We start from the raw sequence: 72,089 nt of genomic DNA, 5'->3' as shown, positions 1-72,089 counted from the left end.
GAATTCACACGCTACCGGAATGTCTTGGATGTTAATTTCTTCTTTAGCCTTGTCCACTATGTGGGCCAAGAACGCTAAGTTGTTCTTTCGCAGATGTTTTTGTGCTTTGATGCACGAGATAAGACGAAGACTCGTGCTAGGTTTGTCTCCGTAAATTACTAGGGTTTCGTGATTCGGGAGACGAAGGCGAACGGCCTTCTCGTGGCACATAATCTCAGCATGGTGGGGGCTTAACCAATCCATGCCGATAATCACATCGAAACTCCTAATTGACACTGGCATCAGATCTATTCGTAAGACGTGTTGGTTAAGGGTTAGGGTACATCCGATGTAGATCTCCCTAGTGGATTCGGTTTTCCCATTGGCCATTTCCACCGTATAGGTTTCATTTAGCTTATGGGGTTGTTGTTTTAATAAATGTTTAAACTTCTCGCTTACGAAACTTCGCTCCGCTCCGGTATCAAATAAGATGCATGCATAAGCGTGGTTTAGGAGGAACGTACCGGTCACAACTGCGGGGTCCTGAACTGCATCACTCTGACTCATAGTCAGCATTCTTCCTGCTCCTCTGTTTCCTGAGTTGTTGTTGTTGTTAGGGCAGTCTCGACGGAAATGTCCCGTCCTTCCACACCCGAAACAGGTGTGGCTAGGCCCTGCGTTGTTGCCGCCGGCATTGGTGTTGTTGGTATTGCGGTGGTTGTTGTTGTTGTTCTGGTTGTTTCCCTGACTCTGGTTCTGAGAAGGATAAGTCCTGCAGAACCTTGCAGTGTGTCCCCTTCGGTTGCAACTGGTGCAATGGAACTCCCTACATTCTCCTTGGTGATGGAAACCGCACTTGTTGCATTTGGGATGATTACCGGAATAGGGTTTTGAAGTATTTGAAGCAGCTGAGGCTGGAGCATGTGATGTGACTGGTACCGGCGCAGTGACAGCGTGAACTGCCACCGTTTGCTGCTTTTTAGAGGTCTCGGGACCCTGACGCCCCTTCCTCTTGTTGTTCCATCCTTTCTTACCATCACTCTCCTTCTTTTTCTCAGTCTCTACCGGTTTCTCGCCCTTTTGTGGTTATGATCGTATAGCCTCTTTGCCAATCTCTTCGCACTGTCAAAAGTTTCAGGGTTCGCAGCTATCACATTCCCTTGAATGGGGGATGTCAGTCCCCAAATGAATCGTTCAATCTTCTTTCCCTCTGATGTGATCATGCCCGGGCACAACAGAGATAGTTCGCTGAATCTCAATATGTAAGCATTGATGTTCCCATTCTGCACCGTGAAATTCCATAGTTCCTGCTCCATCTTCTGTATTTCGCCTCGGGGGCAGTACTCAGCCGTCAACATCTCTTTCATTTCTGCCCAGGGAATAGAGTTGGCGACAGGAAGTGTCATAGCTTCTACATGACCATTCCACCAAGTGAGTGCTTGGTCCACAAAAGTGCAGGCCGCGAACTTCACTTTCATCTGCTCGGGGCACTCGCATATCTCGAATACCGATTCTACCTTCTCGATCCATCGCTTCAGGGCGATCACTCCTCCGGTACCGTTGAAAGTTCGGGGTTTAGCGTTCGCAAAATCCTTGTAGGTGCACGTTTTAGTGAGTCCTTGGTTCGTCCCGTTGTTCGAACTTCCGGATCCTTGCCCGTTACCTCCTCCGTTGTTCCCTCGGTGAAGTTGTGCCATAGCCGCTGTGACTGCAGCAGACACGGCTGCCTGGAAAGCAGTGGAGTCAACTTCCGGCGGGGTTGGTTCGGGATTTCCGCGAGTAGCTGGGCGAGGCATCTTTCTGTCATGAAACGGAAAGATGTTGAGTGTACGTGGTTTCTGTGAGGTGGCGACTCTACTAACTAGGTGTATGGTACGAACCTAAACGTTACTATCATCAAGCATACAATCATAACGTCTCAACACATAACAACTGAGAATATCATAGCAAAACACACAAAAGTTTATTAATATTATCCGCATTTAGTACAAGAAAATTTGCTCGTAGGAGCATACATAAGTAACACTAATCCGACAGCATAACGGCTCCATGAGTAATGTAGTCACTTAAACATAGAGCCGGAGTACATAACATAGTTCCTAATAACCTACTATGATAAATCTATTCCTAACCGCGTTGAGCTGCGTCAGGAGGTGGTGCCGAAGATGTGGATGCTCCCTGAAGACGAGCCACTAGGCGTTCTGCATCCTGAAGTCGAGATTCCCACCTTACCTGCCTCATGTGAAACTCCCGGAGGACGTCGCGCGTCTCCTGTTCCGCACGCTCGACCCTAGTCCACAACTGGCGTACTTGATCAGCAGTGCCCTGAGCAAGGTCCCCGGTGTCCCGTAATCGCCTCACCATGACCGGTAGGGCTCGGTCGGCTGGTCCTGCGTCCCTCAAGTCAAAGAACTCACGTGACATGCCAAACGGGGGTCGCTGTCCCTGATGTCTGCTCCATCTCCAAAGATCAATGCCCCAAGGAGGGGTAGGTCCAGTGGGTCCCACACGATAAGCAGGCACCCTGATCGGGTAAGGGGGGTCGATGACTTCGGACTCTGCGTCCGAATCACCCCCTTCGCTGTCATCGAGCTCCTCTTCGAAATGTTCTTCGTCTTCTTCGGGTTCGGCAGGCTCGCCCTCGACTTCCGCCTCCGGTTCCCCGTCAGATTCCTCTTCGGGGTCCTCCTCAGGTTCCTCTTCAGGCTCTTCCTCAGGCTCCTCCTCCTCCTCTAGCCACCCGTTGTTTCCCTGATTAGGGAAGTAGGGGTCTCCCGGGTGATGAAAACCAGCCATGCTGTCTGCGCGAGTACGTACATATGCTAACATTATCCTAGGATGCTATGACTATTGTACAGACTAAGCAAACATTCTCTTTTTGGGTGATAAAGGGTATAGTTTTAGGTTCCCTGGCTATCCTGATCTCATCAAGACATGTGTTAGTTTTACTTTGGAGAGAATGTAGTTGATCAGGCTACATTCACTCCTTGGTATCACTAAGAACAGTCCCGAATTAACCGAGATACCAGTATTATTGTGTTTGATTCGGCGTTAGGTTCTTATCCCTAATGCAAGCAAGTGTGTTTTATTTACTTGTGTTGTTCAGAGTTATGTTAGTCCCTCTTTTTGGTTTATAGTTGCATATCAATGTATGGCTCGACATGCTAGTTCACTATAAACAAAGCTCTGATACCAACCTGTCACACCCCCGAACTAGACGGCGGAAACGTCCGGGGGCTGTCGTGACTCAATTGAATACCATAACATTGAATATATATGAAACATAACAACATTCGTCACCATTCATCAACATAGTACAACCAGTAGTGTTTACATATCATACATTGTTTAAACATTACATTCCCCAAAAATTAATTTGTTCAATTCATACAAAAATAAACCGCAACCGTCACTGGATATGATTTCCCTTGATTCACTGGCTCCCTGAGAATACAAGTATTTTGAAAAACGTCAACATATGAAATGTTGGTGAGTTCATAAGTAGTGTTTGAAATCGAATGTTTGTATTGTTTGAAGAACCACCAGAAAATCCGATATTTTCTGAAAAGATAAGTTTTCGAAAACGTTTGTGAAGATCCATAGGTATGCTTGTTCGTTTCTATACTTAAAAAAAAATGTTCATTGAAAATGTATGCATTTCAAATCAGTTCGTATTGAAAACCCTAGGAAAACCCGATGTTCTCCTAGTTCCTTGAATTACGTGATGTTACATTGAAACCATTGCATAGCGTATAGTGTCAGTCCCAAGCGACGTTGGAAGGTTTTCGAGCAGGATTATTTACTACAAACCCGCGTTACACAAACGCCCAGTTTATAGTTATACTAACGACTCCGAAGGCGTCGTCAGTACTAATCGCGTTATCCAATCGCCCTGACTAGGTGTAGTCCCACATCCGAAGAGAAAGAGATCAAGAAGACCCCGGTAACTCCATTAGCCGGTTGGGGATAAAATGTACGAGGGGTCCCCGACCCGCCTCGCATGAAATGTAGACTTTACTAGCAATACCAAAGGACCCTTGGGGACCGGTGGTATACAAGCCATTGAAAGTCCATTTACGTTGTGTCGGATCGGTAAAACCCAACACACCGTAAAAAAAATGTCTTCGGGCCTTAAGATCAGGTCATTGGGCTAGCTAGGCTCAACGAACAAGATTTTACACTTGTGGGGCCCAAAGATGGTGCGTAGACGTCTGTGCACACTCGCATGTATATGTATTACCAAACGTTACTTGTATGAATCGTAGTGTCGTAGTGTTAGTAGTTGTAGATTTCTATTGGCTCGAGACCGAGCCAATTCGTTTAACAACGACTTTTGGGTATTGTAATGTATTGTATTTCGTCGATAGTCGCGGTGCAATTATTTGATCAAATTGTGTACATTGAACTAGTCTTGAAATATTCCTGTTTTCAGCCCCTCATTATTTGTAAAATTTACATTTTCAACCCTTTTTATTAAATACTTCCCGGTTTGGTCCTTAAACTATTTTTCTTGACATTTTAACACCAAAAATTATTGAAATTAATATTTTTCAGAAAATTTTTCATAGAAAACAGTTTAAGTCCTTGAAAATGCAGTTTTCTCGGTTTTAATCCCTTCTTTTCGCAACTTTGACAATTTTGGCCCAAATTGGAAAATTTTTGCAACTTTGGTCCTTTTTAAATTTAAAAAGCATTTTAAACCTTTGAAAAGGATTTGGAACACTTATAGTCTGCTGTTTTACAGAATGTTACAGTTTTGGCCCTCCAAAACAGAAAAATTCGCATAATGGGCCTTATTGGGCCGAAATTTTCATTTTTAGCCCATTAAGCTTGGAATTTATGTTTTTAATCCCCTAAATGAGTATATTTCCAGAAATTTATTTATGGAAACTGTTTTGGCACACTTCATCCATCAGAATCTGTGAAATGTCAATTTGGGCCCTTATTTTTGCATTTTTCACATTTTAGGCCCAAAATTTGTGTTTTTAACCCAAAGAAAATTATTACTAAACCACTTAGCCATTTTTCTTGAAATACTTTGTGTTTAGAAATATATTTGAAGCTAAAATCATTTAACACAAGATATATCTCGGTTTTGATGGGTTTTAATGCTAGATCCAACATAAAAACACATAAAAGCATACAAATAAGCATGGAAATCATACAAGGCATACAAAACACATATAGATCTACACTTTCACTTGTATTCCCCCCCCCCCCCACAAAACTCATAAAAACAGAAAATAGGGGGTATGAAGCTCACCTTGGGGTGTTGATTCGGTTTTGAAAGGAAAAATGGAAGGAAAATGAAGTGTTTTTGGCCTTAGCTCCCTTTGATAAAGATCTCGAGTTTTGAGATGGTTCTAGGATGCAAGATCACGATTTTTGCATAGATAAGGAAAGGATTTTGATAACAAAAGAATTTAAACCATAGATCTATGCATAATCTTACCTTAGATGAAGAATTTTTGTGGAGATTTCCTCTTGAATGCTTCCTAGAACTCGAGATTTTGGAGAGGGAAGAAGGGAGTGTTCTTGAGTGAATCTAGAGAGAATTTGAGATATTTTTGGTGTGTGTATGTGTGTATGGCCAAGAGTGAGAGAGAGGAGAGAAGAGAGGTGATATTTGAGGTGATGTGCATGGAGGAATGGGAAATATTGCATGGATATCCGTTGGATATTAATGAGGTGGCATGCATTAAGTCAACACTTCCATTTCTCTTTGGGTTTGGGCCTTTGGGCCGAGATTTTTGAAAGGGAAAAGAAAATTTTGGGCTTTTCTTCCTTAAGCCCAAAATTTGAGTTAGTTAGAGTGTGTTTTATGCTTAAAAGAATGTAGTATGATTTTTATATTTTTATTGGACTATTTTAGGTTATTCATGTATCAAGGCTTTCAATTCATTTCATTATAGGCCCAACATGACCTAAAATGTTAAATTAAATAAGTGTGGGTCCAATTAGAGCCCAATTAGGGTTCTAAGCCCATGATAGTCTAATTGGAAGCTTATTGGTCCCTTTGGAGCCAATAACGAAGTTCTAGTCTAAAATAGACTTAACAAGCACTTCTAGGGTTTTCCAATTGTTTGATGACTACTTGTAGTACTTGTATGATGTGTTTGATTGGAGTTTTTGATTCACATTAACTTGAATGTATGGATTACATAGCTCAAAATTTTCAGTTGTGACAATAGCAAAAGATTGCTACAACATTCATGAGTGCTCATAAGGTCTGAGTATTGGATTAAACCCACACTCACTTGAATCACTTCATGGAATTTATCACGAGTGATCGTGAGACGATAATATCATATAAGTCTTCAAACCGAGATATATGAGTTGTTGACTATGAGTTGGTTGTACATTGATAGTGCGAAAACGCATCAGTAACTTGATATTATAAAATGTACTGTTGTGTATGATTTAACGAATTGTTAGTACAAGCATATAATGTCGAAGTTTATCTGTTTCTTTTAATACTTGGAGGATTAAAAGCGATATCGTGTCGATGATTTTTTTTGAATTATGTGTCGGGACCCGGTCAGGACTAAATTAATGTGTTCAATTAAGTTATCTTTCAAACAAATCAGAAACCGGGAAAAAAAACTGTTGGACAATAAGTATGACATTGTTCCATGTGTTTGTTCGGTTGATATCTTGAAGAACAGAGGATTATATGAACCCTTATCTAAAGGACGCGTAATTGACTGGGTTAGAGTTCGACATCAGCTTTTAAGAGCTATGATTGCTAGTCGGTTTTAAGTCGTACTTGCAGTTATAGTTATTAGACTTATCCAAGTGGGAGACTGTTGGATGAGGTGTCTAATACCATAACTATAATTAGTGTGTACTTGACCCGAGAGTAGCATGGTCCTTTTGGGTTGCCTTCACCAATGCAACTTGATAGGATGGACTTTTGAGAATAATTTTATTTGTGATTTGTTAATATATTACAAGTATAATATATTAATATGAAATCATATTATATAATTAGTATTGATCAAGAATTAATTTGGAATTAATTTAGTGATCAAATGAGACTAATTAAATGTACAAGGACTGATTTGGTAAATCAATGATTCTTATAGTGTGGGCTACTGATGCATGGTTATTTAGGATGGGCTAAACCAGCATGGATAGTCCATGGAGGTTTAACCCCTGGAGCCTAAATAATATGAAGAGTCATGGTGCATTATGGTTTGCATAGATGTAACCCTAGCACTTGTCACACTATAAAAGGAACTCCCTAGAGCTAAAATCAGTTGCCACATACATTCTTGGACAATGTAAATCGATTTTATGCTAAGCAACTTATTCTGTCAAGCCTCCTTTTCCACTTGGTGTTTGTGACACATTAGAGGCATCACATTTGAGGTGCTAAAGCTTTTGAAGGTCAAGAACTACAAGTCCTACTAAAAGGTAAGTTATCTAACTAGTTATATTGTTCAATTATCAAATTGTATGCTAGTTAGGATGTATGCTTTGGAAAATCAAATTGCATGTATAATTATAGAAAACATAGATCCAAAGCATCTAGGGTTGCATGTGCACCATAAGGTTGTTAGAGTGCCCAAAACCCTTCATGAATATCCTATGGGGAAGGGTAGACAAGGATTAGTATGCTTGAACATGATAAACCCTTCAAGGAAAGTGGTCAAGGTCAGGATGATCATGTGAGGGTATGATTTCAGAGTGTTCAGAAAAGTGGGTTCCCATTCTGCTAAGGTTTATCATTTGAGTATTTTCAGGGTTATGGTGTTGGGATTTTTAGTTTTCATGGCTTCGCTAGGTGAGTGAATGAACCGTCAGTAGTAGTTATCGAATGTTTTGATAGTTCAAATTAGTTTGGTTTTAAACGCAACATTGTTGAGGTTCCATGTGATCTCGGTAACTCCTTTAATGTTACACCAATTCAATGATTAGTTTTGGTAAAAGCATAAGGATTTGCTTTTAAGAAATGTTTTCTACTTTATAGCCAAGACAAATTTCGAGGGTGAAATCCAGTTAAGTGGGGGAGAATTGTAACATTCATTTTCAGGATGTTTCTTATTTTGGGTTAACGGGTCGTTATTTCATCAAGTAAAGGCCTTGGGATGTTAAGGATGCGGTTTGGACCTTCAAGGATTAATATTTTGGGCTAAATATCTGAGGCTTATGATTTAAATAGATAGTTTTTGGGCTTAAGTTGATTGGACCTTGCTGGACCAAGCTAATCACAACATGACCCTTAGGGATTCATGGCATGAATCTTGGGTAGCCTAAACCCAATTTTTTTAGGTTTTAATCTTCTATTTCAAGGAACAATATCCGTATTTTAGATCATTTGCAACCTCCATCACATCACAGAGATTCTTGGGAACAAACCCTAGCCCCTAGATTGTCCCTCTACCATCTCTAATCGATTTTTGAGCCTCTTTTGCTTGTTGATGCACTTTGAAGGAGGAGGAATTATATTTTTGAACCAAGGAAGAATTAAACAAGCCAGATCCAACCTCTTGAGCACCTTTTGGACCATTGTAAGTCTTCAAGCTTGAAGATTTATGAGTTATTAGGTCTAGATCTTTGGTTTTATGCATGTTTTTGTCTCTTGGTTGTTGTTTGGTTGTAGTTTGAAGAACTCCAGTCTTAAAAGTTGCATTTTTATGGCTTCTGGAACCTGGACTCTTTGTGGTAAGAAGATAAGAGGCTCATCTTGCTGTTTGGTCCATGCATAAGTTTAAGATCTTTTTAGTCCCATTTTGAACTAGACTTTGATTTATGGAGTTAAGGACATGCAAATGGATAAAGTTGGAAACTTTATCCATTAAGACGTTATTTTGGCTTAATCTGAAGGTTTGAAGCTTAGATCTTAAAGGATTAAGACCTTAGATGGAAATTAGTTGAAATGTCAAAATCACTTCGCAATATAGAGTTGATAACGTCGCGACCTCTGAGGTTAAACACGGCTATTTTTTCGACTAGATGTTAGCGCCACGACCCTTGGGTGATGGTGGCATGATGAAGTGGAAAGTTGACTTTTTTACCAATTTTGACTTTTGGTCAATTGTGTTAGGTTTGTGTCTTGGAGGAGCAAAATAAAATTTTGTCCATAAAATATCTTTATTTTGACATAGACTTGATAAGGAAGTGTACACAAATGTTTTTCACCTTAATTGTTAAGTTAGGGTTATGTATTGTGTAGTTATTTGAGGAAGAAACGATGCTACTAGCTTGTGTTGTGGATTTCATCTGTCTTCAATTCATGCCAGTTTTCATAAACTTAGTTATTATGCGGACTATATGTTATATGTCGGCTAACTATAGATAGATCTCTCATAGGGAATCTAGTGGGATAAAAAGGATTCAGGACCATTATAGACCTATCGGGGGGAAGTGGTCAATATTTCCATGATAGACCTATCGAAGGGAAGTACACGATATTAGGTCAACTATAGATAGACCTCTCGTAGGGAATCTAGTTGACTGGGGTTATGTGTGCTAGCATGTGTTTTGTGTTCAGTTATATGTGATCATTATTTGATGCCTATGTGTATGATGAGAAATGTATATGATACGTATAATTGGTAAGTGTTATGATTACTCACTAAGAATTATGTTTATAGTTTCTACTTTATGTTTTTAGTTGTTGGTCCTTTCTAGCTTGAAGGGCAAGGAGCTAGCTTGACTGAGATATCTAAACATTCTCAAAGGGGCGTGGCATCTGGTTTATCCATTCTATGTTACGTTATGGTTTTCAAAATAGAACTTAGGGGGTGTTCGACTTATCTTTTTGAGATGCCAAAAGTCCTTTTAGGAAAAGCTGCAAAAAGTCAGGTTTTCCTGACTTTTTCAAAAACTTTATTTTTCTTATATCCAAAATCCAAAAATAGCTTTTAAAAGTGTTTTTACCAAGCATCTTTTACCTTTTATCTTTTCCTAAAAAGACTTTTGGCCTCTCAAAATATATGTCAAACACCCCTTTAGCTTCCGCATTTTTGCTGTATTAGATTGATGTGACTTAAAAAGATAATTTTATGATTTATTAATGATGATGAATGAAACCATTTAGTAAAGCATATACTTTGGTTTTCAAAAAAATTATGGTTTGATTTTTGGGATGCTACACTCTTTTTTAGACAGTTATTTATTTTTTATTTTTATTTTTTTGTCAAAAATACAAACATGGTTTTGGAAATAGTGTTAGACATCCTTTATGTGCATTCATATTAGGATTGTGTTTAATTGAGAGGCCACATGACTTGGGATCCCTTATTTGTTTGATTTGGTGAGTAGAATATTAGGAAGTTATCTCATACAAAAGTGTGGCTTGCTATCTCTTGTATGGAATTGTGTGATAGCCCACCTTTTCGAGTTTGTTAGAGGAACTATGTGATACCTCAAACGGACTTCATATGAAAGAGTTATGAAGGTTAAAGTCGGGTATTTTCTTATTTTTAAATAGGGAGCCTATTTTATACCTAAAAAATTATGTTTTCCGCCATCTAAATTTGGTGTATGATATGTCCATTGATAACTCTTACTAAATTGAACATAATGAAGAAAAATGCACCCCAAATGGAGTTTGTATTAAAAGAGTTATTAAGGTTCAGAGTTGAGAAAAAACTAGATTTTCCTAAGTGTAATCTATGAAAGTCTATCTAGATTTCGCATTCAATGGACAAAACAAACGTCGTTTTGACATAAATAAATAAATAAATCACCGATAACCAAGATTTTTGTAGATGGTCATTTGCGAAAGTTGTGGTTATTGTTTATTTTTCATCTTTTGTGACTATTAGATAGTAGAAAGTTTTAAAAAAATATTTATTATAATGTGTAATTAGTAACGTGTGGAAAAGACAAAAGTTTATAATGAACAACTATCTCACATAGATTATGTTAGGTACTTGATGTTGTGTCATGCTTGCATGCATCTTTTTGACAACTGATAGATCGTTGGTTTTTACGTGTAATTAAGAAGATCTCTTTTGTAACCCTAGAATCCTCTACAACGGAAGTTCTTTATCGAGCTCTGCTGAGGATTGAACGTTCTAATCATTCGACTCATTCAAATCCATTCTTGAGTATTGTTTCATTGTTTTACTTTCATTATTTACCTGTTGCAAAGATCTAATCGATCAAAGAGTTTTTATATCTCAACAATTGGTATCAGAGCGGGAGGCTGTGTAATTCATACACATCTCTTCTGTGAAAGAAGCTATTAGGGTTTATTCCACATTAACTAATATTTATTGAGCCGTCACTCCATAATTGACATATCTCATTACTTATTCGTTTTGCCCTAATATTACATATTACAAGTCTGATCTTTCAAACAGGTTAAACGACCAAGCATGGATGATTCTCAATTAAACCCTATCAACATCTCAAATAGTATTGGATCAACAACAAAGATTCCTATCCTTTACACCCATGATTATGAAGTCTGGGCACATCACTTTGAAGATTATGTTATAGGATCTGAAGACAATGGATACCTCATCTGGGAAGCAATCGTATCTGGACCCTTCGCTCATTCTGTAACTTCAAGGATCATTAAAACTCAAAAGGAGTATAATGATCTTTTGAAAGACGTTAAAGATATTGCCCAAGACGAAACAGATAAATTTCAGTGCAATATTAAAGCATTGAGATTAATCAGATTTGCTCTTCAATCTGACACTTTCAGGCTGGTGAGTTCATGCAGCACTGCTAAAGAAGTATGGGACAGGCTACGAGAATTGTATTCTACGGACGAAGATCTTGAACACTCCATTCAAACCTTACTCTTATCCGAGTTTGGTGAATTCAAGCAGGGAGCCGAAGAAACCGTGACTCAAATGTTCGATCGCTTCAATCATCTTCTTAGCAAGATGATTAAACATGACATTGAAAGAAAGCTAATTGAGCAGAAGGTTACATTTTTGAACGGCCTCAGATCTGAGTGGAAAGCTGTAGTGTCCACAGTTAAAGCGCATGAGCAATTCAAATCTTATTCTCTGGCAAAACTGGTAGGCATTCTGAAATCTCAAGAAAAGATCGTACTACAGGAGAAAAATGTAGTTTCAAGCCTGGGTTCATTGGCCCTCCTATCCAAAAGTAAAGCGGTTATGGAAGATGAAGACCTCAACTTGGAGGACTATGACCTTACTTCTGAAGACTATGCTATGATGGTATCAAACCCCAAGAGGTTCATCAAGAAAAGATTTCCCACCAATAAGAACCGAAATTGGCAGGGAAGTTATAGTTCTGAAAAGGTCAAAGACGAACCGAAGGCAGAAGAATCAAAGAAGGAACCAAAATCTGAAGGAGATTCGGGAGTGAGCTGCTATTACTGTGGAGGAAAGAACCACTATGCAAAAGATTGTGTCCTCAAGAAAATGGCAGAAAAGGATGAGGAGAAAGATGAAGAAGCTTTGTTGCTGAAAAAGCTGGATGAGATCAGCAAGAAGAAATCTACTGCTAACCCTTCTATGAATGCTTTAATTGTGCAGGGTTCAGTAGCGAATGATGAGTTCGGAGGAGTGGAGGTCTGGTCATCCGACTCCGAAGATGATGAAGTAAGGAAGCCTTCTCATGGAAAGGCTTATGTGGCAAAAGATGAGGATAGCGGTGGAAAATGCTTGATGGTGTCTGATGTATCTCGGATGAGGGGATACAACACAGATGGTGGGAATGAAGACACGAAGGAGCAACAGGACATGAGCTTTACAGCAAAACCGCTCAGCATGCAGTTCAACGAGCTTGATGAACTGATCAAGAAGGTACAATCCATTTTTGTTTCATTCAAAGTCCCACAATGCTCATACGAAAAAGAATTAAAAATTATTAATTCAAGAATCTCTCATCTAGACAACAGTTTAACTCAAACTCGAGTCACCAATTCTAACCTAACTGACCAAATAAGCAGGGTGTCTTCGAAGAGTGAGGAACGGAGGATGTGGATCGAACTGAAGGAGTCGGAGTTAATCAAAACCAAGGATGAAAACATTTATTTACAAAGAGACAATTTAAAACTTTTAAAACAGCGAAATGTTTTTTGTTTGATTGCTAAGCGTCTTTACAATAATATCACTCAACTTCATTTAAACTGTGAAATAGGGCAGGAAATTCATCGTATGATTTTGCCCTTCCTTGAGTTTAAGGAGGATGAAATCGACGCTGAAGCATACAATTGTGAAAGTGTGGTTTCGTCTGAGGATGTTAATCCGACATATATGTATGGTCTAGACAAAATTGAATCTTTCATGAAGTCCAAGGACCATAAGGACATGCTGAAAAACCTTTTGGATGAAAATGACAAACTGAATCTAAGGACCGAAACCATACAAAAGTTTGACTCATTGAATGCCAATTTGAGCTCAAAAAATAAAATTAATGTTGAAAATCCATCTGAGCTTAATGAGGATGATGATATAAGTGAAATTTCTGTAGAGGATGAAGTTGATTGTTCTGAGTTTGTCAAGAGCGAATCCGAAAACCACAAAAATCTTATCTCAGAAAATTCTGTGGAGTTTGCTCGTTTGTCTCAACAAAAGTCCCCGAACCTTGAAGAAAAGGTTATTGTTTACCAAAAGGTAAGGACAACACCAAATCAGGTGTATAAGGTCACAGGTGTAACCGAACATCAGACAGCCGAACTCACAGCCATTGTAAACGAAGATAATGCTGATGGTTGTGATGAGTTCTTCTGGTCCGCCCCTATCGACAATGCTGATGAAACAGTTGGTCTATCAGAGCGAACATCCTGGAAAACAAAAGGAAGATATATTCCGGAGCCACTGAACAAGCCTGATAACTTTGACGTGCCAAGCACTAGTGGCACTAAAGAAATTCCATTAGATGAAGTCACCCCTTCTACCAAAAAGTCATCTACAACAAACGAACCTGTTGTTCAAAAGCCAAAACAAAAGGCAAATATTTACAAGCAACCCAAATAAGTGAAAAACCAAAAGCAACAAAGGAATCAGAGATACAAGAAGACTCTTTCTGAAGGAAAACAGTTTTGGCAGTCTCAAAATGCCTATTTCTCATATCGTGACAAAAATTTAAAGTCAGAGAAAAATACTGTTAAACCACAAGAGAGAAATAACAACCGAAAGCAGAAGTTCAGTTCAGAGAACAGTATCAACCGAAAGCAGAGGTTCGGTTCAGAAAACAGCATCAACCGAAAGCAGAGGTTCGGTTCAGAGAGCAAAAGAGACCAAAATTCTAGGTTCGGTCCCACTGATGATCAAAACCGAAAGGGTCACCTAGAATTTCAAGTCAAGAAATCATCTCAGTCTAAATTCTCTCATTCTAACTCTTCTAATTCTTTCAATTATTCTTCCTCTCAACCTCATTCTAAATTCTATTCGGTTCACTCTCAAAAACCTAAATCTTCAACTGATTTGAAAGGGAAATCAAAGGTTTCGTCAGTTAAATCAGAGTCCAAACCAAAAGCAACAAATCCCAATAAAATTAAAGTTTTCACCATCAAAAAGAAAGATGAAACAACGCTAATAAAAAGAACATATCTTGTTGACATCTCTCTTACTACTCCTGTTCCTGTAAAAGGCTCACAAGGACCCAAGAAACTTTGGGTTCCTCAATCTGCTTAATTTGTGCAGGTTATCAGTGACGAGCAGTTTGACGAAGAATGGTATATCGACAGTGGCTGCTCACGTCACATGACAGGAAGGAAGGAAGAGCTAAGGGAATTCAGGTCTCTTTCAAACGGTGGAAATGTCAAGTTCGGGAATAACTCCTTTGGAACCATAAAAGGCTATGGAATGATTACAAACGGTGATTTCACGATTAGGAAGGTTGCATACGTAGAAGGACTACAACATAATCTCATCAGTGTATCTCAGCTTGTTGGAGGTACCGGTCTCAAGGTCTCATTCGATGATGAGGGTTCGGAAATAATTGAGAAGCAAACGAACAGAGTTATTCTCAAATCAGAGCGCAAAGGTGAAATGTTTCCCCTAAACCTCAAACCCATCAAAGGGAATCCAGCAATCTGCTTGTTATCGAAAGCACAATCTGACGAAAGCTAGCTGTGGCACCGAAGGCTTTCTCATCTCAACTTTAAGGATATCAATAAACTTGTCACTGGAGGTCATGTTCGAGGTCTTCCATTGCTCAAGTACGATAGAGAACATTTGTGTGCTGCATGTGAAATGGGGAAGCAAAGTCGTCAAAGTCATCCATCAATCATAAACACTAAAGTTGTTGAACCACTAGAGTTACTTCATATTGATTTGTGTGGTCCATCATCTATCGAAAGCATCGGCGGTAGCAAGTACATTCTTGTTATTGTTGATGACTTTTCGCATTTTACATGGGTGTTCTTTCTGAAGCTTAAATCTGAAGCGATTCACAAGCTAAAGATGTTCATCAAGCAGGTTGAAGTACAGCTGAAGAAAGTCGTTCGCAACATCAGGAGCGACAATGGGCTGGAGTTCAAAAATAAAGAATTCGAAGAATTCTTGGCAGAAAGAGGAACCAGTCACAACTTCTCAGCTCCTTACACACCTCAACAAAACGGAATTGTCGAGAGACGAAACCGATCTTTGTGTGAAGCAGCTCGAACCATGCTAAGTTTTGCTTCTTTACCTTTATATTTTTGGGCTGATGCTATCTCTGTAGCTTGTTTTACACAGAACAGGTCGTATCTCAATAAGCAATTCACGCTCACTCCTTATGAGATCATCAACAACAGGAAGCCGAATGTAAAATTCTTTCATGTGTTCGGTTCACGGTGCTTCATCTTCAATTCTAAAGAACATCGCAACAAGTTTGATGTCAAAGCCGATGAAGGGATTTTTCTGGGCTATTCTCTCACTTCTAAAGCGTACAGGGTATTAAACAAACGTTCGAGGAAAATAGAAGAAACTTATTACGTGACTTTTGATGATTGCTATGTCAAAAAGCTAAAGGCCAACGTAGACACAACTGGCGAAATCTTTCCTCAAACAGGTCAACTCACAGTATAAATTGCTAATCTCTTTGAGATGTTTGTCGAGTTATTTGATGAACCAGAGAAGGCCATTCACTCGGAAGCCAGCGCAGCAGACAACAAGGTAGATCATTTGAAGCAATTGGTAGAAGATGCTACAAGGCGAATGAATGAAGGAGTATCCAGTTCCAATGAATCTTCTCAGCACAATGCACCAGTTGAGGGGGAGCATTCTGATACAACAGCATCCGAAGGTACTGTAGCACCCGAAGGTACTGTTGCACCAAATGCTCCACAGCACCCGAAGGTACTCTAGCACCCGAAGGTACTGTAGCACCCGAACGCTCCACAGCACCTGAAGGTACTGTAGCTCACGAACACTCCAGAGCATCTAAAGGCACAGTAGCACCCGAACTCTTCACTACACCCGAAAGTCCCACTACACCAGAAAGCTCATCATTCGAGGGGGAGAATGCCAATACGTTTTATGACGAAGATAGTCAATCGGAATTGGAAGAATTAGTGAACACTGAATTGGATCCTTCCTATGATCCAAATTACCCTCCTCTTGTCAAATGGACTAGAGATCATCCTGTTTCACATGTTGTGGGTGATGTCTTCGAAAAGGTGTTGACCATATCTCAACTGAAGGCAAAACAAACTTCTTTATTTTCCAAAGTTGAGTTCTGTATGTTTAATTCTTTCGTCTCAAAGGTTGAACCAAAGACGGTAAACACTGCTCTTGATCACTCTAATTGGGTTCAAGTTATGCAAGACGAACTTAATGAGTTCGAAAGAAATAAAGTTTGGCGTCTCATTCAAACTCCTCAAGATGCCTCCGTTGTTGGCCTCAAATGGGTCTTTAGAAATAAAATGGACAAGGAAGGTAACGTAATAAGGAACAAAGCTCGTTTAGTGGTGAAAGAATATTGCCAGGAAGAAGGAATTGATTATGAAGAGACTTTCGCTCCAGTTGCAAGGCTGGAATCTGTTCGAATATTTCTTGCCTATGCAGCGCACAAAAACTTCGAGGTCTACCAAATGGATGTCAAATGCGCTTTTCTGAATGGAGAACTCGAAGAAACAGTCTACGTGGAACAACCTCCTGGTTTTGTCAATGAGAAGTTCCCAAATCACTGCTATATTCTGGACAAGGCGGTTTACGGTCTGAAACAAGCACTTAGGGCCTGGTATGAAATGCTAACTAAGTTTTTAAAGATGTCCAAATTCAAAAAAGGTTCGGTTGACCCAACCTTCTTTCGTAAGAAGGAAGGTAACCACCTTATGATTGTATAAATTTACGTCGATGATATCATCTTTGGCTCAACGAATCCCAGCTTGACAGCTGAATTCAGAAAGCTGATGGAGACTAAATTTGAAATGAGCTCCATGGGTCCGATTAATTTTTTCCTTGGTTTAAATATTAGACAGGGACCCGAAGGCATCTTTATCAACCAGGAAGCATACACCAAAACTCTTCTTGCCAAATTTGGTATGATGGAAGACTCAAAGGTCAAAGTTCCAATGGCATTCGGCACCAAACTCACACCTTCGCTGGAGAAACTGGCAATTGACATTACACTATACCGCCAGATGATTGGGTCCTTAATGTATCTTACTGCTAGCAGGCCTGATATCATGTTTTCCGTATGTTATTGTGCTAGGTTTCAGGCGAACCCACGAGAACCACATATGCTTGCAGTGAAAAATATACTCAGGTATCTGAAGCGAACTACCTCTCTCGGTCTATGGTATCCATCCAACTCAGGCTTCTTCGTTCAAGCCTTCTCTGATTCAGACCTTGGAGGATGTGGTTTAGACAGGAAAAGCACCACAGGGGGTTGCCAATTCCTTGATGGGAAGTTGGTCAGTTGGCAGTCAAAGAAGCAAACCTGCGTTTCCCTTTCTACAGCCAAAGCAGAGTACATCGCAGCCACCTCTTGCACATCTCAAGTCATATGGATCCAAAGCCAGCTCAGAGATTATGGACTCAACATGAAAAAGATCCCACTATATTGCGATTCACAAAGTGCAATTAGGATCTGTCATAACCCAGTGCAACACTCTAAGACCAAGCATATAGCACTGAGGTATCATTTCATTAAGGATCATGTGGAGGATGGAAATGTCGAAATTCACTTTGTTCGAACCACTGATCAACTGGCCAATATCTTCACCAAAGCCCTACCTGAAGCAAGTTTCAATAAAATCCTTCATGGTCTAGGAATGATGGAATCAGAATCGGTACCAAAAACACCATCTCAAAGTTAAAAGTTAGAAGCGAAATGAACCGAACGCTCGGTCTATTTCGGGTTCGGTTCAGATGGGAACCGAAATGAATCGAACGCTCGGTCTATTTTGGGTTCGGTCCCATTGCACATATTTTCACTCAATCTCAAAAAGGTGTTGTCTATGGTTGTAAACTTTTGTAAAGCTGTTTTCCAAAAATCCAAAAATATTTTTTAGGAACCGAAATGAACCGAGCGTTCGGTCCATTTCGGGTTCGGTTCAATTTTTTTATTATTTATTCTGTTTGGTTTTTCTCTTTTCAAAAACTTAAAATCTCCAAAAATATTTTTTTTTCTTCTTTCATTCTTGTTTAAATATCGATGGGACAGGTTTCGTTCCCACACTTTATAATAGTTACGCGTCCCTAGAAGCATGATGTTGCATGTTGTCCAAAGCCTCAACTGATTTTGAATAAAAGCCTTAATGACTAGGTATATACAAACCTTTTCTTCCCAATAAGGCTGCTCCATTTATTCTAATCCTGAGCTACCTTACTCTTTTCTCATATGAGTTAAGAGTTTACTACTTGGTCACTATTTTCAGCAAAGGTACTATAGTTTCTCTTCACCACCTCAATATTTTTCTCCATCATATTTCGGTCTCATATCGTAACCCTTGAGACTCTCAGAATTAACCACTGAGGTTTATGGTTACACAATCTCTGTGTTTATGATCTAAGCCTCGTGTCACTACGTGCTTAGTGAAACCCAAAATCCAATACCTAACATGAATTGACGGTAAACATGAAATCTCTTTTTAGTTGTGCGATTCTTATGAAATTGTTATTTACCATAGCATTTCTTCCCTTAGAATCCAGTTTAATTTTTTTTTTGAGATTTCACCATCACACATCTTCAATAAGTCACTATATACATAATCCAGCCTACTTGTTCAACAGACCACATCGGTCTCACAGGTACTTCATTTAGTCTCGGTCTTATGTCAAGGTCCGGGATTCTAAACTGAAGCGAAAGCCACCCTTTTAAGCCTTATAAAAAGATGCCTTTCAACACTTCTTAGAAAGTGATTGATCGTAATTCAACGAGAATCCATACAGACACTTTAAGGTCTCTCTTGACCTTGAAGAAAGTGATTCGTGCCCGGGATCAACTATTTTGTGTCTATATTGACATCACAAATTACCACATATATCTCGCTTTATTTCCTTATCTTTCACACTCTATGCACGAAAATCTTTGATTTTCCAAAAATCTCATTCGGTTCCATTATAATCTTATATTTGGATGATAGCTATTTAACAGATAAGATGTTGACTCAGCCGACAGAGTAACGGCTTCAATAGTGAGGTGATGGGCACGCGTGCAAAACGGAACAGTTTTTCTCTCTCATGCGTAATCATCGGGGGTGCCAACCGTCGCGTTTCTGTCACATCCGAAACCGTTTCGTGTATCAAGAAGATTTGGGGGATGATTTTTCTCTTTCCTTTACCCACAGTATAAAAGGAACACCTCTGTATCATTCCATACTCACAGGATTCAAAAATCAAACGAGCAATATAAGGCAATTTATACTCTACTGTTCATCATCTTCAACATTCAACAATGGCGGACTCTTCATATGTTCAGGAAACCTCTTCCCGCACCAACATTCTTCCCATCCGCGCTCAAAAAAGTTTGGTGATCGATTTAAACCCTCAAGCTTACGAGAATTATATGTATCCCATGGTGGAGTGTCTCAAATACTCTCCATTGGTGCTCGCTCTTTCCAAGGTCGAGATTGTGCCCATGGAATGCCTTTCCCAGGTCTTCTCCACTGCCCATTATGATAGATCATTGGATCGAATCTACTTTGACCTTCTTTCTCACAAGACCTCCATCTCCAAGCAACGATTCTGTTGGCTCCTAGTTTTTGAAGCCGATGAATCTAGGGTTAATCCCGATTCCATCATAGTAGGACAGTTATTTTCGATGTTCTACAACATGGGCTACACGGAGATTCTCACGATGGTCACTAAGCTCAAGAAGTCGTGTCTTCCTCCTCCATGGAATGGTTTCTTCACCATTCTGTTCAAAGGGCTCTCTGAGTGCAGTTCTGGTTCTGATGGGGCCAGCAAGTTGTTCATGACCATTTTCTATGGTCTATATCACGGCATCAACCTCGACTATGGCTCGGTTCTCTGGCAACAACTCATTCAGAGCCTAGCCTCCTCCTCTCGCCACACTGAGGTGTCCTACGCCAGATTTTGGATGCTAATCACCAAGTGGGCCATGGATAAACTTCATGTTCCAACAGTTGCAGGTTCCCTTCTCTCCTCCATCAGTGTCTTCCACACCACCAAGATCATTGTTACCGATCTGACCAAGTTTTCCTTCGTCGGATCCATTCCGTATTCTATGTCCGTCGGGGTGTCCAGGAGAGCATAATAATGAAGGCCTACAAGGACTTTCGTCCTTCGGGTCCAAGGGAACTTTCTGTGGAAATGGTTCAGTCCATCAATGATGCAGATAAACCAGCTGCTAGAGGGAAGAAACCCGAGAAAGGGAAGATCAAGAAAGCAGCAAAGGGGGCAAAGGGTCCTTCTCCTAAGAAGCGAAAACCCTCAAAGACAGATCTTTCCCCCCCCCCCCCCCCCCCAGCGAAGAAGAAGAAAGTACAACCGAAGAGGAAACTTATTCTCTCTTCTTCATCCAGCGATTCAGAAGATAACCATTCTGACTCAGATGAGTCGGCTAGAGGCGAAACTCCTCCTCACTCGCCTGCTCATGAGGTACCTGTTTCATCAAAACCTCCTTCCCCTTCTCCTATACCCACCTCTTCCATTCCCACCATAACCTCTTCCATTCCCATCATAACCTCCTCCATTTCCATTCCCTCCATATCTAACCCTATTTCTATTCCCCCCATAACTACCTCTACTACTCTTCCAACCACAACAACTTCCATTCCCCCACCTCTCTTCACAAAAGCCACCAAAACTACCACCAGTGAGGTTCCAACCAACGTATCTGATACGGGGGTTCAAACTTCACAACCTGAACCCACTTCCGTTCCCGAACCCACTACCACTACCGACCCACCCACCGCACCCTTATCTCCCACTCCATCTGCTGAAACCGAAACCTTTTTGGGAGGGGAGGATACGGTTTTTGATTCCATCTACTATAGCCCATACCAACTTCAAAGTGATGATGATGATGATGCTCCAGTTACTAAAAAGCACATCAAGGAACTCCACGAGAAGATTGACAATCTTGTAGCTTCTTCCTCTTCCTCAGCATCTCACTTTTCGGAGGCTGCCATTCAGGGAATGATGGAATCTCTCTCCAAAGCACACAAAGCCTCCATCAGCTCAGCTGCTGCTGCTATTGATAAATCGACAAAGGCTAGTGCTGTTGCGACCAAAATAGTCGAAAAACTATTTCAAGACGCACGCCCAGATCTGGCTGGAGTCTTTGCAGGCGGCATCAGAAACAAACACCAAGAAGATTCGCACCGTTGTGGAGAAGCTGGTCCATTCCTTCGAAACCGAAAAAGACCAATTTGCCAGCTTCCGCCAGAAACTCAAAGAAGACAATCAATCTTTTCAATCTTCGGTTGCGGATCGTCTTCTTTCATTTCAAGCCACTCTTGCCGCCGAATCCACCACAAAGGACGAGCTTGCTCGAAAGTCTTCCGAGCTTACTCTGGCAACTCATCAGCTCTCCCAAGATGAGAAGGAGATCGGTTCTCTTCGGTCTGAGAAAGCTGTGGTCAGGAGTTGTGTTTCAGATGTCCACGGAGCTTTGTCTAATATTATCGAAGCCCATGATCCGATTCTTAACTATTCGGTGAGGCGTACTCTTGCAGAGAAGCTCGCTCCTGCTCTTGCCCTGCTTAGCCGCATTGAAGGCATTCCTGAGCAGGAGGACCATCCGAAACAAGGGGGAGAAAAGATGCCCACAGCTCAATCGAAACCCCCTCCAAGTTCCAAAGCTCAATCACTTCCATTTTCATCACTTGTCCCTCCGAAAGCACCCAAACCAACACCTGTTCCTGCATCAGTTTTGAGTGCTCAATCCAAAGCCAAACAAATTGTTGACGACAGTGATGAAAGTGATGATCAAGAACCGATTGTCAGCTTAGTAAGGAAACAGACCAAAGAGAAGGAGCTAGATGAAAACGCTCGCATCGTCAGGGAAGCCGAGGCCAAGGAGAGGAAGATAAAGGAGGCTCATGATCTCCTTGAAAGCAGAAAAATTTTATTTCCTCCTTGGATTCTCGAAGTGCTTATCAAAGAAGCCATTGATTCCCCATGCACTCTTTGGTTAGAACCGGTCATCTCCTTAGACCGTGTCAATTCAGTCGATTCCCAGTTTGACATGCCCCTGACCCGAAAAGCCTTTATCTTCCATGCATTCGCTCATATAGCTGAAGTTCCCCATCCTCACCCGAAGATTGATAGGGAACTTGTAGACTATTATCTGAGGACCGCTCAACCTCAGTATCAGACATGGAGCGCACAGAAGATAACCAACGTTCGGGATCTCAAACATGTTCGTGAAGGCAACTTCGTCAATGTTAGATTCAAGGTCTTGAGGGGATCTGACAAATCCGTGCATTCCATCTCTCTGGCTGATCTTCCCAACTTAAATCCTCATGATTGGATTGTCTTGCACAACATTCTTCTTGTCAATGAAGCAGAATATGGTCCGATCATAGACCATTTCAAGAGAATGTTAGTTTGCTATATTTTGGAGGTGGCTAAGCTGGATCAAGAGGTTGCTAATGTTCTAAGGAAGAAGCCGATCATCACTCCAGTCGGTTCTACAAGCGATATAAACCGAATGAAGATGGGAAAGATTGATCCGAAACAGAACTCAGTCATGTTCACCAGGGCAGAAGGTCAGAAATGCTTATTTGCTTTGGCTGACAAACATCTTTACACCACTACTTGCCTGGAGCATGTTCTGGGTATCATTAATCGGTGCAAAAAGAACTCGAATAGTGATAAAAAGTACTTCAATGATATGATAAATTGGTACATTAACTTCCGACAAACACTTCTTGCTATCATCCCCTGCCTGTTCAAGACAGTAAAGAAAGCCAGTGTCGTGGGGGTAAGCAAGTTGGAGTGAGGTCTCGCCCCAATTGACGCAAAGGGGGAGAATATTGGGTACTTGATGTTGCGTCTTGGGCTCGCTTCCTAGCCCATCTTGTATACGGCATGGGCCTATCCATCCATATCTTATTTTACTAGGGTGTGTGTATTAATAGATGCTTGCATGCATCTTTTTGACAACTGATAGATCGTTGGTTTTTACGTGTAATTAAGAAGATCTCTTTTGTAACCCTAGAATCCTCTACAGCGTAAGTTCTTTATCGAGCTCTGCTGAGGATTGAACGTTCTAATCATTCGACTCATTCAAATCCATTCTTGAGTATTGTTTCATTGTTTTACTTTCATTATTTACCTGTTGCGAAGATCTAATCGATCAAAGAGTTTTTATATCTCAACAACTTATATATTTGGTTCTCAAATATATATATATATATATATATATATATATATATATATATATATATATATATATATATATATATATATATATATATATATATATATATATATATATATATATATAGGTTCAGGTTCATTTGAAACCATTCTAATTTTATAATACCGTGAGACCAAATCTAAAAATAATTTTAAAATGTAAAATAAATGAAAAAATCCAAAAATTCTTTTTTTAAATATTATTTTCTGAACTTGAATTAACTTAAAAAATAAAAATAAAATAAAATAAATCCCGTTTTTTTTAAATACGTGAAATATTCTAATACAATATTACACTGTAAATATTCTAATAAATAATTTTAAAATGCAAAAAAATTGAAAATTCTAAAAATTCTTTTTTTAAATATTATTTTCGAAACTTGAATTAACTAAAAAAATAAAAATAATAAAAAAAAATCCCGTTTTTTTGAAAAATACGTGAAATGATATATATATATATATATATATATATATATATATATATATATATATATATATATATATATATATATATATATATATATATATATATTAATTACCAAAATTGGTATGTGTGAGGATTTACTATTCAATTCATTCCACGTAACCAGATTTCATACTTTCAATTTTTTTTTCATTTTCTACCCTTTATTTTTATTTGTTTTTATATTTTGTACCCCTACTAATTTTGATGTTTTTTTTTCATTTTCCACTCTTTACTTTTATTTGTTTTTATATTTTATACCATTAAACTAATTTTTATGTAACAATTTTTATCCTCAATTTTTTTTTTATTTTCCACCCTTTACTTTTATTTGTTTTATATTTTATACCCCTAAACAATTTTTGATGTAACAATTTTTATCCTTATAATTTTAAAATATATATATATATATATATTCTTTCTCCTTAATTAATTTTTATTTAACAATTTTCAACCCTTATAATTTTAAAGTTAATTTATTAGTATTTTATAATTATAATTTTGTCACTTACTATATTTTAAAGTTATATTTTGGCCTCTTATATAATTTTTTTAATAATCTTTTTTTTATTAATTTCTTAAAGATACAGTTTCAAGTCAATTGTTTGTATTCATGTTTTATTTTGATATTTTTGTGCTCCATTTTATATGATTTAATTGTTTTCGTTGTATATATGGTGTCAAACTACGTTTTTTAACACACTGGAGCTTCGGCAACAACGCGCGGATGGTCATAACCCTAGTTCTAATAAAATATTATATTGTACATATTCTAAAAAGTAATTTTAAAATGCAAAATAAATGGAAAAATCCAAAAATTCTTTTTTTAAATATTATTTTTGAAACTTAAATTAACTCAAAAAAATAAAAAATATAAATAAAAAAATAAAAAAAATGTATCTTACGGTCTCACAAAATTAGGCCGTCTCACATTAACCTAACCCTATATATATATATATATATATATATATATATATATATATATATATATATATATATATATATATATATATATATATATATATATATATATATATATATATATAAAAGAAAAAAAATAGGCTTTTAAGTTATAACTTAGCTATGCGCCAAAGATAGCATAGTAAAATCTAAGATCGGAGGAAAGGTTTACGCCAAAAGATTGATCCCAATTTCTAATAGATTAATCTGTCGGTTTGAACATCTTTCTAGAATTGACTTGCTTAACATTCTCTAACACCTTACATTATTCATGAATGGGAATAGAACCATGGAAACTGTGTGAAGTGGTCTATTTAATATATATATTCCATCCACCTCCAAACTCCAATCTATTGACAGGCAATTATACATCTTAAAAATTAGGCCTACGGCTTAGTAGTCCTGGCATGTGACCTTCTGAAAACTCTGCTGCAAATATCACCAACTACAATTAATTATATCTGGTTTTTATATTATGCAATGATTCCTCCATACCAAGTAATATGAGCTTTATTTGGAATTTTTTACTAACATACAAATTCCTTTTTGAGAAATGACACATATTTAATTTTCTAATATAATAATTTCTCCCTTAGTATTAAAAATGTATCGCCATAGCTCGGTCTACCTACAGTGGCGGAGACAGACTCGAAACATACAGGTATCTCAATTTTTTTTCGGGTATCACCGCAACGGATGAGTATTGGACGGGTTAGGTCAGTTTTGACATAAAATCGAACTCAAAACCAAAAGCCTTGGTTTTGAAACTTTTAAAACCAAACCAAACCCAAACACATCGGTTTGGTATTTCGGTTTTCAATTTGTACTTGGGTTTTTCAGTTTGTTTTGGTTTTAAACCCAATCCTTAATCAAATCCTTATCCAACTTCAAGTCTTGTTATATAAACATGAAATGTGGAACCAAAACAAATATCAAATGAAGCATGAGGATAACAAGTTTATATAATAGATGATAATAATTGAGTTTACATGTGTTTAGCGATGTGGAATCAAATAGTTGGGAAAATAAAAGAATAGAATAGCTGAAAAATAAAAGAAATATAAACAATGGATATATAAAGAGGAAGAATTGATCATGAGACATTTGTTTCAATAAAACTTAACCAGTAGACTAGCTATTTGTTTGTGTCTATAAATAAATAAATATATATATATATATATATATATATATATATATATATATATATATATAAAATGAAATTTTTTTCTAAACAAATTCCGCTACCGAAATTTTTTGAAGGGGTATTTGGGGCTACCCCGGATACCCCTTGGATCCGCCCCTGTCTACCTATAGCAACAACCGCTGTCGTGTCCTGTGTGGGTTGTCACTGTAGGTAATGAAATTCACTGCTATCGATAGTTAAAATATAAATACATATTAAACTTTTCCTTTTGGTCAATTTCATGTGCGGGTAAATAAACCTCGACTAAAGGTTCCTCAAACTCATAAGTGAATACATACGGGATATTATTAACTTCTTTCTATTTTATATAATTTATATAATATATATGGTACTTTCTTGGAAAAGAAGTTGATTAACAAAGCTATAAATATATGTTTCAAATCGTCTAAATCACAGCTCCACATTCCTAGCCAATTTCAACAAGAAACTACATATACACTCGTTTTACTCGATTAATCTTCTACACATGGGTCTTATTCGATTGCCTTCTTTAGTGTCCAATGTAAAATGCTTTGGGAGATCGATCTCTCTTCGTGACAGAAGTTATCAAAGTGACGTGCCAAAAGGTCATCTTGCAGTGTACGTTGGTGAAAACCAGAAGAGGCGGTTTGTTGTCCCAATATCTTACTTGGATCAACCGCTGTTTCAAGTTTTGTTGCGTAAATCTGAGGAAGAATTTGGGTTTGACCACCCAATGGGAGGTCTAACCATTTCCTGCAAAGAAGATGAATTTATCAAGCTTACCACTCTGTTGGAAACTTTATGATAGTTTTTTCTCGATTTTTTTTAATTCCTGTAGAATTGGTGGTAAACAATACCCATGCACGTTTGGGTAAATACATGTATATCTTGAAATCTTTTACAGATTTTTGTAAGTAAAAGAGATTATATATACGTTATTTGTTATTGTAATTCATATGCAGAAATATTTTGGACGGGTAGAGCATTTGGATTCTAGATCCACAATTGCATGGGTCATATGGAAAGTGAAGCTTTGTGAGACCTGGTAATTCATCCTAACAAACACTGGCAGCCATGGGGAGGTGCCGGGGTGCAGTGGCATCGGGACTCTGATTTTAAGGGCCTCCGATTTTTGGAATAATTTATAGTTATAGTATTGGTATTTTTGTAAAATCTATTTTTATGTTTTATCAATAAATAAAATTAGTCGGGTAACATTTGGTTCCAATTTTATATTCATTTTAAATATGAAAAAAGATCAACAAAATTCAAAATCTAATCATAAATTTAAAATTTATCAACAATTTAAGGAAAATATCTATATCCAAAAAAATGCAAATTTGTTTTCTTTATAAATTTTAGACAATGTTTATATATTTTACAAACTTACCAAAAACTAAGAAAAAATCAAACCCTACCAAACCAAACCTAGTAATTGTGTTGCTCGTCTCTCGTCTTTTGGCTTTCGATGTATCCTTTTGATTACTTACTGCAAATTAAAGTTAGTATCTCATCTCTTTTAATTTTCCTACCATGCTTGTCGCTTGACTGCATTGCTTTGCTTTCTGTCTTTCTCTTCGTGTTTAATGCTCCATAAAGTTAATGAATAATCAAACTTTCTGTCTTTCTCTTCATGTTTAGAGCTGGTAATTCTCGACACGACACGAAATAAATAGGTTTGGGTTGAGTTTTTCAACCCGCCAACCCGCTAACCCGTCAACCCGCCAACCTGTTTATTAATCGGGTTATATATGAGTTTCTCAAAAAATAAACGGATTGACCTGCCAACCCGTTTATATTCTTAATAAAAAAATTATTTTATTTTTAAATGTATTTATGTATCAAGTATGAATATTTAATAAGTATTATATAATATATACCATTGATTCATAGACAATTTGACTGTTTTGACATTTTGAGTCGTGGTGAATGGTCCAAGGTCGTAAGTCGTAACCTATAAGGCTAAGTTTGTAACATGTTTCTATGAATGTTTATAATTTTCATTTGGATGTTTAAGACTTAAATGTCTAAAATTCGGACCCACGAACCCAAATTTGACCCACAAACCAGCCAACCTATGAACCCGTATAAATAAATGGGTTGGCGGGTCATATATGAGTTTATGTTCCAAACCCGCCAACACGTGACCCGTCAACCCGTGACATGTATATTTAAATGGGTCGTGTTTAGGTTGGCATATTTTGACCCGCTAATCCGCCAACCCGCGACACGCCAACCCGAACACGACACGATTGTCAGACCTATTCGTGTTTAATGCTCCATAAAGTTAATGAATAATCAAACTTTTGGTTTATTTTTTATGTATTGCCTTGATAAGTTTTTTCTTTACAATCTATATGATCTATCTATATTTTATTGTATATTGTTTTAGACTTTGCCTTTTAGCTTTTTCAATATTTATGGTAATAGGGCATAATGGTTAAAAGTAAGGCAATAGGGCATGTAGGAATTTGGAGATGGGGTTGGGCATGGCTTTTAAATATATTGTTTATAATAGATTGAAAAACAAAATTTTGAGTATTTTTTAATTTGACAGTTCTTTATTTTTACTTTTTAGCATATTTCATTTGAGATTTATAGTTTTCGAATTTGTATATTTAAATTGAATCCTTTGAGTATCATATAAGTGGTTTGGGTATTTAAATCATTTTAGTGGATTGGTTTTAACATCGATGTTAAGTTAAGTTGTTCAAATGTCCTAATTGTTTTAAACATTAAATTTTTAATAAATATTTACAAACATGTATTGTAAAGTTATTAATATAGATTTTTTTTTATTTAAGAAAAACATGGCTCCAACTAGAAAATTTGACTCGGGCTCTTCTAAACGTAAAAGAAAACAGAAAGAAGCACAATTTATTGATAGTCAAAGAGGATCTATGGATACATTTATTATCAAAAAAGTGTTGGAATATCATCGCAATGAAGAATCGGTTGTGGGAACATAAAGAAAAAGAATAAGCCGAATTGTATTTGACAGAAAATATGCATGAGATTCATGAAATTGCAGAAGAACCTAGAGAAGAACTTCATGATGTTGTGGAAGAACCTAGAGAAGAAGAAGTTGAACTGCAAGTGCTAGAAAATATGCCTTGTGTGGATGAAGACATAAACAATTTGAACGACAATGACAATGGTGATCACAAAGAAGATACTCTGGTGAACAGTTATGATCCTAGAAACTGGAACACCCTTGATACTAAATGGGGAGATTTACTAGTGAAAAATGGTCCTATAAGAGATATATTAACAGGCAAAGGTCGTAAAGATGAAAGAAACAAATGTTTTCGTGCGGATTTTTACAATAAGTACTTACCAAACGGTGAGAAACATCATAGAGATTGGAAATTGATCCAGTGTTTGTTGAGAAAAAAAAAAGTTGCTAAAAAGAAAGACATGTTGATGAGAATGACGTTGGGTCATCAGAGTTGGTACAGGAATTTTCACCTCAAGAGTTATTTAGGATTTAATATTTAGTGTACATAGTTGAGCAAGCTATTGATTCATTGGAGCAAAGATTTGAACAATACAAACTATGTGAAAACATTTTGTGTTTATTATTCAGAGCAGAAAAGTTAATGTCAATCAATACTAGCGAGTTAAAGTCATGTTGCAAAAATCTGAAAATGAGGCTAGAAAATGGTCATATCTCAGACATTGATATTCATGATTTATTCAACGAACTGGAGTTGTAACAAAAACATTTACCGGTTGAACACAATACAGCTAACGGAATACTAAATTTGACAATGATGAACATTTATCCAGTTTCTTATCTAGCATACAGAATATTATTGAATGTTCCTATTACAGTCACATCAGCAGAAAGAAACATTTCAGCACTAAAGCTTTTAAAATCTTATCTGCGCTCGACCATGTCTCAAGAGAGATTAAACGTTTTGGCATTGATTTCAATTGAGAACGAGTTTCTTGAGAATATTGATTATGAAAGTCTCATAGATTAATTTTCTTCTAAAAATGCTAGAAGGTTGATGTTTAGAAAATAAGAATGCGTTTTTTTTTTTGAAAAGTTGTTTATAACAGTTTTACAATTCTATTTGATTACTAATGAGTGAAGATATTATTCTGTGATGGTGAATTTATGAGATTTTTTTTTTTTTGAAAAGTTGTTTATAACAGTTTTATAGTTTTGAGCAATTTTATGTTTTGAATTAATGGTAACAAATGTAATTAATAATATTTACAAGAAATTTTTTATAGGATCTCACTTAGTTTTTGCACAAGGCCTCTCACAATGTCAGAGTCAGGCCTCCATAACACATGGCATGTCGCTACACTAACCCTGAAATCGATCTGTAAATACCAATGAAAGTATGACCACTTGGTGCGATGATGAAAATCAAGATGTCATGAGGTTGCATAATCATCAAATATATCAATACCCTGAATAGTGAATACTAACTAAATCATATACGGGGTGGCATATACAAGTGTAAACCTAATTGACAACCAACGGAAACAAAGATTACATATCTCCATACTACGGCAAAAAGACAAAGATGGCTGAAAGTACGTACCTTCAAATTACCAATAACCAGAAACAAGAAAACTGATAAGACTAATTTATGTCTCGAAATTTTATGCGATATTTCATATGATTTATAGTCGGTACGTAAGATGTCGCTCATTTCCAATTGCTCTCCACACCGAGTTGCATGACATGACATGAAGTCGGCAATTGCAAATCGAGTACCAATGTAGGATCTATGATGAACTTTTGGTATATGTTTCTTTAATAGAATACCAGATTTTCACTTGTGCAACATTCTTAATTTGTGATTTTATTTTTCAGTTTTATCTTAGTAAAATGAAATTGTTGAATTTCGTCAAGCATTAGGCACCGTCTTATGTATTCATTTTCAGTTATATAGAGATAATTATTTTATAATCTATCGTTGGATCTGCCAAAACTTGAATCTCATCTTTTACAAGGAAGCCTCCTTGTAAGCTTGAAAAAGGACTAATTAGTTTCAGTTAATTAAAAAATATATAGGGAATTTGTTCCCATGACGGAGGAACCGAGGAAGTATATATGAACCAACTTTTTTAATTATTTTTGCTAATTTTGATGTGTGAGGATAAAGATACCTTCCACGTATAATTGCTTGCTCCAATGATTAGCATTCTATCCGAGCTATACGCGTTTGTTTATTTTTATTTTGAAAAATTAAATTGATTCCTACTTTTTATGCCTACAAATGTTCTTACCTAATAAAATTATGACAAGTGTCATCTTTTCATATTTTTTAAACTAAATCATTAAGACTATATTAGGAATATATCAAATACAATTAAATTGAATGGTGATTTGTCATAATTTTAGTGGGTAGGAATAATTGTAGAAATAAAAAGTAGGAGGCAATTTATCATAATTTTAGATTTATTTCTATTAAAGATTTATTTACAATTTAATATGCTGAAAAGTAGCATATATCTTGATGAGCAAAGCCACGTAAGGCTCGTCCTTTCGCAGCACATGGTAATCTTCTATGCATGCTGCCGCGAACCCTTCTGAAAGACTGAAACTACAAGTCTTCTATCCCATCTCTAGAAATCTACTTGGCAATCGTGTTCTTCAAGAACTTAATTATGCATCTTAAAAGAAATTTCTCACTCTTCTACATGGGTCTTATGGGATTTGTTTTCGTCGCGGTTTCTGGTTAGAAAAGTTTCAACAGATGGAAATGCTATAAAATAGATCAACTATTAACGTGGGAAAGCCCAATAGAACAACCACAGGAACACAACTACATAAAGTGAAAAACCCAAAATAGAAAGAAAAAAATAAAAAACCACTTGAAGAACACTATAAATTGATCTCTTATAATAAAATAGGTCATAGTTATGGTTGTTAAAATTGTATCATGGAAAACCATCTAACACGTTACCAACTTAGTCAAAAAAGTTGGTAGCTAATATATTTGATAGTCAACATGCATATTTGGTTAGTAGTATCATACCAATTGAACAATTTTGGTATTGTAATGATACAAAATTTGAATATCATAGTAATATCGTACCAACCAATTCATATATATATATATATATATATATATATATATATATATATATATATATATATATATATATATATATATATATATATATATATATATATATATATATATACACTTTTACTTTATAATGTATACATGTTGGTGGGTTATCTTATTTTTAAGACAATTGTCTTAAAAACAAGGAGAATGATTATTGGCCATTGAATTTGTGATATACGGTGCTTAAATTGAGAGTGGTCCATGATAAAAAAAAAACTAACCAATCAAAGATAAGGCACAATAAACACTCTTATGAAAAACACACTATAAAAAAGATGTCACTCGGTTAAACCTTCATCATCTTTTTCAGATTCATAGGGTTTTTTCTCTCCTTTCTCACCACATCATTCTTCCACTGTCGTCATTCTCCCTGAGTTTGTGTATAGATCTGGTATGTTTGAAGCTAACTCTCATATGTAAAAAGATCTGGTACACCAATGTAAACATGAACGATAATGATGTTTGATTTTGGGGTTTTCCAACATGAAAATATACGGGTTTTTTTTTTTTTTTGTTCCAGATCCTAATATTTCCTTTCTATTTTTTGTTTTTTTCTTTACAGATCTTATAGACCCAAAGTTGAAAGGTCACCCAAAGTTTTAATGCTAATCCTTAGGTACAAATATTATCGTTTCTTTGTATTTTGTAGATATTTGAAGTTTATTACTATCTATTGAGTTTGATTTGGTTTGTTTATTCAGGTTTCGATCATAATTTTTTCTGCATTTTTTGGTATTTCAGGTTTGATAGTACTTGAGGAGTTGAATAAATAAATGTTGTAGTTTTATGTAGAATCATTTGAACCAACAAAATATCGTTAGATACCATTTTATTTATAAATAAAATTAAATACTTTATGTATTCAATTGTTGCATATTTAGTCTAAATATTTGTATGTGTATATAGCTTGTATATATACGTAAAGTTCATGGGTAATTCTAAATCTTCTAGGTATTTTTGTATGTGTGTTTTGAATGTTTGTATGTAATGTGGGCACTATTAGCCACCTCTCCTTCGTAGATTAAATAGTTGTAAAAACAAAAACAAAACATACTAACAATTTTGATTCTTTTATTTTTTTTCATAATCGGATCAAATATGGGAAAGGTAAAATGAAATTGAAATTTAGAGGAAAATGATATAATAAAAAGCCACTTAAAATGTGATGTCATTTTCTATATCCAAATTTAAGTAAAAAAATGAAATATAGGATAATATATAATTGGTTGATTTATATATTTTTTCAAAGAAGATTGTGATAAGATTTTAAAACATGCCTGTACAAAAGCAATCCTACGTATAGCTATAAGCAAAGTGAAAAACTACATAGACTACATAAAAGACTTTACCATAACTTTTAGAGCGCTCGGTATGGGACCAACGAGATTCAACGTATCCGACGTGGAACGTGCGCAACGGCTGCATAACGGGGGGAACACCCCCCCCTGCTCGTTGCAACTCATTGAGGTGGCATCTCGTTGGCGTTGCGACGGGAAGAAACGGATATATTTTGACCGTTTAATGCAACGGTTTTAAAAAAAATTAATTATTAAAAAAACCAATTTATTATCCTATAAATACCTCTTACTTTTTTTTTAATTTTCACACTTTCTCTTTTCTTCTCTACATACTTTCAATTATCTTCAAAAAAAAAAAAAAATATGGATCCTTTCGACTCGTCCGATGATTCAGATGACGATATTTTCTTTAGGATGATGTATCATTATTACACTACCGACTTGCTACAACCAGACCCAGCCCCACTACTAACAAGACGTGCGATGTTAAACAGAAATCGCGAGGAAGGACACGAACATCTATATCGCGATTACTTTGAGGATAATTGTGTATATGGGGCGAAGGACTTCAAAAGAAGATTTCGTTTGAGTAAGAATGTGTTTTTACGAATCGCCAACGCCTTGGAAAGCCGGTATCATTTCTTTACTTTATTTTTATACAAAATAAATGAAAATTTACTACATGTTTCTTTAATTTTACAACATATGCAATATATTTTTAAACTGTAGTTAATTTATGTTTAGGTACGAAAATTTTCAATTAAGATATGATGCTAGAGGTAGACGTGGGTTTACAACGTTGCAGAAATGTGATGCGACAATTCGTTTGATGGCTATGGGGGAGTCACCCGACACCATGGACGACTATATGAGAATGTCCGAAAGAACCGCAAGAGAGAGTTTGTATACATTGTCAAGGGGTGTTGTTGAAACTTTTGGTGACATGTATTTGCGGAAACCTTCGTTGCATGATTTGCAAGAATTGTATGCGGCGCATGAAGAACGCCATGGGTTTCCCGGAATGATCGGAAGCATTGATTGCACACATTGGAAATGGAAAAATTGTCTGGTAGCATGGAAAGGGCAATACGCAAGTGGTCATCACGGATCACCTTCTTTGGTGTTAAAGGCTGTCGCTTCTCAAGATTTATGAATTTGGCATGCGTTTTTTGGGGTTGCGGGTTCCAACAACGACGTCAACGTTCTTGATCAGTCGCCAATATTCGACGATCTTTTGAATGGAAAAGCCTCGGATGCTCCTTTCACGGTGAATGGAAATGAATACAAATATGGGTATTACCTTACAGATAGAATATATCCTCAGTATTCCACATTCGTGAAGGCATTCCGCCACCCGGTTGAAGAACGAGACAATTTTTTTAAGAGAAGACAAGAAGGAGCACATAAGGATGTAGAACGTGCTTTTGGGGTGCTGAAGGCGAAGTGGCATATAGCCGAACATGCAGCACGACCATTGGATTTAGAAACTTTACGATATATCATGTATGCGTGTATCATAATGCATAACATGGTAGTAGAAGATAAAGGGCGAAATATTGCACACTATATCCCAACGGAGCCTAGACACGTTCAGTTTCAACCAGGAACAGCAGATTATTTGCATCGCGTTGTTGACATTCAGGACGCAAATAAACACAGACAACTTTGAGAGGATTTGGCGGATCATATCTTCTATGGTAACAATAACGATAACGAATAGCGTTGTATTTTTTTTTTTTTTTTGAATTTAGATGTTATTTCTTTTTTTTGTTTTTGTTTTTGATATTATGTTTAATTTAGTCTTTATGTTAATTTTAATTTTTAGAAAATTTTAATTGTTTTTTATACTTTTTAAACATTATGTTTTATTTATTTTTAATTTAAAAAATACTTGTCTAAATTTAAAAAAAAAAATCGAAATAAATAAAATAAATTATAAAATGAAAAAAAAAGTTGGTGTCATAACAAGATATAACATGTTGCCCATTTCCTCACTTGGTGTTATAATACCATTGATGATGTGGCATGTGATGTGGCACCAAAATGGTATTGCATCTAGTTATCCACACCTTATGGTCTTAGGGTTTCTGACATAAAAAGACGTAAATACATTTCTATATCTTTCAAACACATTAGATTCATGAAGATTAATTTATAATGGTGGTTTTATTATTCTTTTTGAATACATATAAAAATTTCATATAATCAATAAAACTCAATATACATAAGAGAGGACTATATATATTTATTTGCCGTTAAAAAAAATACTAATTTGTGGAGATACATGGTGTATAGGAACTTACAACAAAAATGAGAAAATAAGTTTAATGAGTAATAAATTTGACGTGATTGTAAAAACAATCCTAAAGTTTTGTGCGAATAAGATTTCTTGGATTTAATTTACATGTTCAATTTGTATGGTTATTAATGTACGACTTAAACAAAAAAGAATGAATTTCATAAAAGATCAATTTTTAGAAGTAATTGTGGTTAAACACCTTAAAAATATTAGTTTTATAAAATACTAAAAGGTGTTATATAAAATAAAGTTTGTATATAAATATATTATGTTAGAACTTTTATTGTCATCAAGTTATTAATAAAAAAATATGATATAAGTATTTTTTTTTTTCGAGATTATTAAATATATTAAATCAAGATATCTAATATTGTAAATGTTTTGAATGGTTTTCATTGTCACGTACATAAAATATTACTAAGGTTGTCTATTTGATATATTTATGTTGCTATAGTCATATTACAGATGATTATGATATACATAATTTTTTTTTATAATTTTTATATTTATTAAAATATCATATAAATAATAATTAATTTTTTTCAAATATTAAAAAAATAGTAAATTACTGAAATCATCCCTGTGGTTTGGTTAAAATTGCATAGTTGGTCTCTAACTTTTATTTTGCACTCAGATCGTCCCTATGGTTTGATTTTGTTGCATTTTTCATCTCTGTGGTTTGGTCAAAATTGCATATTTGGTCCCTAACTTTATGTATGTAAGGCACGAAAAAAGCAACAAAATCAAACCACATGGACGATCCGAGTGCAAAATAAAAGTTAGGAACTAAACGTGCAGTTTTAACCAAACTATAGGGACGATTTCAGTAATTTACTCTAAAAAAAGTTAATGAAGATAAGACGTTTGAGTGTGTCACTAAGAGGGTGTTTGGGAGTGCTTTTTTAACTAGAGAAGTGTTTTTAGATAAAAGTGTTTATTTGCTTATAGTGGTGGTAAAAAGAGTTTTTTAAAAAGTGTTTGGATAAGCTTTTACAGTGAAAAAGTCAATAAGTCAATAAGTTAAAAAGTGTTTGGCTTAAAAAGTGCTTTTTGAAGTTATTTTGGCTGAAAAGCCATAAGCAGTTTCAAAAAGCCACGTTTTCCATACTTATTAAAAGTGCTTATTGAAACTTATGGAAAAGCCATTTTGAAAAGTGCTTTTGAGTTTACCAAACACTTTTTTTAGCTTATTAACTTTTCAAAAAACCAATAAGCAAGTAAGCACTTTTAAACCACAATCCCAAACACCCCCTAAGCAAAAAAATAAAGAGTGCTCATTATTTTCTATCTTCTTACCTCCCTATCCTATTCCTATTTTATTTTCTTTTCCTTTGTGTAAAGTTTCTTTAATTTCTTATATATAAACTACAAATAAACGCTTAAATCCAAATAAATTATTTTTAAAAATCATTATTATTTTTTTGACAAAAAATTATTCTTTTAAGATCTTAATACTAAAAAAATGTTTTTATAATACAAAATTTTTATGAATGACTGTAATTTTAAAAGACTTAATATACATAGTGTTTATATATATATATATATATATATATATATATATATATATATATATATATATATATATATATATATATATATATATATATATATATATATATATATATAGTATTTGTAATCTAAATTAAAAACAATTTATTTCTATTTTTAGTTTTATTTTTAGATAAAAATAACATATCAATTTTAATCTAAAACATGTATATATTTTTTAATATTTATCCCAAAAAAGCACAATACACTTTTATTTTTAGGACAAAACAACAACCATAAAATATATTGAGTAAGTTACACGAATGGTACTTATGGTTTGGAGTAATTTACATGTTTGGTCTCTAACTTATTTTTCTACCTCTGAAAGTTCTTATTGTTTATTTTTGTTATGCGCTTGGTCCATATTATTTGCTTTTGTTACGTTTTTTTGTTGAACTATTTGAAACCGTAGCAATCGCCGTCGTAAGTTTTCTCAAACCGCCACCTTGACAACAGTTGACGCCCCCATTGGAAAATTGATACTAGAGAGCCGTCGTAGATCCACCATTAGATCGCAATCTTAACATTATTCGTTAAATGAAACTAATCGATGTTCGCTACTAGATAAATAGTAATAGACGAAAATTAGTATTTGTTGTCCGTCTAGAGACAACTGATCGACGAAAGGAATAAATCGTTGGAATGAAACAAGCCGAAAGAAAACAATTTGACAACCGCCGAAAGGATACTAATTTTCGTTCGGAAACTAATCGCCAGAATGAAATAAACCGACGTCGCCGCATCACGCGGGTACGCTACTAGTATGTATGTATATATATATATATATATATATATATATATATATATATATATATATATATATATATATATATATATATATATATATATATCATCCATACTTATAAAGCTAGCATTTTTTCTTGAATCTCATGCATTTGAAACTCCTTTTTTTAACTTTCTCAAATCACATTCATTTGAAACCCTCATTTTTTAACTAATGCAACACAAAAGTTTTCTTAATTATGATTTAACACTCAAAAGTTTTATAACTTATATTATGTTTAATTAACATTTAGTGAAAAGTTTACTATAAAAAATGCTAATCTTTTGTGTCTTTTGTGTTATATAAAATCTTATATGTAAGAAGGATTTGACCATACTGTGATTCAAAAGTTTTCATATAGTTGAAGCATTAATGATCCAAATATGATAATTTGAAGAAATGGGTTATGTCGCATCGATGGTAATTGTAATATGATTTTTTTCTTTCAACCAAAACAAATGAAACTTTTCTATTCATTCTTTAAATTCAGTTTCTTATTTAATCTTTATATGTGATTTGTGTGTATTACTTAATCTTGAATATGACTCTCCAAACATCAATATTTTGCTTGGAATATCTTTCTGCCGCTTCTTTTTCAAGAAAAATATTTTGATTGCAGGTTAGTGAAGAATTGTCATCAAGTTTTTATGGTTGAATGGTGTTAAATGAAGAAAGAAGATTCATAAAATGGATATATGTTTTTTTGTTTGAGCAAAGTTGACGAATATTAGTTTTTTCTTTTGATTTAAATGTATGTTTATGTAACATCTTTATTTATATATCCAACCACCTAATGCTCTTATTTATTTGATTGTAGATTTTCTATTTTGATTATGTTTATTTTATATTATTTTTTTGTTGGGTTATCCTACACAATATATTTAAAAAACGATATTTAAAAGATAACATAATTTTGAACATTTGATATGTAATTATGATAGACTTATCATTATATGTTCTTCACATTAAACTAATTTATCCATATTACTACGACAAAAATTACATCTGACATTTACGAATATATATATATATATATATATATATATATATATATATATATATATATATATATATATATATATATTTGATTTGTTTAACATGTATATGCACATATGTATGTTATAAATTTATAATTAAATATCTTTATGTTTAATAATTGAAGGGATTAAAATGATGCATTAAAACCAATTATTTAGAAGAATATAATAATAATAATAATAATAATAATAATAATAATAATAATAATAATAATAATAATAATAATAATAATAATAATAATAATAATAATAAATATACATTTCCAAGTACCGCATTCATTTGAAATTCACACTACAACTCAAGAGTTTTCTAATTTATATATATTTATTAATTACAAATCAAGAGTTTTTAACTTATGATTATTAATTAGTAATCACTAATAACTTTTTATTTTCCTTTCTTTTATAAGGTTGTAAAGTTTTGCTCATTAAAAACAATAATGTATTTAAAGAGATTTGTGATTTAAATATGAAGAGTTAATATAAATGTTATAATAGTTGTTTTTCTATTTTTATGTTACTAAAAGTTGCAGTTCATATTTTTGTTCATTCGTTTTGTTACCCGTTATATTATCATTCATTTGATATATAATTCACACAATTTTAAACGGTTTATAAAATTATCAAATAATTGTATATATCACAATGACTTAAAAATTAAACTATAATGTTTAATAAAATAATATGTTAATTATATGTTTGCTTTACTACTAACATTTTGTTTTAAAGTAGAAAAATTAAATAATAATTTGGTAAAAGTTATTATTTTAACTATATAATTCTATTCTCGCGCAACGCGGGGGGATTCGCCTAGTATACTTATAAAAGGAGCATTTTTTTCTTTCACCACATTCATTTGAAACTCACATGACTTTTCAATTTCTTTACAATAATATTATAAATAAGTTATGTAATGCTCTATATACAAAAAAGTGTGTTTTATTACAATGTATTCATCCCGCATCGATGGTGAGTGTAAACAAGATAACTTATCATCTTCTATAAATATGAAATGTTGTAAAATGTTTCAAAGGGATCAAACCATGAGAACTTCTTTATGCCTACCTTTGTAGGATTTTGATGATAATATTTGGTGAGATTGTCTATATTGACAAGTGTCCAGATAAGTTTTAGAATTCCAAAAATAGTTTTGAACCGTATTTTTTAAGGTTTAAACTATGTTTAAGTAGAAAGAAAAATTATGTAGTTGGGTATATTGAGTTGAATTGAAGTTGGATCAATTTAAACCGATAAAGGAATCATTTTCCTTTCACCACATACATTTGAAACTCCCATGATTTTCCAAATTATTTCTAATAATATTATAAATAATTTACATAATGTTATATAAATATAAAAAAAAAAAAACATCTACCTAAACCTAAAATTATAACTGTTTGAAAAATCACTTTGATTCAAAAGCACGAAATATATACAAACCGGGTTTCATTAGAAAAAAAGTTATGTAGCTTGGTATATTTAGTTGAATCGGTGCGAGTTTGATCAATTTGGACCAATAAATTAAACATTTTCCTTTGACTAGATACATTTGATACTCCCATGATTTTTCAAATTGATTCCAATGATATTATAGATAAGTTACATAATGTTATATAAATATAAAAAAAAAAACATCTACCTAAACATTAAGTTATAACTATTTGAAAAATCACTTTGATTCAAAACCACAAAATATATACTCGATTATATTTTATAAATAAATTCATTTTATAATGAACTTTTGAATCATGAAAATACATATAAACAAACTTTCAATATTAAGTACGTAACTGAATTTATGATTTTAGAATTTAACAAAAAGTTATTCAATAAAAACTTACTTTTTTGGATAAGAACTTACGAGATTATAGAAAAATAGAATTATTGAACAATCAAGAAAGGGTAAACAAGAGAAATTGTGTTTTATTAAATAAGTTAAATAATGTTTTATAAACAAGAAAGTGTGTTTTATTACAATGTTTTCATCCTACATCGATGGTGGGAGTAAATAAGAGAACCTTTCCTCTTCTATAAATAGGAAAGCTTGTGAAATGTTTCAAGGGACCAAACCATAAAAACTTTCTTATGCCTACCTTTTTAGGATGTTGAGGGTATTCTTTGATGAGATTATCTTTATTGGCAACTGTTCAGTTAAGTTTTAGAATTCGGAAAATGGTTTTAAACCATATTTTTTCAGGTTTAAACCGAGTTTCAGTTGAAAAACTGATATGTAGTTGGGTATATTGAGTTCAATCGGTCCGAATTTGATTAATTTGGACCGATAAAAGAAGCATGTTTCTTTCACCACATACATTTGAAACTCATGATTTTTCAAATTGTTTCTAATAATATTATAAATAAGTGAATAGTTAAAAGTGATAAATTGTAGTGCTAAATGCAAAAAAAAAACTAAATAGTAATATGAATTTAACTAAAATATTCCTTAAAAATATTTTTATAATCGTTAAAAGTTTTCAAATAAATAGCTTAAAATAACTTACAATAACAATAGTTAAAAATAACTCTATATAAATGATTATATTGTTACCTTTAAAATCAAAAAAAGTTGTTTGATGTTTTAAATAATTATAATGATAGAAATTAAAACGTTAAGCAAATAAATTTAAAAAAATTAATTAACAATAACAACAACTATAAATAACATTAAACCATATATTATATTTAATTTTAGTCATAAGTAACCCACGGGTAAACGACAATTAAAATATTGAGATTATGCAGTTTTAATAAATATATATTATCATATAATTTAAAATAATCAATATATTATATCAACTTAGTATACGAATTATTATATCAAATTTAACAACAATATTACTATTATTTTTAAAAAAACATATATATTTGTAAATATTTGATGTAAATACTTCTAGTAGGTAGTGGATTCATAATTGTGTATTATCCTATACATGCCACGTAGGCGATAACTTGATTTCTTTGGGAAAAGAGGTAGAGGAAATGCGGATGCCATGTTTCAAACACATGAACACCTAAACAACAACCTAAACTCATGCCCGCTAAGCTAACAACTTTTCTGTTTAAAAACACCAGCTTTCAAAAATATAATACATACAAGAACGTTTTTTGTTTTCCCTACTATCATTTTTATACAAAAAAATGAAAGAAATATATACTTTTTTTTTTCTTGCTGTTGTCGTAACCAAGAAACGAAAGAAAGAAACTTTTTTTTGGTAAACCATTTTTTGTATGAGAACAAGTGGTTTAACAAACAATTTTTTTTGTTTAATTAAAAAACAAATGTAAATATGAAATAGAATTTTAAAATGTATAAATAGATAAAATATGTCTTTAAAATACATAAATAGGTATAAACATATTTTTAAAATGTATAAATACATATAAATACAGTCTTAAATTATGAATACGTTTTTTTATAGGTATAAATATGTTTTTCTATAAATGCTTTTTTTATAATTAAGTTTTTTATATGCATAAATAAGTTTTTATATGTATAAAACTTATACGGCTTTATAAACGTATAAGAACGTCTTTTATATATATATATATATATATATATATATATATATATATATATATATATATATATATATATAAAAAGTGAGAACATAAAAACAAATATCAACCATTAGATTTTTTTATTTAAGGGTTCAGATTAATTAACCATGTCTAATAGGTATTCTGTTGTGATTTTAGTATGAAAACATATTCAACAGTGATTTATACGTGTTTAATGATAATTATGTAACAACCAATGATCATTGAAAAAAAAAGGTAAGTCTATCAATATCAAACGATTAACGATAAACCCTTGCAGAAAAATCTCCTCAAATCGTTTCCATTCCGGTTCAAACGATCGTCACAAAATCTTCAACAAAAATTCCAAGAAATTAGGTTAAGCGTTTCATATTATAAATTTGAAGTGAAATGGGGTGGACGAGATCACAAAGCTTACAAAGTAGTCCAAGAATGATTGAATCGGCTTTTCAAACAAAGTTTATTAACACGGCTGACAATGCTATCTGTAATGCCCCGATTCTCAGGTATTGTGTAAATAAGATTTACTGGGTTAAGCTATACTCAACGAGTTGGTTGACCTACTCGTCGAGTAGCAGCGGGGTAGGATCGCGTGTTAAGTGACCTACTCGACGAGTCCATATTGTGACTCGGCGAGTGGGAGTTGGCAGATGAAACCCTAAATTCCAGTGTTTGCACCTCTATTTAAAGAAGCATTAGCCTCCTTTGGCCTCTTTGCAGTCTTTGAGAGCCCCTTAAAACCCTAATACACGTGTGTGTGTGTGTGTGTGCCCATTGTGTGTTTGAAGCTTGAAAAGAGGATCTTTGGAGGGAGAAGGCTTGGGGGAGAAGGAGATTGGAGCAAATAGAGTGTGGGAATCAACTCTTATCTTAGTTATCATCTTCTGGAGGTAACCACATAGCCTTTTTCCTTGTGAATCTCTTCTATTGGTTGAGTTTAGGGTTTTTGGTGAGATAATAAGTTGGAAAGATAAGCTGTGGGCTAGATCTGTGGTTGTAACTTCGGATCTGGACCCTCTTTGGACACTAGAAGCATAAAGTTTTAGTGTTGGTCATGATTAAGGTCCCTCTTGAGCATGAAGTTCCATTAAGAACTTAAAATAGGCATTTAGAGACTTTATAGCCATGCATGCACGTAAAGTTTGCAACTTTACGTGAAAAGCATGCCCTAGTAACTTGGATCTGTGGTTTGGAGTCGCTGCATGGCTCAAAATAAGTCTGTATGGAAAAAGGACTGAATGGACTCGACGAGTCGCAAGGTTGACTCAGCGAGTCACATGAAGATGATTGTGAACTCGACGAGTTGGATGAACAACTCGGCAAGTCCGATGACGATTGCCATAGACTTGATAAGTTGAAGAACAACTCGGCGAGTTGGATGGGTTTTCTCCTGGATATGTATGCGTGTGTATCCGTCGAATTGCAAGGAGGGAACTAGACGTGTGGCCTCAAAGTTTGATCGGGAATTGAAGGAACTCGACGAGTCACCCTAATGACTTGGCGAGTTGGAATGTGCTTCAAGGAACTCGGCGAGTAGTCGAGGGTACTCGGCGAGTCGAGGTCAACATGGACTGATTACCTTGACTGAGAACTTTGACTTTGATCAAGGGGTTGACTAGTGGATTATAGAGTACCTTATAAGGTTGAGTACTTATGAGTATATTGTACTATGATAATGGGTGGTGGAACCGGTGTCAAGTGATCCGAAAGTTGGAGTTTACTTTCCGAGTCGACATCTGCGAGGTGAGTTATCCTCACTATATCGATAGGGTCTACGGCACCAAGGCCGACCCTTTAGTTGTTATTGTTATGTATGCTAAATCTAGTTATGATCTATTAGATCGAAATCAAGGTAAGTAGTATGCTATGCTCTTATGATCCGTAAGGATTGGTATGTTGGTGACCTGCTAGGTCGGTACTCTAGTTACGAGAGAGTTCTATGATTGATGACCAGTGATAAATATGCTTGATGTTTACATATGCCAGTATATGATTGTTATGTGCACATAGTATGTGCTTGTTGGTTGGTTGAGGCGGTCCTGCTTTGTGCGGTAGGCCAACACACCCTATGAGCGGTTCGGGGAGACTGTAGGCCTACGTGACGGACCTGTCATGTCGAAGGCTCGGGTTAGACCCAGATAGACTGTAGGCCCTGTAGGGCGGACCAATAGGGCCGATGGCCCAGTATGCATGTTGATTGATTGATTTTTACTGATATGGTATTGTCAATGTGGTATTGGTATTTTGGGGGTAGCTCACTAAGCCCTCAGTGTAGCACCTGGTTCCTGGTATGTATTCTTGATTATTAACTCTCCTTATGTATTTCATTTTAACCTTGGACTCGGCGAGTTGAAGGACTAACTCGCCGAGTAGAAGCAGGTCTGGACTCGGGTTCAACTCTGGCTACTGGCGAGTAGGGTCGTAGGACTCGGCGAGTAGACCCTGTATGGACTAAAACCCTAACCCGGGTGTTTGCACCCTATTTAAACGATCTAACCCAGCCTCCACAACCCCTAGCACTCCCAGAGATCTGTAGAACGAAACCCTAGCCCCCTTTGTGTCCTTGTGGGTGATTTTTAGCATTTTGAAGGTGGTTTGGAGCTTAGGAGAAGAAGGAGAAGGTTGAAGAGTGCAAGAAGGGAAGAAGATCCGGAATATACTTTGTGAAGGGCTTCTATTCAGGTAGAAAAGTTCCTACCTTGACCTTTAGTTCATTGAACCCCCTTTCTTGTCCCTAAAAAGAGGTTTTAAGCCCTAAGAACCTAAATCTCTATGTGTTTATGGTTAATGTTCTGCAAGGACTTCGGATTTGGACCTTTAAGATATCCTAGTAGCATAAAGTCTCTGTGGTTGAGGTGATTGAGGTCCCTATTGAGTGTAGGACCTCTTAAAGAGCTTGGAACTGCATGTTTGAGCTCATTGGGCCATGCATGCATGTAAAGTTTGCAACTTTACGTGGTAAACATGCACTAGGACCATAGATCTGTGGTTTTGAAGCATTGCATGTCTCAGATCTGGCCTATTTGGGAAATGGGTCGAGGAACTCGGCGAGTCCCAAGGTGGTACTCGGCGAGTTCTATGAAGATGGTCTTAGACTCGGCGAGTTTGATGAACAACTCGGCGAGTCCTATGAGGATTTCCTGGAGATCGCCGAGTTTTTCTTCAAACTCGGCGAGTCGGTACTCAAGTCGGCCCCATAGTCCCGAGTGGTGAGTTAAGGGTAACTCAGTGAGTGGGGGGAGGGACTTGGCGAGTGGGACCAGATTAGTAAGGGAAGGACTCGGCGAGTCCAGTCAACTGGAAGTTGACTTTGACTTGGATTTCGACCTGGTCGAGGGTAAAAGGGTCATTTTACCCTAAGAACATCTACCAGTGTTTAACTGATCGTTTTGTGGGATTTATAGTCAGAGGACGTCCGGAGCAGCAGCAGCTGTAGGCAGTCAGTTTCTGATTAGTTCAACAGCTACTTTGAGGTGAGTTACCTTCCAGTAGCGGTGGGTCTAAGGCCACAATGCCGGCCCACCCGTAGGAGATGTATGATAGATGATTGTCTTTGTGATATCATCTAGGTTTTCTACTACCCGATATGTTATATGCTAGCATGATATGTTATATGTGATAGTAGTAGAGTTCGGTTGTTAGGACCGAAGGGTAGTCAGACGCCCCAAATACGTCTGACAGTATGTGATTATATGTTTGCATGTTGGCTTGTTGTAACGCCCGGGTTTTCAGGGCTAAGCATTTTTGTCAATGTAATAGTCTAGGTCAACTATTGTAACTCTTTTTGAAGTAATAAATATGAAATATTTGAGTATTATGTGAATTATGTGTGTTTATGTGTTTATTATTTAATTATAAATGTATAATTAATAAAGAATAAAAATGAGCGTCAAAATTAAAGTGTGAGATAATCCCGATATCTCTACATAAAGTTGTAGAATATGTCTCAAGGTTTCCGTACATATAAAGAATGCCGAAATCCGAGCTATAACGAAGAAGTTATGGCCCACCGAAGTTTTACGGCAAAACCGGCACGACACCGGGAGACGTAAATAGTGAATTTACGATAGAAGACTTTTTAGCCTTATCAATCTAAACAAAAGTCGTAGAATATGTTAAACTAAGAACATCGATAAAAAGAACGCCCAAATCTGACTTCGTATGAAGAAGTTATGATTTTTCTAAGATTCGGCTTAGCAGTGCACGACCTGAAACTCGAATTTTAGTTCGAGCGGTTTTTGGCTTACGCAACGTAAATGAGAGTTGAAGATCTCATTAATAGGAAATCAACGGTAAAAAGACAGACAAAAACAGAGTCCGTATGTAGAAGTTATTAATTTTACGCAGACGTTTAACAGTATAATCTCCTTGTACTGTTAAATTTAAGATCGGTTAAGAATTAGCTGACGGTGTCAAAATGAAAGTTGTAGATCTTATTATTACCTACGCGTGGATATAAAGAACGTCAAAAACGGAGGTCGTATGTGAAAGTTACGGATTTTAGAAGTCGGAAGTGTGCTATGCGAAAATGGGTGATGTGGCACAATCTTGGCCATTGCTTTCTCCCCAAGGCTTGCCACCAGATGGTGACATGTGGCACCAAGTTCAGCCACATTTCACCCTATAAATACCACCTCTCCCACCCTCATTTTCTTCACACCTTTCCCATTCTTTCTTCTCTTTACTCTCTCTATCTCTCTAGAACCTCTCTCTAGCCCCGAAATTCCCCGAAAAGCCTAGGGAACCTCCCTAGCACGAGGCGGAAGCCCCGGAGTGCTCGAAGGCTCCGAGAAGAAGAGCTTTTCGGCTCGGGAATGCTGCTCCAAGCAAAGCCCGGTTTTCTATAAAACCCGCTGTAAGTGAGCTACGCCTACGCTATTTTTAATATAGCTTTTATTTAATTATAGTAACGTTATTAGGAACTTATAATAAATACTTGGGCTATTATTATGGGTTATATAAGTATTTTTTTGACGCTTATATAATAATAATAATAATAGCTAGACTATTAATTAGTCTCGACGAATAATAAACTAAACTCTAGTAGTAATAATACTAGGTTTCGTCGAAGAAAATTCTTTTTAAGAAGCGAAGCGCTGTCTGAGTTCGGAATCACCACCTTTTCAGGTGAGTGCATATTTACTTTCAACTTACACATAGATATGAAGTATTTAATATAAATTACGTGTTATTTGTGCATATTATCTGAATACTTGCTATCTATGCTGGATGAACGTTTTATACATGTTTTCAAAGATTTAAACTGTATATGTATTTTATATCTACAAAATGTGTTGGGTAAAACATGGGTAGATGTAATAGTTGCTGTGTGACAAAATAAAATAATGAGAGGCCTCGTTATAGATGTTATTGATGATCCAGTCATCTAGCGGAGTATAGATGACGACCACGGACTATTCTAGACAGTCCAGTGGAACACTAGCAGGCTCGCAACCTGTAGGTGTTTATTTGAACTGTGTGTTTATTTGAACTGTGTGCTCACCAGATGTACTCCATCCCCCACATGGTTGCCTATTAGGACATTTATTGCTGAGGAATCCCCTTAGTAGCAGTGTCCGTCCCGATGATGATCCTTAGGCTAGGTCCCTTATGATAGGTGTTTAGGGACGTAAAGTGAGGATAACGGGAACGGGTAATCGGGTTATTGTTGATTGATGAAATTAATAAACTATTTATTGTGGGTTGAAAACCCTATGTGCTCACCAGGCTCCCAAGCCTGACCCACTCAGTTTTATGTATTACAGGTAGTGGCGCTTGAGCATATATATGATGTTTGGACGAGGGATTACGGATATAGGCCTGTAGATATGAAATAATGTAGTAAGGCTTGTATTGTACTGTTTATGCTTTTGATCTGTACGAACATGACATCCCGAGTCTTTTAATGAAATACATTTCTATGGAAATGCTTTTGATAAATCTTTATCATATTATTGTTTTGGGACAAATTCCGCAACACTTTTATTTAAAATGTTACTCTGATTTTTAAACAAAGCATAAACAAACCGGTCTTTTCTGGCCGTGATTTTGGGGATGTCACACTTGTTATGTTATATGCGATAGAGATAGTAGGAGGGGACCAATCCCCGAGTTCAGTTGCTAGGACCAAAGGGTAGTTCAGGCACCCCAGATCTGTATGATAATATGTTATGTTATGATATATGTGATAGTAGCAGTAGGGGGTGAAATAGTCCCCGAGGTTCGGTCGTCAGGACCGAAGGGAAGTCAGCACCCCAGAATGGCTTGACACAGGTAGGTCGGCGCCCCAGAATGGCCGTTCCGGGTAGGTCGGGCACCCCAGAAATGCCTGGCAATATGTATGATATGTGATTGTATGGTATGCGGTATGATGGGGGAACTCACTAAGCTTCGTGCTTACAGTTTTCAGTTTTGGTTTCAGGTACCTCTTCTTCGAAGGGGAAGGAGCTCGCGCGGTAGCAGCACATCACACACACGCTTTGTATTCCGCACTATGAGATCTTCCTGGGGATTTGTACTCTGACTTTATTATGTTTTTATAACTGGTTTCCAAACACGTACATCTTTTATGAAATGTTATGCTTGGTGAATGTTTTATTTTAATGTTTTGCTAAGTATGTGTATTTAAAAATAAAATTTTTTTGGCTCGTATTTTTGGGGTGTTACAAGTTGGTATCAGAGCCCTAGTTTGAGGGATTCGGACACACCTTCGGGGGTGTTTGAACTCAAATCGAGGGGATTAAAAGATTTTGGAAAGAGAAAATGTTTTCTAAAAGACTAAGTAAAGGGGTTTTAAGAAAGAACAAAGTGTGTTATGTGCGCGACCGGCTGAGCTCAAGTAAGTATTCCCCAATGTACCCATACAAGTTTATTTATGTTTATCAGTTTCTGTAGTACAACATGCTAGAATAGGACTAAGGATCTAGGAGTGATGCCTTATGTCCCTGCTTTATGTGCTTCAGTAGATGAAAGAGTTTCATGCTAGAGTTAAGTAGACAGCAGTAGGGTAGCCTGTTTAGGTTATTCCTGATAGTACGAGTTTAGCATTGTATGCTAGTTCAGTTCTCTCTACGAGGATAGAGTTGCTTGAGATTGTTTTCCTTATGTCCAAATGTTGTTTGCTTTGTGCTATCTGGGCTTTGAAGTGATGGGAGTTAACTGTTAGGTGAATACGTTAAAGTCACATGTGATCAAGGTTGAATAATCTCAAAGTGTTGGATTTGACTCTATTGCGTAGCTCTTGTTTGAGTCCTAACCGTTGTAGAGATGAGTCCCTTACTCGAAGGATTATTCGAGCCTCATCACATGTGATTGTATTCAGGTAATAGTTAATTGGCATCACCAAGAGGCCTTCAGCAGCTGAGGACTGGGTTGGGAGGAGTCGGAGGTTTCCTAGGGAAAGCCTAGGATAAGAATAGCAGTGATCAGCGGTAGTGGAAGGGACATGGTTGAGTCAAGGCGGTCTTTGGGGAAGGTACGGATAGATGTGGAAAGTAGTATGGGCCCGTACTACTGAAAGCAGAGGATCCGTACCCGAACCGAGGAAGGCTAAGATAAGACCAGGGAACCGGTAGTGGGTGTGATTCCTTCAAGGGTATCAGTATCACTAACAATTGTTATTTCTTTTGCATTTCAGAATGGTGGTACTACGCCCGAGGCCAGCAGTTGGCAGTTCAGGAGAGGGATCGAGTTTGGGATCAGGTTCCGAGCCAGTAGATGAGAGGCTGCGCGAGTTCATCACGTTAGAGATCACCAGAGGTATCCTTGAGTCGACCCCCATTATCTTCGGGTCGATCAAGGAGGGGATATTGGAGATGATGGAGGATCGCCTCCAGGCATTCAGGAGTGACATTGCATCTGGCCAGTCGGGATCTCGCACGCTGTCCTTCAAGGACTTTCGGGGCAGTGGTGCGCCGGATTTTCATGGGGCGAAGGACCCCATAGCTGCCAGGCGATGGATTGCCGACATTGAGTCTGCACAGATGATTAGCTTCTGCCCTGAGGGGTCGAAGGTGAGGTTTGCGGCAGGGTGTTTGCGTGATCGAGTTAGGGATTGGTGGGAGTCCGTGAGCGACTCGTTGGGAGCCTCGGCTGTCGAGGCTATGTCATGGTCGGACTTTGTGACCAGGTTCAGGGTGGAGTTCGCGCCGGCTGTCGAGCTTCAGCGGCTGGCCAGAGAGTTTTTGGACATGAGATAGACAACGGAGATTGTGGCGGAGATCACCGCCAAGTTCCGGGAGAGGGCATTGTTAGTGCCCCAGTATGCGGGTGATGAGGACATGAGGAGGACCCGCTACCATGACATGCTCCGAGCTGATATTCGAGAGCATGTCAGTTTTTCAGCTTGCCCTACCTTGGACTCTATGATTGCCAGGGCGAGGGAAAGAGAGATAGATCTGGAGTACGTCCGGAAGAGGAAGACCAAGGAGGGATAGATAGGAGGGGATTCGGGGAAGAAGCCCAAGGGATCGGATGGTAGGCCGAAAGGCCAGTTAGGACCGAGCCATTGCAGGAAATGCGGCAGGCCTCATGAGGGGGCATGTAGATTGGGATTGTCGGGCTGCTATAAGTGCGGCAAGGCAGGGCATTTCAGCAGGGATTGTACTACCCCTGCTCCTGTGATACAGACGTCTGAGTTGCTATGTTTCCACTGCAACCAGAGGGGCCACAAGAAGGCCAATTGCCCCCAGTTAACATCATCAGCGCCGGTTAAGGCGCCAACTCCAGCTACCCTGCGGATTACAGATGAGCGTCAATGCAAGGCAGAGGCTCCAGTGGTGAGGATTCGGGCGTTTTAGCTGACCGCAGAAGAGGCACGCGCCGCACCCGAAGTGGTGACGGGTATGATTCTTTCCCTCTACTTTATTTTTATGATGTTATATTATTGATATGTGCTCTGTGTTTATGCATTAGGATAGTTCCATGTGAATGGTATTCCGGTTCGGGTGTTGTTTGACTCGGGTGCCACCCGGTCATTTGTTTCCCTTGCGCTTAGCAAGAGGTTTACTGAGTCTTCGGGCATGTTGGATTGCCCTTTAGAGGTAGAGATTGCCGATGATTGATCGGTGCGAGCATCATCAGTGTTCAGGGATTGTGTTTTGAGGTTATTTGAGGAGCGTTATCTGGTCGATTTGGTTCCCATACCGTTGTGGGGGAACAAGCTGATTATAGGTATGGATTGGTTGAGCCCTAATGGGGCGGTGATAGATTGTGCACAGCAGCTAGTGCGGGTAAGGACCCCAAGTGGGGGAGAGTTGGTGATCCACGGCGAGAGGCCACAACATGGACCTATAGTATGTTCAGTAGCGAGAGCTAGGCGCTACCTTCAGCAGGGATGCGCAGGGTATGTCGCGTACGTTATGGATACCCAGGAGTCGGGTAAGGCGAAAGTGAGCGAGGTTCCAGTGGTGCGAGACTACGCTGATGTGTTCCCGGAGGAGCTTCTTGGAATACCTCCGGAGCGTCAGGTAGAGTTCAGGATCAACCTAGTTCCTGGTGCGGCTCCGATAGCCAAGGCACCCTATTGGTTGGCTCCTCCCGAGATGCAGGAGTTGTCTACGCAGCTGCAGGAGCTGCTAGACAAGGGATTTATTCGTCCGAGCAGTTCACCCTGGGGAGCCCCGATCCTGTTTGTGAAGAAGAAGGATGGGTCGCACCGGATGTGTATAGATTACCGGGAGCTGAATAAGGTGACAGTGAAGAACCGTTACCCACTCCCGAGGATTGATGACCTCTTTGATCAGTTACAGGGAGCACCTTGGTTCTCCAAGATCGATTTGCGTTCAAGCTATCATCAGATGAGGGTTAGAGAGGAGGATATACAGAAGACCGCGTTTCGGACACTTTATGGCCATTATGAGTTCGTGGTGATGCCATTTGGGCTCACCAATGCTCCTGCCGCATTCATGGACCTCATGAACCGTGTGTGTAGACCGATGTTGGATCGATCTGTGATAGTTTTGATTGATGACATATTGGTTTATTCCAAGACTCAGAAGGAGCATGATGAGCATCTAAGGAAGGTTTTGGAGACCCTGAGGAGGGAGAGCTTGTATGCCAATTTCTCCAAATGTGAGTTTTGGTTGCGCGAGGTGCAGTTTCTTGGGCACCTCGTCAACCAGAATAGGATTTCAGTAGACCCGGCTGATGTGCACGAAAGTACCCATTAATTTTAATATTTATAACCTAACAAACTTAGACTAACTATGCACTTATAGGCAGTGTACCTAGTCAGATTACAGTATAGCTTAGGTAAGTCGGGTGTCGATCACAGGGAACGGTGGATTAATTTAATATATTTGATTATAGGTTACAGGTCACACGAAAAGAATAAAAGAAATAGTTTAATAAATCTCAAACTAATAATTAATTAACCATTCTCGATAAACTAACAGGACAACAAATCTCTTCAGGTACTTTGGTTTAGATAAATTCCACCTTAAAAACATAGACAATTGCACACACAAATTCATTTATTCATGTTCACCGATTCCTAAAATGATTAGATTCGCGTTCACTATAACTAATCCTTTAGCAAATAAGTTAATTCAAACAGTGATCAGTTGATTAAACTAACATGCTTCCTAGTGTTCAGTTCGTATCAAGCAAGACTTGCAAATATAGTTAATCAAATTAGACATTCAATTAACCTCTTGTTGATGGTCATCAAACAAGGCTCACACATTAACTTACTTATTCTCAAGTTAATCCTAGTTTCACATTCGTTATTCCTAGACTTATAATCTCGATGGTCATCAAAATCATAAGAGACAAGCAATCAAGCAGATGTTCATACAACTCAATTCACTTAACAATTAACAGCAAATAATTATCATTAATACGTAAGGAGCTTTTAACAAGCTTAGCAAGATAAATTAAACACAAACAAACTATTCAATATAGCAATTAGTCTAATAATCAAAGCTTCATTCAATCATAAACACAAAGTAAAAGGTTTTTACACCCAAGTCAGAAACTAAATACAGAATAGTAACACAATGGAATGCTAAACATGGTCACGTTAACAGCCCATAGGATTATCGACACGTATCCGCCCTCCAACCCTTCCGATCTCCGCTCCCGTTAGCTTAACGGCCTTCCGGCTGCCTTCTAGACCCTCAAAACGGCTTAACAGAAGTTAATTGTCGACTAAATTAGGTTAGAAGTTGAATGCCCCTTCCTGGTTAGCTGAAAATCGACTTTCATAATCTTTGTAGCCGACCTAAGTACGCTGGGCGTACTTAGGATTACGCGGGGCGTACTTAGGATTACTACCCGATTTGAAGTTATCTGAAACCAACCGGTACGCAGCGCGTACCCTTTAATTACGCGGGGCGTACGTCGCTTTTGGGCTCTACGCTGGGCGTACTGCGACTTGACGCAGGGCGTAATCCACTTCTTCAGCATATTTAATTTCTTTTAGCTCCTAAGTCCGGTTTCCGCTTTAGTCTTTTCTTTTGTGCTTTATTGACAACGAATAGCTGCAAAACATAATTCAAAGTATTATGAGTACTTTTTAGTTCTAAAATAGAATAAATAAGGCCAAAATATTAAGATAAAGTGCATAAAAATATATATAAAAATACACATATCAAAATACCCCACACTTAGCCTTTGCTTGCCCCTAAGCAAATTTACTTTTATTTTACTAATATTGCACTAAACAATCCATTTAAAACTCAGCCATTACGCCAAGACCTCAACGCATGCATTTGTGTCTAAAATTTTCCTAAAGTACCCCCCCATACTTTAAATACTCACAATCTTCATAAACACTTGCCCAATTTTTCCGAACAATGCTCATTTTATGCAACCCTCCGAATCCATCCGCAGAAAACCTCCTAACCTCAAGGTATTTTTAGTTGAGCAACCTAAGCATACATAATCTAGAATTACAATTTATGATACCACTATGGAGCTTTTCAGGAATTCTTCACTTTCTTGACAATTTGATCTTTGATTTCTTCGAATTCACCACCTTATTTGATTTGATTTCTTGGTATCTTCAACTTTTTTGAATTTCTTGGAATTTTGATCTTTTGATCTTCACTTTATTTGCTCCAAAATTCTTCAAACTTTTTCGTAATTCTCTCTTCTTTTTTTATTTTATTTTTTTACATGTACCTCTATTTTTTTCACTCAAAACCTACATGCTTAAGAAGAAGCGCTCAACCTCAACCTTTATTGGTTAATGATAATAATTTTCCTAGATACATTTCAGGTTTAGGCTGCTAAACATATTGCATCCTTCAAACCGAGCGGGGTTATGTTTTTGTTCTATGATTTCACTAAAATAAGGGAAGCCACAAATGCACTATAACGTATATTGGCTCAACTAAACATTTGAGTTCTCATCGGATCATCTCATACAATATTAGCAAAATTTTAAATTATCACTATATTTTTCTAAATTAAACTATTATTTCAAGTTTTCTTTTAAATTTTTAAATTTCCCTAAATCTAGCAATTTCCAACTATTATTTCATTTTTATAATTTACTTTTACTGACCCCCTACCCCACACTTATTTCATACAATGCCCTCATTGTATGCTAAAACAAATTAAGAACATAAAAAGGGAGAAAAAGGAGCAGACTCCCCTGGGTAGTTGTGGCGAGATCGAATGGGGCTGCTACAGGTTGCTTCAAATATTGCTGAAAAACTGAAAACTGGAACTGCTGCTTCTGAATGTGCCGGAAAATAAAATCAAGACCGCCATCTTCAAAAAATGTGGTGCAAAAGATCGCAAACAAATGCAATGTATAAAAAACCATGACGTGGAAAAGTGTCGACCACGTCGTCTCGTCAAAAATGACATCCTCTTCTCGCGATGAAAAATCCCCCACAACATAGGAAAGTGTCAACCATGTCGTGGCAGTCGGGATGATACTTCTTCCTCGCATCGAAATACAACTCTAATAAATATGCACCCCACACTTTTCACTGTTGCTGTAACCATAACCATCGGAATCGGGCTTGTGAAGGAGAGGCAATAGCAGCCTGACATGGCATTTCCACGATTAAATAATATTTCATTCTGGTTGTTGCCACCAAGTCTCTTGCTCCTATTAAGCCCAGATTATGACAAATTGTGGGTCTTGACTATAATCTTCGAACTCTCACACGACTCTCTCTAGCAACAGTCGGACCTAGCTGCTGAACTTGCTGCCAGCTTTCTAAAGGCAAAAATTTTGCAGAGATCTAAACAACCAAAGAGCATCAACATGGAAAACAAAAGTAAAAACAAACTAAATTAAAGATCTATTACACACCAAATAAAAATACTTAACTAAACTAAAAATAACACAAAATAAAAATAAAAATAAAAAGGATAACTAAATCACTCATCATCTCCATCATCCTGCTGATACGTCCCAGAAGTACCGACCCCATCATATCGTGACTGAAATGGCGATGGGTAGGGAACCGAATACTGAAAACCCTGGTTGGCAAAGAATGCGTTCAACGCATTCCCTTGCCACCGCTGTTGCGTGTCCACATGTGCAACATAGTCACTAAGGTTCTGGACCCTCATGTCAAGACGATCAATGCCCTGAGCTAGGTAACGCATATCGATCTCCGGCTCAGGTACCTACTGCGCTCCCCGAGGAGAAGGTCTACGCCGCAGGACCCATCTCGGCTGTGGCTCGGCGGCACCCTCCTCATCTGCCACATCATCTGCTCGTACTCTCAAGACACCATCTCCACCCTCTCCAATACACGCATCGACTCTAACAGCTGAAGACTCATCGGCCTCATGTCGTGGAACACCATCGATCTCGTGACCTCACGCGTCAGCAACTGATATGAGCGGGCTAAACACGTGATAAAATGCCCTCCGCATATCGGGCTGTCCCCCCTAAGTCCCCTGGCCCTCCGTCCCAAATATACAGCTAAAGCAACCGGAAGGTTCAGGTGCCTCCCGGGAGTAACTAGCACCCATAGGAAATAAGGGTCTGTCGAAGGCCCTCTCTCACTGTTCTTGTGATGCGTGAGAGAAATAGAAATCAACCGGTGCAACATTCGGTAGGTAGTAGACCGAATCATCTCCCCTCACGCGGTAGATGGTGTATAAACCGCCCCTGTAATCTCGGCCCAAAAAGTGTTCTTGTTATAGTCATCTGGCCGCTCCGTAAGACAATCAACAAGGAATAACAGGAAGTGGACACTCCTCGTCTCATCAGCTGTGTAAATACCCACCTGAGTCGCAAGCTCCATCACGTTGCATTCGCAGCTCACTCCACCTAGTCTGAAGGCAAAAGCTGTCCTGGCATCGAGTGCCTTCCTATGATCATAGGAAATTGTAGCGTAGAACTCCAGCAAAAACTCCTGATAAACCGGCTCCTGGATCCGGAACAAACGTGCCCATCCCTAGCACACAAACAAGTCCACACCACTCGCATCCCAGTGCGTGTATTGCAAAAATCCCTGGATCAATGCAGCTAGTCCAGTCCTGGTAGCCAATTCCCAATCGAATGATGGTGCTATATCAATTTCTTTGGTGAGAAGCAAGCTCAAGTTTGTGACATAACGCGCCCGGGTAGCATTGTTCAGCGTTTGCGGAAATTGTAAAAAACGATGGTCAGTCACATCCTCGGGTGGGTTGGCCCTTTGCGTCCTTCGAACCATAATCTGCACAAATAAACAAAAACTCAAAACCAAACAAAATATGGTAACATTAATAAACTTTAAACCAAAGAAATTGAATCTAGATGGGGACAGTACGCTGGGCGTACATCCAGCGTATGCTGGGCGTACATCCAGCGTATGCTGGGCGTACGTCCAGGTTCACGAAACTGTGTCCCGGTTCCTTTACTTGTGCCAAAATCATATCCCAACTCAAAATAAACACAGCCGGGCAGCAGGTTGTTAATATTTCGTGGTCCAAATGCAGTAGGAACAAAAAAACGTGACCACCCTTAAAAATCAATCCCCATTATCTCGTAACTAGTGATAATCAAGTGTAGCAGTCAAGAACCCGAAATCAGTCAAGAACTCGAAGTAAAAAGGGGTACACTTGGCGTACGTCCCCGAGGTCAAATCGATGGTATGGGACGGGATTAAGACGTAATTAGGTCTGAGGATTTAGTGTATTAACCGAAATTGGTCCATTCAAGCCCTAATCAACACTTACATTTGCGAAATCGGCCCTAATTCAAGAACCCCATAAACCCTAGATTTCGAACAAAGGCTAAATGCAACTTATTCCTTCGATTGAAACACAAATACATGACATTGAGTAACCGAAAATCTTACTTGTGTGTTGAATTTGACAAGAAAAGAAGCAAAATCATAGATCTTGGAATGAAATCGCCGTCACAGTTCGTGTTTGAGAGAAGAGTTGTGAAAAGAATAAAGAAGAAGTCAAAGGTTCAAAAGATATACCTGGTCGCCGTGTTACGCGGGGCGTAACTCAAAGTTACGTGGGGCGTAACCCTATCCCCTTGAAATTCCGTACGCGATCAGATGTTGAATTACGTTGGGCGTAATATAAATTACGCAGGGCGTAAGTGTAAATGACAATTTCTTTCTTTCTTTAATTTAACTACCTTTTCTTTTAATTATTTAATTAAGGGACTTAAACTTTAATTATTATTTTTTTTTCTTTTTAATTTCTTCAGCTAATGATGACTTCACAATGAGTGAAAAAAAATATGAGACGTCATAATCACTTATCTTTGTCGAGATCAAACGACAACGGTTGATCAAAAACCTTTGCATGCAAGAATTGGTTTACGAAAATACCCACTTTCAGGACCTGTTAGAATATTTCCTTTGTTTTCCTTGCACCTTTAACTAAAAGCGGAACAAGAAGTGACCTAACTAGTCAAGAACAGCAAGAGCTCGGTCTTCCACTTAAGCACCACAATACGCCTTGCTATACTACGCCTCATGGATTGAGTTGGACAAATCGAAAAAGTAGTAGGCTAAGCAGGTCAAGAATTCCCTAATCGCTTTCATTCTCGAAACCCATGCAAAAAGTAACGTCAAACAATGTGTACAATCCCAAATTCCTGCAAATAAAAACAAGAACCTTCCCGACAAGTGAAATGATATCATCGAAAATCAACTAAAAATAAAAACTAACTAAAACTAATAACGAATAACAAATAAACTAAATTAATGACAAGCCGTTCCCCGGCAACGGCGCCAAAAACTTGATGTGCACGAAAGTACCCATTAATTTTAATATTTATAACCTAACAAACTTAGACTAACTATGCACTTATAGGCAGTGTACCTAGTCAGATTACAGTATAGCTTAGGTAAGTCGGGTGTCGATCACAGGGAACGGTGGATTAATTTAATATATTTGATTATAGGTTACAGGTCACACGAAAAGAATAAAAGAAATAGTTTAATAAATCTCAAACTAATAATTAATTAACCATTCTCGATAAACTAACAGGACAACAAATCTCTTCAGGTACTTTGGTTTAGACAAATTCCACCTTAAAAACATAGACAATTACACACACAAATTCATTTATTCATGTTCACCGATTCCTAAAATGATTAGATTCGCGTTCACTATAACTAATCCTTTAGCAAATAAGTTAATTCAAACAGTGATCAGTTGATTAAACTAACATGCTTCCTAGTGTTCAGTTCGTATCAAGCAAGACTTGCAAATATAGTTAATCAAATTAGACATTCAATTAACCTCTTGTTGATGGTCATCAAACAAGGCTCACACATTAATTTACTTATTCTCAAGTTAATCCTAGTTTCACATTCGTTATTCCTAGACTTATAATCTCGATGGTCATCAAAATCATAAGAGACAAGCAATCAAGCAGATGTTCATACAACTCAATTCACTTAACAATTAACAACAAATAATTATCATTAATACGTATGGATCTTTTAACAAGCTTGGCAAGATAAATTAAACACAAACAAACTATTCAATATAGCAATTAGTCTAATAATCAAAGATTCATTCAATCATAAACACAAAGTAAAAGGTTTTTACACCCAAGTTAGAAACTAAATACAGAATAGTAACACAATGGAATGCTAAACATGGTCACGTTAACAGCCCATAGGATTACCGACACGTATCCGCCCTCCAACCCTTCCGATCTCCGCTCCCGTTAGCTTAACGGCCTTCCGGCCGCCTTCTAGACCCTCAAAACGGCTTAACAGAAGTTAATTGTCGACTAAATTAGGTTAGAAGTCGAATCCCCCTTCCTGGTTAGCTGAAAATCGACTTTATAATCTTTGTAGCCGACCTAAGTACGCTGGGCATACTTAGGATTACGCGGGGCGTACTTAGGATTACTACCCGATTTGAAGTTATCTGAAACCAACCGGTACGCAGCGCGTACCCTTTAATTACGCGGGGCGTACGTCGCTTTTGGGCTCTACACTGGGCGTACTGCGACTTTACGCGGGGCATAATCCACTTCTTCAACATATTTAATTTCTTTTAGCTCCTAAGTCCGGTTTCCGCTTCAGTCTTTTCTTTTGTGCTTTATTGACAACGAATAGCTGCAAAACATAATTCAAAGTATTATGAGTACTTTTTAGTTCTAAAATAGAATAAATAAGGCCAAAATATTAAGATAAAGTGCATAAAAATATATATAAAAATACACATCTCAAAATACCCCACACTTAGCCTTTGCTTGCCCCCAAGGTGGAGGCCTTGATGAGATGGGAGGTTCCGAAGTCTCCATCCGAGATTCGGAGTTTCCTAGGATTAGCAGGCTACTATCGTAGATTCATTCAGTATTTCTCCAAGATAGTCGTGCCCCTGACACGGCTGACGAAGAAAGCCGTTGTCTTTCGGTGGGGACCCGAGCAGCAGGCCGCGTTTGAGACACTGAGACAGAGATTGTGCGAGGCGCCAATCTTAGCCCTGCCCGAGGGCGTAGAGGATTTTGTGGTATATTGTGATGCGTCGATCTCAGGCCTGGGCGCAGTATTGATGCAGAGGGGGCATGTCATTGCTTATGCCTCGATGCAGCTAAAGCCTTATGAGGAGAACTACCCGACGCATGATTTGGAGTTGGGGGCAGTTGTTTTCGCCCTCAAGATTTGGCGGCATTACCTCTATGGAGTCCGGTGTACCATCTACACGGACCACAAGAGTTTGAGGTACCTCATGGATCAGTCGAATTTGAACATGAGGCAGCGTCGGTGGTTGGACGTGGTTAAGGATTATGATTGTGAGATACTTTACCACCCGGGGAAGGCCAATGTGGTGGCCGATGCGCTTAGTCGCAAGGCATCGCCGATCAGGGATGTTTGCATGAGGATGACTGTGGTGACTCCTCTGTTGGAGCAGATTCGGGAGGCTCAGCAGGAGGATATCAAGGAGGATCATCGGAAGAGCGAGCGTGTGGTGGGTCAGGTTTCCTCCTTCGATTATGATAGCCGAGGGCTATTGACACTACACCAAAGAGTGTGGGTGCCGTATCATGGAGGCGTGGGCCAGATCTTGATGGAGGAGGCGCATAAATCCCGATTCTCTATTCATCCAGGGGCGACGAAGATGTATAGGGACCTTCATCTAGATTATTGGTGGCCCTGCATGAAGCGGGATGTGGCTTCATACGTCGAGCGGTGCTTGACCTGCAGGAAGGTCAAGGCCATCAGAGACCGCATGGAAAGGTGCAGCCATTGGACATCTTGTTGTGGAAATGGGAAGATATCACGATGGATTTTATCATGAAGCTTCCCAGGACTGCGCGTGGGGTAGATTCGATGTGGGTCATCGTGGATCGATTGACCAAGAGTGCTCATTTTATTCTGATTCAGGAGATCATTTCGGCCGAGAAATTGGCCGACATCTATATTAGGGAGATTGTGGCACGGCACAGGGTACCAGTATCCGTTATCTCGGACAGGGATGTGCGTTTTACTTCCAGGTTTTGGAAGAGGTTTCATGACGAGTTGGGTATTCGTTTGCATTTTAGCACCGCCTTTCACCCGCAGACAGATGGGCAGAGCGAGCGGACCATCCAGACTCTGGAGGATATGTTGCGGGCGTGCGTGCTAGACTTCAGTGGTAGCTGGTATACTTATCTTCCCTTGGCTGAGTTCTCGTACAACAACTACCACGCGAGTATCGACCACCCTCCATTCGAGATGTTGTACCAACGAAGGTGCAGGACCCCGATATGCTGGGGAGAGGTTGGACAGAGAGTTATGGGGAGCACCGAAGTGGTGCTCAAGACTACCGAGAGGATTCAGCAGGTTCGGAGCAGGCTGCAGACTGTGCAGAGTCGGAAGAAAAGCTACGCCGACAAGCGTCGATCAGACCTGGAGTTCCAGGTCGGGGATATGGTTCTCCTGAAGTTGTCGCCTTGGAAAGGCGTCATTCGATTCACGAAGCGGGGCAAGTTGGGCCCGAGATTCATTGGCCCATTCAGGGTTGTAGCCCGGGTGGGCAAGGTGGCATATAGGCTGGATTTGCCAGCCACGCTCAGCCAGATTCACAGCACCTTCCATGCCTCCTAGCTGCGGAAGTGTCTCGTGGATGATTTAGCGCTGTTACCATTAGAGGATATACAGGTTGATGACAGCCTGAATTACATTGAGCGCCCAGTCGCAATCCTCGACCCGAAGTCGAAGGATCTGAGGAACAAGAGGGTGGAGTTAGTGAAGGTGCAGTGGTAGCACCGAAAGCGGTCCGAGTGGAATTGGGAGCCGGTGGAAGAAATGATGGAGCATTACCCCGAGCTGTTTCAGGACCGAGCAGCAGACTTCGAGGACGAAGTCTAAAATAAGGGGGGGGGGGGGGGGAGATTTGTAGCACCTTGTTCCTGGTATGTATTTTTTATTATTAACTCTCCTTATGTATTGCATTTTAACCTTGGACTCGGTGAGTTGAAGGACTAACTCGCCGAGTAGAAGCAGGTATGGACTCGGGTTCAACTCTGGCTACTCGGCGAATAGGGTCGTGGGACTCGGCGAGTAGACCCTGTATGGACTAAAACCCTAACCCGAGTGTTTGCACCCTATTTAAATGATCTAACCCAACATCCACAACCCCTAGCACTCCCAGAGATCTGTAGAATGAAACCCTAGCCCTCTTTGTGTCCTTGTGGGTGATTTTTAGCATTTTGAAGGTGGTTTGGAGCTTAGGAGAAGAAGGAGAAGGTTGAAGAGTGCAAGAATGGAAGAAGATCCGGAATATACTCTGTGAAGGGCTTCTATTCAGGTAGAAAAGTTCCTACCTTGACCTTTAGTTCATTGAACCCCCTTTCTTGTCCCTAAAAAGAGGTTTTAAGCCCTAAGAACCTAAATCTCTATGTGTTTATGGTTAACATTCTTCAAGGACTTCAGATTTGGACCTTTAAGATATCCTAGTAGCATAAAGTCTCTGTGGTTGAGGTGATTGAGGTCCCTATTGAGTGTAGGACCTCTTAAAGAGCTTGGAATTGCATGTTTGAGCTCATTGGGCCATGCATGCACGTAAAGTTTGCAACATTACGTGGTAAACATGCCCTAGGACCATAGATTTGTGGTTTTGAAGCATTGCATGTCTCAGATCTGGCCTATTTGGGAAATGGGTCGAGGAACTCGGCGAGTCCCAAGGTGGTACTCGACGAGTTCTATGAAGACGGTCTTAGACTCGGCGAGTTGGATGAACAACTCGGAGAGTCCTATGAAGATTGCCTGGAGCTCGCCGAGTTGTTCTTCAAACTCGGCGAGTCGGTACTCAAGTTGGCCCCATAGTCCCGAGTGGTGAGTTAAGGGTAACTCAGTGAGTGGGGGGAGGGACTTGGAGAGTGGGACCGGATTAGTAAGGGAAGGACTCGGCGAGTCCAGTCAACTGGAAGTTGACTTTGACTTGGATTTCGACCTGGTCGAGGGTAAAAGGGTCATTTTACCCTAAGAACATCTAGCAGTGTTTGACTAATCGTTTTGTGGGATTTATAGTCGGAGGATGTCCGGAGCAGCAGCAGCAGTAGGCAGTCAGTTTCTGATCAGTTCAACAGCTACTTTAAGGTGAGTTACCTTCCAGTAGCGGTGGGTCTAAGGCCACAATGCCGGCCCACCAGTAGGAGATATATGATAGATGATTGTCTTTGTGATATCATCTAGGTTTGCTACTACCTGATATGTTATATGCTAGCATGATATGTTATATGTGATAGTAGTAGAGTTCGGTTGTTAGGACCGAAAGGTAGTCAGACACCCCAGATACATCTGACAGTATGTGATTATATGTTTGCATGTTGGCTTGTTATGTTATATGCGATAGAGGTAGTAGGAGGGGACCAATCCCCGAGTTCGGTTTCTAGGACCGAAGGGTAGTTCAGGCACCCCAGATATGTCTGATAATATGTTTTGTTATGATATATGTGATAGTAGCAGTAGGGGGTGAAATAGTCCCCGAGGTTTGGTCGTCAGGACCGAAGGGTAGTCATCACCCCAGAATGGCTTAACATGGGTAGTCAGCACCCTAGAATGGCTTGACACGGGTAGGTCGGCGCCCCAGAATGGCCGTACCGGGTAGGTCGGGCACCCCAGAAATGCCTGGCAATATGTATGATATGTGATTGTATGGTATGCGGTATGATGGGAGAACTCACTAAGCTTCGTTTGAATCTAGAAAGAAATCTGATGAAATAGAAAGAAATGGCTCTAAAAAGAGTATTAACTTTAAAAATGATGGTCCTTCATTTGAATCTAGACTTGACGAATGTGCAGATGCGATGAATACTTCGAAAAGGAATGATGGTAAAGATGATGCAGTTGTTAAACAGGAATGTCATAAAATGACAAAGAGAAATGTTGGAGCTATAGTAGGGATTAACATATGTAACATCCCAAAATTTATGACTAAAAATTTCCTTTTTAATATATTAAATATAAAACCATTTGTCTAAAAGCAATCATAGTATCACTCATATCAAAAGTCAATGTATCAATAGTCAAAACAAGTCATGATAAACTTCATCAGAGTATAAATCCCAAAGATCTCCGATGCAGAAAAATGTAGTGTGATACGCTGTGATCATGTCGAATCCTTTCCTTTCGAAGAGGAAGTATCTGAAACAAAAACTGTAAACCGTAAGCACAAATCTTAGTGAGTTCCCCCATTATACCACATACCATAAAATAACGTACTGGTTAGCATATATGGGTGCTGGCCTACCCCTTTGGTCTCTTTCAATAGGTAACTACTAACCCACTGATGTATATCCTAGGCTTCCGAACCCACCAAGTCCTCAGCTGTTGTAGGATTCCTAGTAATGTTAACTAAGTACCTCATGAATATAGCCACATGTAACAGGGATCAGATAATCCTTCAAGTAAAAGACTCATCCCTAGGACGGTTAGACTCCAATGAGAGATGTGTAATGGGGTCAAGTCCATCACTCTGAGATTATCCAGACTATACCACATGTGACTTAGCATATTCACTTAGTAGCTAACTCACATTGATAAGAGCCCCACAAAGTACAAACCAGACATCATTCGGATAATGGTAACACTAACCAACAAACTCCAATCAAGCCATTATATCCTCTTATTAGGAATCTATACTAGCATGCAATTCTAAGGCTCATAAAATCAGGCATAACCTAAACAAGCTATCCTATCACTGACTGATCAGTACTAGCATGCAGTTCTACAAGCACATACAGTAGACATATAAGGAATCCTTCCTAGATCCTTAGCCCTAATCTAGCATGCAGTTCACATATTCTTAATTCATATCATAACATAACAAGTATCTATATCTTGGGGAAAACTTACTTGAGCTCAGCCGATTGCACGCATCACACTCCTTGTTCTTTATTATAACCGTTAATTTTAGTTTTTAGAAAAATTATTTTTTTTCTTGTAAAAATTCCTTCAAACCCTCGATTTAAGTTGAGACACACCCGAGAGTGTGTCTGAATCCCTCAAATGAAGGCTTTGATACGAACTTGTAACATCCAAAATTTACGACTAAAAATTTCCTTTTTAATATATTAAATATAAAACCATTTGTCTGAAAACAATCATAGTATCACTCATATCAAAATTCAATGTATCGATAGTTAAAACAAGTCATGATAAACTTCATCAGAATGTGAATCCCAAAGATATCTGGTGCTGAAAAATGTAGTGTGATGCACTGCGATCATGTTGACTCTTTTCCCTTTGAAATGGAAGTACCTAAAACCAAAACTGTAAAACGTAAGCAAAAATCTTAGTTCACCCATCATACCACATACCATAAAATACCGTACTGCCTAGGATATATGGGTGTTGGCCTACCCCTTCAATGTCTTTCAACTGGTAACTGCCTAGCATATTTGTGTTGGCCTACCCCTTCAGTCTCTTTCAACCAGTAACTTCCTTACATATCAGGGTGTTGGCCTAACCCTTCGGTCTCTTTCAACTGGTAACTAGGGACTATTTCACCCTTACCACTACCATATAATACCCTAATATATACACATATATCACATATAGCCTAGCATATTTGGGTGTTGGCCTACCCATTCGGTCATTTCGACCGATAACAGGGTCTATCCCACCCCTCCTACCACTATCACATAATATCACAACATACTAGCACATAAAGCATAACAGATAGTGGCATACCATACAATTATCACAAAGACAATCATCTTTACTATAATCAACTACTAGTAGGCCGGCATTGGTGCCTTCGACCCACTTCTACTGGAAGGTAACTTGCCTCAAATGTTGTGAATTAGTTGAACTGTCCTCGGCTCTGAATCAGCTCCACTCAAACTCCTACACATACAAGATTTCCTTTAATTACCCCATTCATACTTATAACTCCCTTAAGGGTCAACATTGGTCAAAGTCAAAGTCAACATCCTGGTCAAAGTTAACATTCTAGTCAAAGTCAACCTCCTGGGTTAACTCAACTTACTGAGTTGGTCCATCAACTTGTCGAGTTCCATGAATCATAAACCCTAAAATCGCGATCCAGCTCATCGAGTCCTTTCATAACTTGTCGAGTTTCTCCTATCTACAGAGTCGGGACTTCTCCAGTCAACTCGTCAAGTTATCCTTGAACTCGTCGAGTTTTCCCTTTATAGACTCGAGACACTTTGCCCCAACTCATCGAGTTCCTCTATGGACTCAACGATTTCATTAGTTTGTTGATCCATCTTAATAGAATAACCTCCTATCCTTCAGATCTAAGCTCCATACTTCATCTACATACTGAAAATGTCCTTTTAAGGGAAAAGTTTCCAACTTTACCCGTTAATAGCCTTCCTTAATGGGTTTAGTTGAAACCCTAATTCTTTAAGACCTAGATCTTGATTCAAAAGCCATAATGCTTCAAGCTAAGGCATAAAAACTAAGATCTAGACCCTAGACACTATATGAACACGTACAATCTCTAGCTTTCTCTCCATGCATGGCCTTTTAGAGCTTAAAAGGACAAAATGACATCTTAAAGCTTGCATGGGGCTTCAATTTCCATAAAGTTTGCACATTTATGCCATGAAGGCCCTCCAAGGTCCTACATCTAGAAGTATACTCACTTGGGACGTCCATTTCCCAAGGACCATGCTTCTTGGACCAAAAAAATCAATAAAAGGGAAGATAAAGAGATCTACACATAATGTACTTTTATTTTTTTTATTAATTATCTTTTTCTTTTATGTTACCAATTAAGCCTTACATTTCATTTGTCTTGGTTAGAAGTAGAGTTGCTTGAACTTTTAGTAAACTCATTTGGGAAGGATATCTTGTGGCCTTAAGCAGCTTTGTTGAATTTGCCTAAACCAATACAACATGATTGAAAGTGTGTGTATATTCATATGAATGTGTGTGTTCTTTAAGGTACGTTGTTACTTTCTTGCTTTAACATGTTTTCGGCTAAATGCAAAAAAATTTGTTTGATTATTTTTAGTCCCAATTGGAACCATTTAAGGCTAAATAAGATTGTATAAAGGATCTTAATAGATGGAAAAACAAACATGAAAGAAAGGTATTTTAGTACAAAACAATACATCTCTGTCCAATATAATAACGATATGGACACCATCCATTCAGAATGTTGATCTTTCTTGGAAACATGAAGATAATTATAGACACTTCCCAAAAAGGGAATCTTTTTGTATTATATGATTTGAGTATCGAGTACTAGCAAGTTTAGAGTAAGGATGCCCTTGGATAAGCTATTACCAAACTTGTTATGAGTACTTTGGATTTACACAAGAGTTTGTTGGTTTCTACATGAATATCCACGAAAGCATGCTTTGTAATTGCTTCTAATTTAATCATAATAACTTTCTTGTGTAACATTCAACTAAAACAGATTCTATAGAAGAAAAATAAAATCAAATTATTGTTGATACGTCGGTCAACCCGGCTATCTGTAACACCCAAAAATACAAGCCAAATTTAAACTTTTCCAAAACACTTAAACCATTTAATATTACATAGTTTGTTTTCAAATTACTAATTATCAGAGTATCCCAGTATCAAATCATAAAAATCATAACAGCAAGAGGAGCAGTACAATCATGCCTTCGCCTTCCCGCGATCACTAGAGGTACCTGAAACAACAATTGAAACTATAAGCCCGAAAGCTTAGTGAGCTACCCCAAAATACCAACCTCATAACCATATCATATAAATATAAGCGAACAACATGTATAATGAGCCTTCAACCTGACTGGACCGCCTCTCAGGCCTTCAGTCTATATTGACCGCTCTCCGAACCTTCGGCACGTCTGGACCGCCTCGCAGGGCCTACAGCCTATCCGGATCGCTCGTCGGGCCTTCGGTCTGACTAGCATACCCTCCTGGGTATGTAGTATATTCAGGCCATTGTGGGTATGTTGGCCTTCAGCACAAAGCAGGACCGCCTCAACCCAACCCTCAATCAAAGAAACATGTGCACATACATATCATATGCTATTATAATAACAGTCAAACCGATCTAGCATATCAACTAGCATAGCAATATCCTATAACCAAGACACCGACCTGTCCAGGTCACTAATATAACATAATCCTATAACCAGGATACCGACCAACCGGGTCACTAAGCATAAGCATGACATCATCCTAACTACCAGGATGTAAAACAGTAAACATATCATGCATTAATCCGTATACAATCCATAAAGGGTCGGCCTTTGTGCCTTAGACCCTGTTGATATAGTGAGGATAAGTCACCTCACAATGTCGCACTGAAAATGATAGGCTTAAACTCTCGAATCACCAACACGAACTCCACCACCTATAGTTATCATAAAACCCTTTTTCCATAAATCTCCAAATTACCAAAATACCCCCAGACATCAACTTGTCGACACTGGGTCAAGGACAAAGTCAACAGCCAAGGTCAACTATCCATGTTGACCCAACTCGTCGAGTTCTTCCTGAACTCGAGAAGTCGTGAAATCCTAGGTTGACTCATCGAGTTCCCTTATAACTCGTCGAGTTCATACTTCTCCAAAGGTTGAGAGAACCCTAGTCGACTCGCTAAGTCCAAGGAAATCTTCAACGAACTCGCCGAGTTGTTCATCAACTCGTCGAGTTCATGCCCATCTTCATATGACTCGCCGAGTCGACCTTGCGAATCGCCGAGTCCCTTCAATCCTTCATCCAAGCAGATGCTTTTTAAGCCATGATAAGGCTCCATATTGTAGATCCAGCTTCCCAAGGCATGTTTATCACGTAAAGTTGCAAACTGTATGTGCATGCGAGGCTCTAAGGGCTCTAAATGACAAATATAAGATTATAATGGAGTTTTACACCTTAGGAGAGTCTCATCCATGCAAGAGCTGGAAGCTATATGGGCTTAAAAGCCCAAGAGAGTTTAGTTATGAAGTTACAACTTCAAATCTTAGCTCATTCACAAGATAAGCTTCACAACATACTAGGAAAGCCCTAAAATTTGCCCAAAAGGGATCTAGGAATGAAATGAGGTTAGGATAGTGATTTGATACCTTCCAGAAGATGCCAAATAAGATAGATTTCGGATCTTACAAGCTCCTTGCTTCTGGATACTTGACCTCCAAGCTCTTTTCTCCACGAAAATCCTCTTCCAAGCTCAAAATACACAAATGGAACACACACACTTGATTAGGATTTGAGAGGGACAAGAAGTAATAAAAGGGAGGTTGTAGGAGGCCAATGATCCTTTAAATAAGGTGCAAAACCCCAGGATTTAGGGTTTCTTCTGCCAGCTCCTACTCGTCGAGTCCCTTCTTAGACTCGACGATTAGGTCACTAAAACACGTGGACCAACCCACTGCTACTCGACGAGTAGGGAAACCAACTCGTCGACTAGCCCATGAAATCAAGAAACTTTTATATTAAATCAATACCTGAGAATCAGGCCGTTACACCATCAGCCGAGTATAACACTAGTTGTTAATTGTGTTTAGTGTTTACAGTTTTAAGAACATTATGAAAGTCATTTAGATGCATTAATCAATAGTTATTAACACATTAAAGCACAAAATTAAAATTTTAATTTAGTATTCCTTTAATAGAATTCTTTGTAAATTAAAAGAACTAGGCAACTAATTTTTTTACTGAACATCAAAATTACCTGATGTATTTGCTTATTTATAAATCTTAAAATGGAAAATTAAATAAGCTAGTATATACCAGTACCATTTTGTATCAACCAAACTTTTTTCTAGCCAAATATATTGGCACCAATTATGTCACACACCAAAACCAAAACGACGGAAATGTTCTGGGGCGGAGGACATCATGTACAGTATCACAACCCAGAATAATAGTAAACAAGCAAACAACATCATCCATTACATTAATAATGTATTTTAATACAAGTGTGTTCTGTATAGTTTATAAGATACCAAAATATGAATCAAAATAAAATATGAGTCTTGAATGTGCTCCATCTTCTCAAAAGCTGGCCTCGGTACCTGTCTACTGATGACCTAAGAATATAAGTTATTTTGAAAGAGTTTATCAGCTTTAAAGCTGGTGAGTTCATAAGTATTTTAGTGTCATTGTCTATATGAAAATATTTGTAAGTATTGGATGTATAAGTTTGTAAATGTTTGTAGTAAATGTTTTGTATCTCCTAGAAAATCCTATATTTTCTACTAAAAGTAGCCTTCTACCAAGGCATCAAATGTGTTGTATGTTTGTTCATTGTAAAAGTGAGTATTCCTCCGAAAATGTGACTATCATTAATAAAATATAGTTTGTACATTATTGTTTATGTGAAGATCATAAAATAAATGTAATGGGGAAAATAATGAAGGACTGTAGTATTATGTTATAGTAACTACTGATGTACTAACTACCTTAAACCAATTGTTAATTAAGGTATAATGTGATATAATTGTAACCATACTTGATCGACCTAGTAATACACGACGCTCGAAGACGTCGAGATGGTATGACATTCATCACCCGAAGACCTACAGGTCCCACTGTAGCTAGCAGCAAGGTGTAGGACGGTCAGTACATTATAGATCTATACATGAATTCACGCTCTCCCTTCAAAAGACTCTGGTTACAAGTCGATCCATGACAGAGATGCCATGTCCCGAAGTAGTGCCTCACATTTATGTTATAGTATGTATGTATTGTATGTACTAGTGTAGTGTATGTTCTCTCTGATTCTCATCATAGTATGTTCTTTTGTATAGTGTATAGTGTGTATGTATTGTATGTACTAGTGTATGTTCTCTCTGTATAGTTTATAGTATGTATGTATTGTATGTACTAATGTAAGTTCTCTCTGTATAGTGTATAGTATGTATTGACTCATGTATGAACTGACTCTTTGTATGTTTCATTGTAGTAGAAAATAGTAAGTAGTACACCTCTAAACTATACCTATTATAGTTTACTATAAATGTTGTTTGAATGACTTAGTAAGTTTATACACCTTTGCTACCCAAAGGTGATGGGACTGAGGTAAAAGCTTTATATATATACATATATACATAATATATAACTAAGGATCAAACGACACTCGGACAAACAACAGGGTACTAAAATGATTCAACTTGTATCCCCTCCCCATAAAAACATTTAAAAACATATAAAAGGTTGATTTAGGGGTATGAAGTCACCTGTAGTGAGTGGTTTGGATGAAACTTCTGTATAGGATGCTAAGTGTCAAGTGAAGACTTAAATACACACAGATCCTAGTTAACATATAATGACACATATATGTATCTAATTAGTGATTAAACAACTAATTAAGAAATTATAGATACTCTAGAACATGGAAAACACTTTGATTCAAGTGTTATAAGTACAAAACGGTTGCATCTAAGGGTT

At 37.4% G+C, this 72,089-nt stretch overlaps 1 protein-coding gene and 1 pseudogene across 1 annotated transcript; both read left to right on the top strand.

Moving 5' to 3' along the window:
• The first annotated feature begins 26,771 nt into the window (after window positions 1-26,771).
• Window positions 26,772-27,071, top strand: LOC145011654 (auxin-responsive protein SAUR21 pseudogene; annotated as a pseudogene).
• A 7,074-nt stretch (window positions 27,072-34,145) lies between these two features.
• On the top strand, window positions 34,146-35,331 carry LOC145010339 (uncharacterized). The gene is made up of 3 exons (XM_078968895.1): window positions 34,146-34,294; window positions 34,407-34,782; window positions 34,876-35,331. The coding sequence occupies exons 1-3, from the start codon at window positions 34,146-34,148 to the stop codon at window positions 35,329-35,331; spliced, it is 981 nt and encodes a 326-aa protein (XP_078825021.1).
• Window positions 35,332-72,089: the final 36,758 nt, after the last annotated feature.

This window comes from Lactuca saligna, chromosome 8, assembly GCF_052625555.1.
Source record: "Lactuca saligna cultivar CGN05327 chromosome 8, ASM5262555v1, whole genome shotgun sequence".
In the NCBI taxonomy this organism is placed as follows: domain Eukaryota; kingdom Viridiplantae; phylum Streptophyta; class Magnoliopsida; order Asterales; family Asteraceae; genus Lactuca; species Lactuca saligna.
This window is presented reverse-complemented; position numbering and strand designations above follow the sequence as displayed.

Coding starts and splice junctions, on each gene's coding strand:
- LOC145010339 (XM_078968895.1), top strand. CDS start 34,146: ATGTTAAACAGAAATCGCGAGGAAGGACACGAACATCTATATCGCGAT. Junction 34,295..34,406: donor GCCAACGCCTTGGAAAGCCG/GTATCATTTCTT, acceptor ATTTATGTTTAG/GTACGAAAATTTTCAATTAA. Junction 34,783..34,875: donor ATCACGGATCACCTTCTTTG/GTGTTAAAGGCT, acceptor GTTCTTGATCAG/TCGCCAATATTCGACGATCT.